This window comes from Uranotaenia lowii, unplaced genomic scaffold, assembly GCF_029784155.1.
Source record: "Uranotaenia lowii strain MFRU-FL unplaced genomic scaffold, ASM2978415v1 HiC_scaffold_56, whole genome shotgun sequence".
Taxonomy (NCBI): Eukaryota; Metazoa; Arthropoda; class Insecta; order Diptera; family Culicidae; genus Uranotaenia; species Uranotaenia lowii.
The window spans coordinates 72,090-125,000 of record NW_026598489.1 but is presented as its reverse complement, the minus strand read 5'-3'; the positions used below and the strand labels follow the sequence as shown (position 1 = coordinate 125,000).

General features: G+C 39.0%; 4 protein-coding genes and 1 long non-coding RNA gene across 10 annotated transcripts; 2 read left to right on the top strand and 3 right to left on the bottom strand.

The window, feature by feature from the left end:
- The first annotated feature begins 6 nt into the window (after positions 1-6).
- On the top strand, positions 7-3,849 carry LOC129760293 (methionine--tRNA ligase, cytoplasmic). Its single transcript, XM_055757933.1, has 2 exons — positions 7-153; positions 870-3,849. The coding sequence occupies exons 1-2, from the start codon at positions 51-53 to the stop codon at positions 3,701-3,703; spliced, it is 2,937 nt and encodes a 978-aa protein (XP_055613908.1). The 5' UTR covers positions 7-50; the 3' UTR covers positions 3,704-3,849.
- A 2,378-nt stretch (positions 3,850-6,227) lies between these two features.
- On the bottom strand, positions 6,228-36,509 carry LOC129760292 (paired amphipathic helix protein Sin3a). 5 transcript variants are annotated; one of them, XM_055757931.1, is made up of 11 exons: positions 36,207-36,509; positions 15,536-15,932; positions 12,809-15,300; positions 12,601-12,744; positions 12,274-12,514; positions 11,723-12,213; positions 11,311-11,640; positions 11,041-11,247; positions 10,646-10,912; positions 7,885-8,352; positions 6,228-7,773 (listed from the first exon to the last, which is right to left on the bottom strand). In XM_055757931.1, the coding sequence occupies exons 2-11, from the start codon at positions 15,849-15,851 to the stop codon at positions 7,486-7,488; spliced, it is 5,244 nt and encodes a 1,747-aa protein (XP_055613906.1). In that variant the 5' UTR covers positions 15,852-15,932; positions 36,207-36,509; the 3' UTR covers positions 6,228-7,485. The 5 variants fall into 5 exon arrangements, with proteins under 5 accessions (XP_055613906.1, XP_055613903.1, XP_055613904.1 ...); XM_055757928.1 differs by having other exon boundaries at positions 12,586-12,744; positions 36,207-36,508; XM_055757929.1 differs by lacking the exon at positions 36,207-36,509 and adding an exon at positions 23,922-24,158 and having other exon boundaries at positions 12,586-12,744.
- Positions 36,510-39,121: 2,612 nt separating this feature from the next.
- Positions 39,122-39,630, bottom strand: LOC129760296 (uncharacterized). Its single transcript, XR_008740315.1, has 3 exons — positions 39,555-39,630; positions 39,397-39,495; positions 39,122-39,342 (listed from the first exon to the last, which is right to left on the bottom strand). It is a non-coding gene; the product is annotated as an uncharacterized LOC129760296 (long non-coding RNA).
- Positions 39,631-39,878: 248 nt separating this feature from the next.
- Positions 39,879-41,080, top strand: LOC129760295 (cytochrome c oxidase assembly protein COX20, mitochondrial). Of its 2 annotated transcripts, none has more exons than XR_008740314.1 (4): positions 39,879-40,031; positions 40,095-40,282; positions 40,339-40,537; positions 40,643-41,078. XR_008740314.1 is itself a non-coding variant. In XM_055757935.1 (4 exons), exons 1-3 carry the CDS (start codon positions 39,972-39,974, stop codon positions 40,457-40,459), a joined length of 369 nt encoding a protein of 122 aa, XP_055613910.1. In that variant the 5' UTR covers positions 39,879-39,971; the 3' UTR covers positions 40,460-40,479; positions 40,538-41,080. The 2 variants fall into 2 exon arrangements, 1 of the variants encoding a protein (XP_055613910.1); XM_055757935.1 differs by having other exon boundaries at positions 40,339-40,479; positions 40,538-41,080.
- LOC129760294 (uncharacterized) lies at positions 40,530-43,320 on the bottom strand. The gene is made up of 3 exons (XM_055757934.1): positions 42,590-43,320; positions 41,180-42,529; positions 40,530-41,100 (listed from the first exon to the last, which is right to left on the bottom strand). The coding sequence occupies exons 1-3, from the start codon at positions 43,144-43,146 to the stop codon at positions 40,647-40,649; spliced, it is 2,361 nt and encodes a 786-aa protein (XP_055613909.1). The 5' UTR covers positions 43,147-43,320; the 3' UTR covers positions 40,530-40,646.
- Positions 43,321-52,911: the final 9,591 nt, after the last annotated feature.

Here is a 52,911-nt window from a genome sequence, read left to right as displayed (position 1 = left end):
TTTTGTGGATACAAAACCGGTAACGAGGCGGGCTACTATAGATTAGCGAAATGATAATCTACACGAATCCGGGAAATCCATTCGGATTGAAGCTACTGATCTGTGCCAAGTTGGCTAATAAGGAGGTGCTGGTGAAAACCGTGTCTTTAAATGGTGAGTTTTTTTTTTATCAGTCTTTTATGAAGCATGGCAGGGGATGGTATGGATATGTACCTAATTATAAATAGATACAACCACGCAGCAGAAGCGGAATCCAGTGGAATGGATCGGTCATTCGCCTGTGCGGATGGACCAGGAAATCAATTTGCGGTTGGTTAATAATCGAACCCTAAAGGTCAAAAGGGTCAATTTTGGAAGTTATTCTTTGTTCTCAATATTATTTAGCTGGGTATGCTTCATATAGCAAGCTTATGCGTAAGCATTGAAGCGACACGTGTGCAATAATGGTTATTTCCATGAATTTTCATAATTCACAGCAAAAAATCATTTTTACAATAATCATCCCTCTTTAAACTACTGCTGATGTGTCGCCTCACAAAGTGCACCACACAAAATATAGGTACTATCCGAGTACAGCCTCCCTCGAATGATTCAGTAAACCAACAACAGTAGTTACGCTATCGTTCTGAAAACGACGCATCATGTATGTGGCACAAAGTTCTCGATCGGATATTTTGTTTGCCGTTAACTGTTGGGAGTCGGTTCGGTTTAACAAGAGTCCCGGACTCAAACTCTGGATGGCACTGGATGTTATTCTGTTTGTAACATTCAACCGATGTACTGAAATTTTTTTCACAATCCAATTAGTAAATTAGGTATTCGGATTTACCCACCTACATTAACTAAGTTTCGTTCGAATCAATTTACAGATATCGAAGTCAAGGAGATCAAACATCTGCCGATCCTGCAGCTACCGAGTGGTGTTCAGCTCTTTTCGACGGACGTTGCCGTTAAGTATCTGCTGCAGGGTGAAACGCCGGTGATTCAGCGGGACGAATGGCTCGAATGGTCCACTACTCGTTTGGCTCCGGCTTTGACGCACAACATGGCCGTTGGGCATCGTCAGGATCCGAACACCAAGCCGATCCTCAATTCCTTGGTCAAGTTCCTCGACGATTGCTTGAGTAAGAATACATTCCTGACCGGGGATAAGCTAACGTCGGCGGATATTTCGGTTTGGAGTTTGCTGGCCCCAGATGGAACTTTGAAGGGGGCCCAGAACATTGACAACGTTCTGCGATGGTATCGCTCGATAAACGCCCTGCCGGAAGTGAAGGCCGCATTGGAAGAGCTTCCATTGAAAGAGCTGAGTTTTGCCTCGTTGCAGCATTCCAATCGATACGGTGGTCTGCATCATATCATTCTGGACCCAGAGATCATCGACTTTGAAGGACAGGTTTTGGTTGATACATCAGATAACATTGCTGCCACCGTGCAGAAAGAAGAAATTCAACTTGCAAAGGAAGCGTTCGTGGTGGTACCAGATCGTGCTGTCGAAGATCTGAAGACGGTTCTGCCGAAGGCGGGTGAAAAGAATAATTTGGTAACCTCAGCGCTGCCTTATGTTAACAACGTTCCCCACCTGGGAAATATTATTGGGTGCGTATTGTCGGCCGATGTATTCGCACGGTACTCTAGACTCTGCGGTTACAATACGCTGTTCATTTGTGGAACCGATGAGTACGGTACTGCTACCGAAACGAAAGCATTGGCTGAAAAGCTTACTCCGAAGCAAATATGCGATAAATATTTCGAAATTCACAACTCCATCTATCGCTGGTTCGGCATAGGATTCGATTATTTTGGTCGGACAACAACCGCTGAACAGACGCAGATTGTGCAGGATATGTTCAAAGATTTGTACGCTGGAGGTTACATCGAAACAAGAGCCGTAGATCAGTTGCTCTGCCAGAAGTGCGATCGCTATTTGGCGGATCGATTTGTGGAGGGAACATGCCCTCACCCGGGGTGCGGCTTCGAGGATGCCCGTGGTGATCAGTGCGACGCTTGCGGTAAGCTTATTAACGCCATCGAGTTGATTCGTCCAAGATGCAAAGTTTGCAACACTTCACCGATCATTCGTCAGTCCAGTCAGTTCTTCCTGGATTTACCGAAGATTGAGCCAAAACTACGAGATTGGGTTGATCGCTCGGAACAAGGCTGGACTCATAATGCACGCGTTATTACTCGTGCCTGGCTGAAGGAAGGCCTCAAGTCACGTTGCATTACTAGGGATCTTAAGTGGGGTATTCCAGTTCCCTTGGAAGGATACGAGGACAAAGTTTTTTACGTCTGGTTCGATGCTCCGATCGGATACATTTCGATGACAAGCCGCTACAGTAAAGATTGGCGACAGTGGTGGCAACCGGATCAGGACAAGAAGGTCGATTTATATCAGTTCATGGCAAAGGATAACGTTCCTTTCCATTCGGTTATGTTCCCGGCTTCTCTTATCGGTATCGATAAAGGCTATACTCTGGTATCTCATATCATGGCCACTGAATATCTCAATTACGAAGACGGCAAATTCAGCAAGAGCCGTGGAATCGGTGTGTTCGGTAACGATGCGCACGATACCGGAATACCAGCCGATGTTTGGCGTTTCTATCTTTGTTCAGCTCGTCCCGAAGGACAAGATTCCAGCTTCAGCTGGAACGATCTTGCTGCGAGAAATAACAACGAACTTCTCAAGAATCTTGGTAACTTCGTGAATCGGGCCCTTGTGTTTTGCGAAAAATGTTTCGATTCTACCGTTCCACCGATGGCATTGACTGAAGATGACTTCACCCTTTTGGCATTGATTAATCGAGAGTTGCGGGGCTATGTCAACCAGATGGAACGTGCAAGACTCCGGGACGGTATTCGACACCTTTTGGCTATCTCTCGATATGGTAATCAATTCATGCAATCTGAAGAACCGTGGGTTCTCGTGAAAGGAACGGACGACCAAAAGTCACGAGCAGGAACTGTCATCGGCCTTTGCTGTAATTTAGCTTGTTTACTAGCCACCCTGATCTTCCCATTCATGCCAGCAACAGCACGCAATCTCTATAACCAACTGAACGTCAAATCTGGACAGCTTGATTCCGAAAAAACTCAAATGCGTATTCTGCTTCCAACTGGTCACAAAATTGGGAAACTCGCAGTTCTTTTCAACAAGATAGAACAGACCAAGATCGATGAGTTGAAACAGAAGTATGCCGGACAGCAAGATTCATCTCAAAAGCAGAAAAAAACAGTCGGTAAGGGGAACAAACTATTCACTTCTTTGAAAGAAGCCCAGAAAGCTGTCGACGAACAGGCTGCCAGAGTCCGGAAAATCAAATCAACCAGTACCGACAAAAGTGTTTGGCAACCGGAGGTTAACATTTTGCTGGAGCTGAAAAAACAACTGCAAGCGCTTAGCACACCTAACACATCGGAGGGAACATCAATTTCCAAAGCTGAAGATGCTCCACCAATTGCTGCTGCCGTCGCTGCTAAACCCGAACCCGATTCGAATGCTATCAAAACGCTGGAGGAGGAAATCGCAAAGCAAGGGGAAAAAGTTCGCACCTTAAAAACCGGTGGCGCCGATAAGACAACCTGGCAACCGGAGGTTACCATCCTGTTGGCGTTGAAGGAAAAGCTAAGCAAATTGACCGGAGCACCGCCGGCTGCTGCCGCAGCTCCGGGCAGCGGTAAGAAGAAGAACAAAAAGTAAATGATAAACAAAAAACTTGCATTTACCTACCGTTTTGTGACACACCTCAGTTTTTCCTTATTTTTTCTTTATTAACTTAGCCGTTATAAAAATGTTGATCATTATTATGTTCTCTATCTTCAGTGACACATAACATGAAATACCCTTGTGCAGATCGTGATTTTTGTTATTTGTGCCGAAATCATCAACATACCTAATCTTAACTTCGGGCTTCTCTGGGACTTTTCTGCATCTATGTAAGTGCTTCTAAGAAGTGTTCAGACAGTCTAACGTTTTTTTTTCGAATACAAAAAAAAAACAGCAGAAGATAGTTTTTAGAATTGATTGATTTGTTTCAGTATCATTCATAGCGTTGAGATGTGGTCCACACATGAAACATATCAGCAACATTTGTGCTGACAAGGCAGGATTGCTTTGAGATTTTCAGCAGTAATATAGTGGTTTCCAGGTGCTTTGTTATATTCCATGATTACCTATACCATTATCTACTCAGCTAACGAGGGCTCTTCTGAGTTGAAGCCGATGAGCAACGTGCTGCGGATTGAATCGGTCATCCCTGGTCGGGAATCGGATGAATTGTTCAAAATGCTCAGTTCAACGTTTTAGCCGATCCGCTCGATTTTTTAAACTGCATTCTAACGTTGTCCTAGTGCCATGTTTTTTAACACTAAACATACCGACACTTTGTATATACCTATTCATACCGCGAGCGGTCAAATGACGGTTTTTACTGTTTTCGCTAAAACTTTATTGTTTCTCAACCGATTTCTATAAAATTTATAGTTTTGAAAAGCTTATAATTCGACTCAAATATGTTTCTCAGACAGTTTTCAGCTACAATCAATAATTTTAAAGTTATTTTAAGTCCAAGAATTTTTTTATGAAAAAACATGCTTCAGGAAAATTGCTATAAATCAGTTATTTAGTGCTCGAATAAAATTTCACTTAGTGCCTGAGAAAGCTGAAGTTAGAGGCTATATGCTGCACATACGGAAATTTTTATCAAATTTTTTTTAAGATCATGCTCACAAAAAACGTGAAAAAGTTGTGTAAAACCCGTACTTTTCAATCAATCAACCGCCAAAGCTGTTCCTGTTACAGTAGAGAAAATTTAAAAAGTGAATTGGAAAGGGGACGTAATTTGTCACATTTTGGCATATTTAGATTTTGTGAAATACGGAATACATAATTTATGACGAATTTTCAAAGGTAGCTGTTTTTCGAACATTTCATCAATTCGGATTTTTGATACAATTCCTACACCTAAATTCAGCTTTGCACTGGATTTTGAGTACGTTAACGTATAGTTTAGGCAATAAAACTATATGCAAAAGAAAGCACTTTTCATGCCGATTCTAGTGATGTAACTGCATTGGCGGTGCAATGCTTAACAAAAATATAATAAATATATTTCTGAAAGTAAAACTAGAAAATTTGAGCTAATGCTTGTTTGTTTTTTCGTTTCTTTTCATCCGTCTTCGTGTGCAAAATAGCTTTGAGATATTACCACCCACTGCGCCCGTCTGCCTAGCAAGAATTTGTGCTGACTTCTCAAAATTCAGAAACTAGTTCACTGTTTTATTTATTATATTTTTGCCAAGCATTGCACCGCCAATGCAGTTACACCACTAGAACCGGTATGAAATAAGCTTTCTTTTGCATATAGTTTTATTGCCTAAACCTTACGTTAACATACTCAAAATCCAGTGCAAAGCTGAGCTTAGGTGCAGGAATTGTCTCAGAAAATCCAAATTGATAAAAAGTTCGAAAAACAGCTACCTTTGAATAGTCGTCATAAATTATGTATTTCGTATTTCACAAAATCTAAATATGCCAAAATGTGACAAATTACGTCCCCTTTCCAATTCACTTTTTAAATTTTCTCTACTGTAACAGGAACAGCTTTGGCGGTTGATTGATTGAAAAGTACGGGTTTTACACAACTTTTTTACATTTTTTGTGGCCATGATCTTAAAAAAAAATTTATAAAAATTTCCGTATGTGCAGCATATAGCCTCTAACTTCAGCTTTCTCAGGCACTAAGTGAAATTTTATTCGAGCACTAACTAACTGATTTATAGCAATTTTTCTGAAGCATGTTTTTTCATAAAAAATTTCTTGGACTTAAAATAACTTTAAAATTATTAATTGTAGCTGAAAACTGTCTGAGAAACATATTTGAGTCGAATTATAAGCTTTTCAAAACTATAAATTTTATAGAAATCGGTTGAGAAACAAGAAAGTTTTAGTGAAAACAGTAAAAACCGTCATTTGACCGCTCGCGGTATGAATAGGTATACCACATGCGTTTTTCGAAAACCACAACACTTAGAAAATTTTTAAAAACGCAAAAATACTTGCATTTTGAAAATAAAAATAGTCCTGTCGTTAAATTTGCGAAAAAAAAATTATATAAGGCGTAATCATCCTTCAAAGTTTAAAAACCGTCATTTGACCGCCTCCGGTACGTTTAGTGTTAAAGAGGAAGTGTTATTATTTCGGATCAATAATCTGCACATCGAAGTTTCAAATAACTTTACATTTATTAATGTTTGTTTTCGGTTTAAATATTTTCAGATTTTGTTTTCAATAATCCTTATTTAGTATTCACAGTGGAAAATTGTATAACATATTCTCTTTGTCACTACTATACGTATTCTAGCGGCGAACTGCCTCAACTTTTGTTTGTTGCTCCAATCAGAAGTATTTTGTTAAATAGAAATGTCAAATCAACAAATCCCGATGAAGCGAAACTCACTCACGGGCGAAGAAATCCTTCATGGGCTCTGATACTATGAACATTTCGAACAGCATCAGACGGAAATTGTACACGAGGTGTGGTGTTTGGGAAATATAATTTGAGATTTTAATCAGTTTTTCTGCCCCAACCGGTGGGTGGTTCAGGGAACGAAACAACTTGTTCGCGCACTGTCTTAGAAAGTATGATAAAAAGGTTTTCTTATGCCTTCTCCATGGTACATTACGGAAAGACAACTTAATGCACAGAAGGAACTCACATTCCATATACATGTATGCTCACTATACAAAGGCTTTTTTGCAATAACTTAAACGGAATATTAACGCATGTACTGGAAGTGGACCTTAACCTATTCTGTAATAACACTATTTATATCAATAGCTGATGAACGTTCACTCGTAGTTTGAACGACCAACGTATGGACCTAATCCTATACAGTACAAGCTTCTCCATCATCCTATTTTTCTGCATTGCGACGATTGAGAATATAATTCAATAAATGAACTCAACGAGTGTAATGAAAATAATATTCGCTTTACCTACACATCTAAAAGTTTTCTTGGGGTGTTCTGTTCTTAATAGTTTAACGTTTATAATCAATTTCTGAAATTGTACAATAATTTGTTTTGCATAATTTTTGTGTTTTCTTATTTTTCTCCTGCTCTCTCTCTCTCTCTCAACTCGACTAATCACTATCTTGTTTAAAAACTCTGCTTATCCTAGAAGTATCAGTGTAATAAAAAAAGATGTATTGACAGTAAAATATTATTAACCTTACAAAACGTGTAATGCAACCTGCGCAATTTCAGTTGGTCAATCGGTAGAAGGACATGCCCTTCTACCGGTTCTAACACACTTGTCATGCCTTTGTCGTCGAATCAAAGCGTTCTTCTAGCGTTCTAATACTTTTTTCCCTTCTCTACCGCTGCTCGTTATCAAAAGTAGCTGAATGAGCATGTCTGTGATTTTTTAAATAAATGACTTGCTGCCGCCTGTTTGAACTTACTCACCTTTCCATTCCCATTCAGCATGTCAAATTGGACGTCGTTGTGACCACCGCCGTAGAAGGTGTCGTTACTGCAGACGAATGGTCAATCTTTTCGACCCTGTACCTATTGTACGGCATGTACGGTGTCCGTGTGATGTCGTTGTTTTGTTTGATGACGGTCACGTTTTTGACCAGATCTAGCCGAGTGCCGAGAAGCCACTCCTGGCACTGGGATCGTTGCGAATCGTTGACGTTCCGACTGAGCCACTTTTGGACAAACGCATCGAAACGTTGGTGCATCGATTTCGTGACCTGTGGGTGTGTCTAAGAGATGATAGGCCAGTTAGTGTCAATTCATTGATGGATATTCGTCTAATTTTGAGTTTACAAATATTTCATACCAAAGTCAGAAATTATGGTTTTTGCTGTATTTACCTCTTTTGCCCGTAACAGCGACTTTCGTTTGTAGAACACGTGATCCTTGTTGAGAACATAGCTGATCTTATAGTTGTTTTTGTTCAATCGGAACTGTTCTCGGTCATCCACGTAATAGTCCTGATTGCCATTGCTCGTGGGCAATCTTTCTGGTATCCCTTTCGTCTTTCCGAGAGGCCACAGGATATCATCGGCTTTTTTTGTCTGGTCGTTGTTGTTGTTGTTTTTGCCTCCTGGTTCCATCGTTTTATTATCGCTTCCGCTCCCACTGCCGCTTTTGTTTGTGTTGTCCGCAGCGGATGTTACTGGTGGAGTACCTTCATTGCTCGAAAGAGAACCCTCGCTTTTTATTATTGCCACCAACGGAGTCCTCTCGGTTTCGATGTGTGCCTGCTGTTGAGAAGTTGTTTTGCACCGTTTCAGATTCCTCTGAAGGAACAAAGCCTTTCGAGGGCCATTTCCATTGTTCTGAAACATCAATTCAAAGCCAAAAAAAAAGTTTCTGTCAGAGAACACTGTTGATGACATAGTTGATACACATAGAAAGAGCATGTGAATATTACATGCAAACAATTGATGATATTTTTTCTAGTGTCATGCTTTGCCTTACTTAACAGAAAGGTTCAGAAGAAATAAATTCGCATATTTGCCAGAAATATTTGCACGTTTCAACATTTGAATTGTTCAAAACTAATTGAAGAACTTCGAAAACCTTTGGGAAAGTTTTCATCAGTACCAGGTCAAACTTATGACTGTCTCAACTGTTTTAGAAACAAAAATAAAATATTAAATGAGCTAGTTCATCGTACTAAATAACTTTCACGATCAATGAAATAAATCAAGGATACAAAACGAAAGGAAGCACATATAACTTACTAATTTCCGGCAAACTATCTTTGCGTTTGCGAAAAACACGGTTAAAAACTCGTGATTTCTTGAAAATACATGATTCGAAAAAAACACAGCGAAATACAAGAAACTAGCGAGACAAAGATAATAACTAACATACCATTATACATCACATATTCTATACAGAAAAAGAAAGAAAAAAGATAAAGGAGAAGGTAAGGAAGTATACCTTTTCCCAGATACGGCACAAATTATCGATTTGTATTAAAAAAAAGCATAGAAAAATGTAAAATCTAAGTGATACCTACTCTGTGCAACAATGCGCTAAAATGGTCCACGTTTCCCCATAACCCTCAGTGTACTTGTTCATATGAATCTTCGAAACACATTCACTTGTATATCCGCGGGATAGCTCCAGCTATCGCATCATGATCGAACAAAAAAGTCACTATTTTCAAATGGAAAACTTAAGCCGAATAAAAAAAAATTTCCGTTTACGATTGACTCAAATTGATCTCTTTATTTAATCTTCTTAAAAGGGTCAAACCTTTCTACGGTTGATTACATGTTATATTTTTGTGATTTTAGTCAAGTCAGATTTACTCTTCAACTTTATACACGAACAATAAAAAGATTAAACGTTTTGCAACTGATCTGGGGGATAGGTCGAAGGATTTCATCACATATCGAGTGCCAGACGTTCAGACAACTCTCTGGAACATATAAAACGATTACTTCGCATGTTTGCCAATTTACAAAGCTCTCATCTAGAGCATCGCTTTCCCGATTTGCCTAACCTTAGAAACAACAAAAATGAAATTAACAGTTTGTTATCGAAACGGGAGTAATAAAAAAAATCCCATTAATTTTTTTTTTATTTTGATAAAGGTAAAACTCTACGCTTTGATAATTACAAACTGTTTTTCCAATATTGTACAATATATCCTTTTTATTGCTATTCAGGATCCGAATAATGGACTAACACACATTCTACATCTTAGCATTTGAATAATGGAAATAAAGATAAATCTACAATTATGTTATCCGCTTTTATTTAAGGAACATGAGCAAATACTAACGGTTTATGCCTAATTGTTGATTTCTTCACTCAATTACCGTAAACTAAATGCAATCGAAGATTATTTACAAATGTATGGGAAAAAATATAACAACTTTTCAAAATATTTTTGCTCTCACTCGTCATAATAGTAAATTGAAGTGTGTGTGTCGATGATTTGAGTTTGCTTCCGGACTTGATTGCCCTTTCAATTTAATCAATCGAAGATGAATGGATCAGGCAGTCCTGTGTGTATCTGTCTAACTATTGATGGTGTGAGGGTAGTAGTCTCACAATAACTATACATTGAGATTAAACAAGTTCAAAACTTTAGTATCCTGCCTCTAGCGTCCAGAGTTATTTAAAAGATCGTCACGCGAAAGAAAGCCTCAACATCTGAAGACCACAGATCAGGTTTGGATGTGCCTAAAACAGCTATTCTATAGTAGCTCTACATATGGATTCAATCTGAATGTGAGAGTGTTCATTGATTCATTGATTCTTGTTTGACCTGGCACGGAGAAAAAAAAGATTGATGTGAAGAGAAAGCTTAAATTAGTGGATTATATTCTCAGTTCTACTCGAAAGTACAAAGGAAATCGTGAAAGCATATTGAGGAATTCAATGAAAGATAATTGTAAGGAACGCATAAAATAATAAATATAAATTTTTAAGTTATTCCATACAAAAGATTGAAATATTTTAAAACACAGTGCATAACTGCGTATGAGCAACACATGTGTGTGGTAATCAAAAATAAAAGAAAAAAAGAAGTATTAAGGGAATAGCTATTACCAGTTGGGTTTGAACCAACCCCTTCCAAGAAATAATTTAAACAGACGCTGTGAAACTTACCACATCATCGTCCGGTTTCTCGGTTTTGATTTCCACATTTGTCGTCGAAGATCCACAGCCGCCACCGCTAGCAATGCTGCCACTTTCACTGCCCGTCGTAGCCAAACCTCCAGGCACAGCGGTGCCACCTGCCGTGGATCCCACGGCTGCCGGATTCGTTAAACGATCGACGTAGTTACTGTAGGATTGAGCCTGATTGAAAGCCTGTGCCGTGTCCTCCGTTTCTGTGTCCAACAGCTCGATTGTGACGCGACAATCAATTTTGTACTGCGGAAGAGAAAAATGGTTTGAGTTGCTTTAAACGCTTTTGTAATGATACAATCATTACAGTACATAGTATTGAATCACAAGTGTCATTAAGTTATTCTGATTGTCGTAATTAACTAAATACTTACAATGTGCACCTTGAAACAGTTTTCCTCCTGCAGTGCCGCCTCGGCCTTCCGCTGGTAGTTCAGCTCATTGGAAACGCGCCGGGAAGCTGTTCGGCAGAGTCCACCTGCACCTCCCTTGCGCTGCTCGGTAAGGAACAAATCAACGCACTCGAGTGCGCCCCGTTCTGTGACGCAGTGTTGCAGTTGCCGAACGGCATTTTGGACCACCTGAGAAAACAATTTTTGTTGAAACTATCGACTCAAATCTAACGTATAACGTTCATAAATTACCCTGTCCAAAGTAAATGCAATGTACGCGTGAATGCCAAACATTTCTCGCAGTGAATCCTCAAAGTTGCTTGCCTCCACGTTGCCATCCAGCAGATTCTTGAGCATGTCCAGGAATGTAGTGTAGAAATCTTCAACCTTGACGTCACTTTTTGGTTTCAACCGCAACGCGGTCGCTGTACTGTTACTCCGTGACAATTGATAAGCCTTTTCCTCATTGGCTATGATGTTTGCCCTCTCGTAGATAGTCCTTAGCCTTTCGCACAGAATTGCGTGTAACCGCAAGAACAAATACCAATGGTTGTTGGTGAAGAACAGAGTGTAAGCTTCCTCCTTTAGATAGATAGATAAAAATAATCGATTAGAAAATAAAAACTTCGGTTTCCTCAATTATTCGGTTCGAAAACAAACTTACGTAATGTTTACTAACTGCATGCGCCGGAAGCGTCGACTGTGTTTGCGGTTGAGCACCCTGGGATGGTTGATTTGCTGCAGTCGTTGAAGCTCCCGGTTGATCCGAATCGCTCTCTTGCTTGATCTCAACTTTTATCGTACTGTCTACTATGGCTTCTTTACTGCTGGTATCCGTAGAGTTTCGTTTGGATGTGCTTGCTTCGGTATCACTTGCACTTGATGCGAGTTTCGTGTCACTGCCACTGCTAGTGGCAATCGTCGCTTTATCCTTCGCCGAAATTGTGCTTTCGATATTTGCTATTGCTGGATCGCTTGTACTATCGGGTGTTTCCTCCTTTACCGTAACAGGTACTTCTTTGTCCTTATCGGAACTACTACCACTTGACGTCGCATTAGTACTACTTGAAGGAGCGCTACTGCCTGTTTTATTGCCGTTCTTGGTCGAAGATTTGTCTTCTTCGTTGTCTTGATCAACATCCATGTCTTTGTCGTCTTTAAGAAAGAAAAAAATGAGTTTAACAAGTAAATGAAACACAACTGCCAGTAACTTACCTTCTTCCCGTTCATCGTCGCTTAGCTGCTGTCGAGGGGCAAAGAACAGATCTGGAACAAATTGTCGCAAAATGTGTTTGATACGAGCCTTCTCCTGCTTCTGGATGCCGGTCTGACGTTTGACATGATGGATCAAGAGATTAGCTGCATCGTCCAGGATGGTTTTATCTTTGTAGGGTATGATTAAGTGCGGACCGCTTACCAGCGGATTAACGCTACCCGTTTCATTCTGCTCGTGGCGCTAGAAAATATTCAAGAATGAAAACGTTAATATTTCAGATCACATTTCTCATCCGATATTGTCTTTTTTACCTTCATATAACTCACCTCATCAAAAAGAGTTTCAATTTCATTGAACAAACTTTTCGATCGAAGCGCTTTAATATCGTTTTGCTTAAAGTTAATTCCCTGATGGTCGAGTGATTTCAGATAGTACTTTTCGTTTTGTTCACGCCATTGCTTGTTGAATCCCTGTAAACAAGTTATAAAGTGTCATTCATTATTTTAAATGTTGAATATTCATTCTAATACTCACTTTCTGCGCTTCGCGCCATTCTTCTTCCTTAGCCTTCAATCTTCTCAACACCACCGGTACGGCCACCACTGGATTTTTCCGCAACCCTTGGATGATATCATTCGCCTTGTCCCCATATATTCTCCTCAGAGCACGCTGATGGATAGTTTGAGAAGTCCCTCCAAGACACTCATCCAGCCGGAACCGGGTAACCTCGTCCGGCGACATGCGACTCAGCTTCTTCTGCACACCTTCCAATACACGAATCGTTGCACTGTTGGTTTCTATCACCACATCCAATTCGAACCGTTCGTCTTCGCAACGGTAAATGAACTCTTCGTATTGGGTTTTACGTGATGTAACAAAGGTGGAATCCTCAGCCCATGTCGGGAAAGACACCCAGGTATCGTTTAATACATCCCGGCACAATGCCGTCCGACCTGAACATTTAACATTTTCGTGAGATTTGGGAAGTGCACAGTAGCTAGCACCTAGACGTTTACAAGTAGACAAATCGATATCAGTTGCCAGCTCGCCTTGAGATCGATCTTGTCGCTGGGCCACTGCCAAGGGGATGCTTTCATGGGTTGTAGGAGGTCCCAGGAAGTCCTGGAACCACTTCAACAGATCTGGAAATCGGCTTAGGAAAGGTGTCACCAGTGTTTGCAGCTCAGATTTTGATACAATCTCCTGGTTAAACAGAGTTAGGCATCGCAAAAAATTTTCATACACATCCGGACTCCGTAGGGCTTTCCGCACTTTATCGAAGAAGGCGTAATCATTTAACGTTCCGAATTTGGAAGCTTCGGACACAGATACATCTCGACAAATCGGCTTATGACGCTTAATTGGTGGTCCATCCCTTTCTCGAGCTGTCAAATTGTGCCCACCCATCGGAGGCATCTGGGAGTACGAAGGTGACCTTTTGATCGCATTACCACCTTGTCCACCTCCTAAACCCGAAGCGTTGTGACCATACTTTTGATTATTGGCGTGATTTCTAGGTTCTTTTTCTATTCCACCAGCTCCTCTTCCTCCGCTAACAGGGACACCCGATGCAAAATCTTTATCATTCATTCCATAATCTCGTTCATGCAACCTGGCCAAATTGGCTTGATGCGAACTACTGTAGCCACCCTTGACGTTGGCGTTCATCAAATTGCCGGAGAGTTTCTTGCCGTGTGCTTGAGATGGCTGTGGAGGTGGAACCTGTTCATGCATTGTATGGTTTTTCGTTCCGTGCATAGGTGCGTGATTGGATGCGTCTGGGAGAAACTGACCGAATTCGCGTAGCAAATCTTCCTGGTTATCAAACAGTTTGGCCACCTGGGCGTATACTTCGGCTTCCGTTAGCTGCTTCGATCCAGAATTACAACTTCCCTGTGGCCCATCTTTGTAATTTTTCTGCTCCTTCTGATAGGTGTGTAGAATTTCCAAGAATCGCTTGTATTTTTCGGGTTGTGAATGGAACCGGTTCTTGATCTTATTGACATACGTTATAGCGTGATTAAACTCGACCGGTTGATTCGGCGTAACGTTTCCAACGGAAGGCTCTGGAGCCGGAGGTGGCTGCTGGGGCGGGTGAGAAATAACCTGCTGTGAGATCATTCGATGATGGAGATTTTGTTGTTGGCTATTGATTGCACTCGGATCTGTTGACACTGCACCGACGGACACATTGTTTGGTGTTATTGTCGTGCCGCTGCTTCCACCGGAAATGGTTCGCTCGCGATCACGCGAGAAGTTCTGTGGCGATTGCGAAATTGAGGATAAACTGCTAACGCTAGTGCTCTGCACTCCTCCTGGTCCACTGGATGCTGGACTTGGTTGTATGGACGTATGGACAGAACCAGGGTTATGGCTATAGGTCATTAAATTAACGGCGGTATTACCGGTTTGCACGATCTGACCAGTCCCCTGGAAGATGGTATTGTACTTATGAGGTGACGGTTGTGGTGCCACGGCAGTTCCAGCCGATGTTGATGGCACTGATACGGAGACCTGAAAGGCGTAGCCTTGGTCATTTGCTTGTACTTCTATTTTGTATCCAGGCGGCAGGAAAGTATTGAACCCGACAATCAACTCTGGATGACCTTTGAAAAGATTCGAGACTCGTTGAATGACACCAGGCGTATCGATGCTCTGCGATTTGAATTCTTTCATAATATCGAGAAAATCATTGTAAACCTGCGGTTGATTTCCGAAACGGAACTTGACCTGATCCAAATAGCTGAGGGCATCCTCAACCTTGAGACGCTGGAATTGACCCTGCCCTTGCGGGGGCGGTGGCGGTTGAGGTTGCGCGTTTGGAATGACGCTTGTCGGCATCGTGGTTATCACTTGACTGGTCACACCAACGGGTGCCGTTGTGCTGGTGGTACCCTTATGGCTGCGTACCGGATTGGATGCGTTGACAACATGGATTTGCTGAGCCGAAGTTGGCGGCACAGACGATGGACCACCGTGTGTGGTAGTTTTGACCAAATTGGTACCAGTGATTCCGGTCGAGTAGGCTGTAACAAATGAAGGTGGAATCAGTATGATTGTAGTTAATCTACAGGTCATAAATTCAGAAAATTTTCGTGGTCTAACAAGGCAATAGTCCCATAATATTAGTAATTGCCACACTAGTAGGGGTGCTAAGTAATCTTCTACATTTAGCCGCGACTCATTCAAACAAAAATTTGAAGGCTTCTGTTACTTATTCTTGAAATTCTACATATTCTGATAAACCAAACCATAACTTACGGGTCGTAGTGTACTGGACACCGGCCGGTTGCTGCGTCGAGGGTCCTTGCTGTGAGGAGGATGTCTGCTGTTGTTGCTGCGTTGACACCACCTGCGACTGTTGCAGCTGGGGTACCTGCTGCGGGGGCTGAGATTGGCTCAGGTTAGCAGCCACATCGGCGGACGTCGTTTTGATAACATTCTGAGCGATTTGATACTGGATCGTGGGTCCAGTGCTGTGCGGTTGACTAGTGGTGATCAAGCGCTGGTGTTGGGCAGTGGCACCCGCCCTGGGGGGCTGCCCAAATTGAATCTCCTCCGTGCGGCCACGCTTCATCGTGGTTGCATTTTTTATTGGCAGAATACTACCAAAAATGTTTTAAGACTCCGATTTTCGAGATGTTTTTCCGCTTTATATCTGGAAGGAAAAAACCGGGAGAAGAAAAATTGGTCTTATTAGAAAAGTTCTTTGTTCCATGTTTGGTAGATAAGAATTGATGCGGGTGTCGCGGCGCGTATGAAAAGCAGTTGGGTGGGGGGGGGGGGCGGCACCTTTCGTGTTCATGTTTGTGTGAGAGTCCTGTGTACCCACTAGTTCGTTTTCCATCGCTTAACAACACACAATGCTGTTTATGCTGGTGTTGCTGCTAGTGAAAACATCTGTTTAATGGCATCGATCGATAATGGCTCTTGGAAAGCAGCGGCCAGGCATGCGCGCTTTCGTGGCATTTTCAAACCGTCTAACCAAACCAAACGTTCTTCCACCGCGCCTCCACCGTGAATTCTTTTGGTCTTTTTAGTAGAAAGTTTTATGTAAGTACTTATACCTACATACGTACTCGATATGGTAAGTTAGTGTATTGATAATTTGTGTAAACGCCTGATGCGAAAATAACTGCGAATATGCTCCCGAAATCGAGAAACCGCACTCCTGATATCCTAACCGGTTTTCCGGTTGTCTTCGTTGAGATTTTGTTTGGTGTCTGCCCTGATGAAAGTTGCACCACAGATTATTGTAACACAGCCCATTCAGGCCGGTGTAAAAGTGCATACAAGAAAGGCAAGTGGTATTAACAACCCGGCACGATAGTCGTTGAATTGGTTTAAGCAAATATAAACGACTGGCTGCACCACACAGGACAGGACTGACTGGCGACTAAGCATCGTTGGACACACGAGTGGCATTTATTGAACCGGTATTTTCTTCGGTTCTTTTCACTCTTCTGTTTATTTATTATCGTGCGCGAATGTAATCCCAATTGCCTTCTGCGAGATGAACAGTATATGTAGTAAGTTGCACAACATGCCGGGCCGCAACTCACGATTAAGAATCAGCTTATCAGTTAGTTTGAAAATAAGTACCAAGTAGATAGGTTGCCTGCAAGTACCTGTGTTATTGAAAATCCTCTGCTGGCAGTCGTCATGTCTAGCGAGGGTTGATTGCAAATCAAACGTCATAAGCGCCTAACATTTTTCAAGGGTTTCAGCAAAAGGGTCCCTGGGAAATTTTGCCTCTGAAGAGGAAGTTTTAAGGTAACTAGAGTTATAATTAATTTTCCTTGGAAAAGTCATATAATTTAAAGCCGAAATACATCAGTTTCTCTAACAATCTATCAACCCAGACCCGCGTAAAACGCGCGTCACCACACTTCTTAGTGGTCTTACGCGGTCAGCCGTCGCGCGAGTTGGAATACCTTCACAATAAGGGGTATGTTGTACGCAGGAGGAAGGGAAATAGGGGGGGGGGGGGGGGGAGTGTAAGAAGCATCATCATGTGAATGAGTCTGTGAGGTGAGAAGAAAACAAGTTCAACCGTATGTTGGTAGGTAAAGAAACGGGCTTTTTCATTCACTATCCTTCATCGACTTGAACACCGGACCGATGAGATTTGCGCTCTTCTTTAATGTAAGCTGAAAATGGAGTTTTTGATTTTTGAAAACACACTACTGAGAGTCGTCGCGCGAGGGGCCGAACTACTTCATACCGCGAAACGGAGTACCTTTGGAGTAATTGTACGTTAGAAAAGATTTTTCAACATATCTGGGTACTGAGTCAGATTTATTCTGATATTTCAAAACAGGTTTATTGAGGTTAATCCTACTTTTTTCGATTGAATATCACAATATTTATCCTTATCGCACGGTACTCTACTACAGGACCAACATGAACTTATACTTTTTTCGTCCGGCTTGAAGATGAATCCGTTCCGCGATAGTCTCGCACCAGGGCCAGACATCGCTTTGTACGAAACGCAACAGCAGCATAACATTTCAAATAGCACTGGAGTTGTGGAGTTTCGAAGGTTGGGTAGAATCTGACGTATATTTTGCGACGGAGTGAGCGCTCTTTCTCTCATCATGTGTTCCGAAAACATTCAGGCAGCAGCGGCCCATGGGGTGGATTTCCCAGTGTAGGTATAGCTCAGACTCTGCTTCGGTTCGGACTGGACTGCTGGCTGGCTGCTGGCCTGGCAGTGGTTTTACGATTGTGGTTGTTCCTTCGAGCAACCAGTCCGTGCGATACCCACTGTGCAATATGCATATAGATAGATAGGAGGATACACACGACAAAAATGAAGGTATGTTCCGTTCCGATATGCGAAGTTTTACGTGTAGTCGAGGGCAACAGTTATCGGTCGGTAGTTCGGTTTCCGAGTTTGGTGCCAACCAGCCAGCCAGAATCAAGTTTAGGTTTTTCGGCGATCTCGCGCGCTCCGAATTCCTCACTCACATTCTCAACTGCTGTGGCTTGGTATTGGTACCAATAAGATCACACGGATACGGTTGAATTTGTGACTGTACTGTGGCCTTTCTTGTACCTATCCATTCACGATATTATGAGAGATTGGCGAATAGGAGTTTTTTTCTTATTACTTTTTTATCGAGATTATTTCATCACCAGTATCCAGTATCAAAACATCAATAATATAATTGCATTAGAGAAAACATAATGCAATCGAATCAGTACGTAAAAAGTGAAATTTCAAACAAATTCACTCTCATCTTACAGCAATGGAGATGACCAAATCACGAAATAATGCTTTTTTTGTGACAGCAAAATACTTGTTTTTTTTCGTTATAAGTGTTTTGTCCAATATTCCATCAAATTATAAATTATAGAAAATTAAAACAGCCATACGAATGATTGACTTAAAATTCCTGTTGGATTCTCGAAGCTGATTCGATCGCTTATTCAGCCATCTATCCATTCGTGGCAACGTATATTCAGATCGTTGGCTTGAATGTATTTTCGGGTCAGAACCAAACAATCATATTTATGTTCAGGTTGACGCGTAATATCGCTGATAAATCTATATATTTTTCTCCGTGTAGGGCTAATATAGCTCAACTTGGCTAGATTCAGCCTCTAGCCATATAGAATAAATATATGCATAATCAATCAATCTATTTATGTAAATTATGCCGAAAGACCATTATGCCAAACGGCTTTATGCCACATGACTTTATGCCAATCGGTATACAATCTTATGAAACCATGTTTAACAAGGACCCTCTCAGGAAAATGATAGCTGGATAGCATAGCATCCATTACGCTGTGAAGCCAAGGGGAATAATTTCAGGAAAATAAAGCTCCTCTTAGTGGTGCAAAATTGCAAAGCTAGTCTTAATATTGTCACTGAATCCTCAAACCGGAGTTTTCGTCAACATCAGCGACGGCGACATCACTGACACGACAAAAGGAATCTATCCCCAAAAGTAAACAAAAACCATTTTCAGTACCTCATGATAGGCCAACATATGCACTACTTAACGGTTAAAATCTTTTGAGAAAATAATATTCCGTTACATTAAAAACTCAATTTGAGTAAAGGATCTAAAACCTGAACCGCGATCACATTGATTTACACCCTTTACTCCGGAACAATTTTTCGCTACTACTCCGGAAACAAACTCAAAATAATCAATTTGACTCTTTATTCAACATAAAAACATTGTTGCAAATGAATGCGAACTTATAACTTAAGCTTAAAATAAGAAAATAGGAAAGGGTGTATAAACAACGGAGACAAAATATTACGTGAGCTAAGTTCTATCTACGACAGCGCTTTTTTTTTCATGAAAATTGATATTCATCTATTCTAACATATAGGGGATGTTTCTAAAAATCGTTTGTCTTTCATGAAATGCAAAAATTTCAAGTGATTTTTAATTAGTGATTTAAAATAGTTTTTCTCGATTCGCCATATGGAGATCCATCCTTTTTATGTGTTGGTACAGATTTCATGTTGACCAGACATCTATGAAACATCTTCCAAGTGTCGGAACCAGCTAAAGATAAGGTTGCCGATTGCTGAGTTGTTTGATGAATTTTTCATCGTCGCTTTGCAAGATGTCAATCATTAGCGCGAAAACTTCGTATTTCAACTGCATGGACAATGATAATCTTATGAAATTCTTTCGATAATCATAGGAAGATCTTATCTATATACATAAAAATGGATTGAGGGAGGGGGGGGGGTCTCCCAAACAAGACTATTTTTTGCATAACTCGAGCACTTATCAAGCAATTGGTATCAAAATTGGCATGGGGTGGTATTTGGGTACGAAAAATATTTCTGTGAATATTAGGTACCCCTCCCTCCTCTCAGTGGGATGATAGGAAGGGGGGAAGGGAACTACCTTACAATTTTTCATATAACTCGAAAACTAATCAAGATATTGGAACCAAATTTGGAACGGGAAGGTATTTGGAAACCGAAAAATATTTCAATGATTAATTGAGACCCCTCCCTCTTTCCAGTAGAATGGCGGAGGGGGCCTCTTCCATATTTTTTTTACATAACTCAAAAACTAATATGGAACCAAATTTGGCATGGGAGGGTATTTGGGTACGAAAAATATTTCTATGATTATTTGAGACCCATCCCTCTTTCCAGTAGGGAGAAATAAAGTGGAGAGGGGGTCTTTTTAATAATATTTTACATAACTCAAAAACTAATTAAGCAAATGGAACCAAATTTGGCATGGGCAGGTATTTGGGAACGTGACATGTTCTAATGATTGTTTAAGACCCGCTCCTTCTTCCAGCGGGGAGAAAGGAAAGAGGGAAGAGAGTTTCATACAATTTTTACTGCATAACTCAAGGACTAAAGCAGCAAATGGAACCAAATTTGGTATGGAACGATATTTGGATAAGAGAAATGCTCCTATGAATATTTGGTATCCCTCACTTCTTCAAAAAGGTGGATGAAAAGGGGAGGAGAGGTCTCCCTTACAATTTTCAGTATTACTGGAGAGTTGATCGAGTTGATTGAACCATATTTGACATTTGAGGGTATTTGGATACGAGAAATTTGTCTATTATAAATTTATGCATTGCCTTTTTTTAGCGGAAAGATATAAAGGGGAGGGGGGGGGGGGGGCTCCCATACAAACTTTTCGCATAACTATAGAATTGATCGAGCAAATGAAACCAAATTTGGCATCAAAAAGTATTTGAGTACGAAACATACTTTTTCTACGTGAAACAATTCCTTTCTTGCAGTAGGATGATAGAATTAGGAATATAGGAAGGGAAGAGGTGGCTTATGTTTAATTTTTTTTTACAAAATCCGAGAAATGCACAAAACTTAACATGAAAAATCAATCTGGTATGATTCCATGATTATCTGACACACCATTCTATTTTCAGTGAGGAGGTATAGAGCAGGAGGGAGGTAAGCCCAATACAATTTTGTTAGCATAAGTTCTCAATTTATGCTAACGAAGCCAACAAATGGGAACAAATAGGGCATGGAAAGGTTCTTGGTTACGAGATATGTTTCTACGATTGTTATAAACCCTTATGCTTTACAGTGTAGAGAGGGGAAGAAAGGAGGAGGCTCCATATGCATTTTGTTGTAAAGCTTAAAAACTTATCAACTAATGGAACTTTATTTGTTATAAGAGGATTTTTGGGAACAAAAAAAAATTGGTATTATTATTAAAGATCACGACCTTCAATCAGCAGGGGGTGAAGGGAAGGCCAGGGGGGGGGGGGGGGGGGGTGCTCTCTTATCAGTTTTTTTAAGTATAAATCCAGAACATTTCAAGCAAAAACCATCATATTTTATAAGTTAGATTGTTTGCGTACGATTAATTTGAGACCCTCCAGCCAGATTAAAATTATCAGGTCTTTAACACAAATTTATAGAGCAAGATTCAGAATATTAGTTTAAGTTATCTTTGTGTTGCAATTCGAAACTCCAGTTGCAGCGGTTGCTTATGAATTATGTTATAATTTGGTTTAAAATAATGCCAATAAAACAAGAAAAAAATTGAATAATTTTTGAAAACATCATTTGATTTTGAAAGGTGTAGCAAAACACACCGGGTCAGCTAGTTTGATATAATTTTGATTTTCTCTACTATTCGGGATCGTCGTTGTCCATTAGTTTTCCCTCGACTATCATCGAAAATTTGTAATTATTACTTCACGAAAAAAAAAGACGCCCCACCCAGTCAGTAGTAGCGCCTTCCGGAACACAATCGCGCGATGAAGGCTTTTTGCACCGACAATATTCTTTCTTTTTGGGATGGATATTCGAACAGTCGACGCAGCACAGCACTGTACAGAAGCCCCAGTCTAGGCCAGGCCGCCACCACCACTATTCGCTTGGTGTCTCATGAGCCGAAACCGACCGACAGACATCGATGGCTCCCTGCGCTGACTCTGACTGACTGACAGGTATGAGAAGGGAGGAAAAAAGTAGAAAATTGGATTCTGAAGTTCATGTTAAAACTTGTACTCACATGACACAATTTTAATAGGCTTTCGATTAATTTAGTTTTTGAATAGTCACTGTAATTTTACTTTAATGGAAATGGGAAAACTATTTAATCGGTATGAGATTTTTCACATTTTTCACCAGGTTTCCATTCGAATTTGAAACACAATCAACTCGTTTAAAACACCACTTCAAGATAAGTTTTATAGTTTATTCGATGAATTTCTTACTACACTCCACTTTTTCAATAGTTTGGAACGTTGAATCAATGATTGAACAAATATTTTTCCAATTTTCTACAGCAGCTTTGTTGCGTATCTGCACTTCTCAGACTGAAGGAAAAAGTGAAGATTTTTCCTGACCTCACACCTTTTGGTTGGTACAGAGAAATCAAACACACATCTCATTCTCTATTTGGTGCGCTTCACCATGAATGACCAAAGTATTCGTGTATACGACGTTATTGATGTAGTAAAAAACATAATAGTACGACTATCAGTTACCAACACCACCATACACTAGCGATGTATTGGTGCGGGAAAATCTAAACTCAACGAACCACCACCTTCAGAGCAGCGGTTGTGTGAGTTTAATCTTAAAAATAGCTCAAACAGGCTTGAAATTTACATGTTCTTCCCTATCCTTACATCAGGCCAACAAAACGTTTTCTCTGAATCGCAATTCCCCTTCCCCAGACCGACCAGATGAATCCAATCCAATATAAAAAAAATCTTCCACCCCCTACCGTACAAATACCGATCGACCGACCGACGACCAACAATCTAACCAGACACGGTGTTCCATATACGCAATACTTTCTCGGTGCGGATATGAGCGCGAATGATTTCATCTCATACGCATAAAAATTGCCTACGTTTTTCAGACGACTACGCACGTTTGTCTGACCCTATCTTTTCATACAGAAAAATACAAATCTTTCTTTGTTGGAACAAGTAAAATTCGATTTTTCCTCAAACACTATCCAGGTGTATTCTAGAATTAGAGTATTGCAAGCCACGTCCTCACGGGAGACCTAATTTTCAACATTTTTTAACTCGTCCAAGTAAAGACTGGTCCTATTTTGCTGTACTTTTTTTTTATTTACGTTTACGTTTTTCAATATCGCTCTCTCAATCATTCTCAGCAGTGCACAACGGGGCATAATCTCATCGTACTCGTCACTCACACTACCCACCTTTCCCCCATTTCACTCACACACACAACCGTTCCGATTCCGTTCTTCTCTGCCCCCTCTGTAGGACAGCGGCCAGCTGTGTATAGTAACGGGGCTATATGTTGGTATGTGCCATTTATTTATAAATATTACCATCGCTTGTTTGCACATTCATGGGCTCATGACACGCACACTACCACGGTTAACCAGCCGCTGTGCTAAAACACCGTCGATGTGGTCGTACGTGTAGGTGCGTTCAAGATGAAGAAAAATAAGTTAACAAATAATTTTGCACCAAATTCTAAAAAAGGTCTCAACATCTTATCAAAGCGATTGGTGTCACCAAATATTCTTCCCACGGAACATCTTTCTCGTGTAAAGCATCCCTAACATATCCTAACCGCCCTCAAGTGCTCCGAAAAGCACTCACATTTGTCACAAAATCAATGTGCCTACACCTTGCTTGCAGTCAGAGGAAAATATTTCTCTAATTTTCAACCACTCACCTGACAAAAAACCTCCAGAAAACGCCAGACACTGCTAAATTCAAAGCCACAGAACACTTTCACTAGAGTTTTTGGTGCTTTCAGCACGCTTCAACAACCCAAATTCGACCTCGAACTACAACAACGTCCTCAAAGTGAGAAAAAGTTAGAAAGGGCAGATTCACATCAACCTGGGGATGCAATCACGGTGAAACACACTTTTGCCACTGGCTAACCGAACGACCGGATGAAGACTGAACGAACGAACGGCACGGGACAAGTGAAAATGTTCGCTTCGCTCGCTCGTCGAAGGCTCGAAGCTGCTGCTGCAAAATGCTAGCTAGTAAAGTTAGCAGCAAAGCAAGCAGCGCCAGTCGAATCAACTTTTCGACGGAAAGGTAGCGGTACGCTCCTGTCCCCTATTCGCTGCCAACGCCGGACACTTCACGTGGGTGTGACGTCAGAGATTGACCTCAGAAGGGTAATTTAAGTTCTATAGCAACCTGCGAAAGCGCTTTGAAACTTTGTTGTGATCGTTGGCTTTAAACAAATTCTTGCAAAGGTGAGTTGGACCTTTTTGGTCTAAACCGTCTTAGGACAACCACAAAAACAAAAAAATCATACAAAACATATTTCATACGATTACAAGTGTTTAAAAAGCCAACAAGTGTAAAGTTTCCAATCCCATTCAGGTGCGTCGGAAAACATCCGTGGGAGCGTTCCAAATGGAACGGTGGATAAGGCTAGGAATTAAGGTATGACCTGCTGGAGCTACGATGACCCTGTTTCATAGCGTAATCCGTTATGACCAGAGATGCCAATCCCAAGCAACCAAAAGTCCCATATCTACTTAAACGCGTTCCTCCAAAGTTCGAATTTCGCTGAACAAAGTACCGAATTTTCTCGAATGCGAGCATAAAAGTTACAAAAAGGGCCTCAAATTGCCTTCTATGGACTTGAAGTTCCAAAAAGGTCCTTAAATAGCCTTTTTTGGGAAATGTCAATCGCATCCCTTCAGTATAAAAGTTACAAATTAGGTCTCAAATAGCCTTCATGGATTTCCAAGTTCCAAAAATTTCCTAAAATAGCCTGGAGTCTTCGCTGATGCCCGCTGGCTACCCTTGCAGATATTCTAGGGAAGCTTATTACCACATCGAGTTTTAGCTGCTGGTAAGGCAACATCTAGGCGTGACCTCATGGCAGCGTGTTTGGCTACCATCTGGAAGGGTCGCGGTTCAAATCTGGTATCAGGCCTGTTTTTTTTCATTGGGTTGTTTGAGTAAGCAAATAAATCAAATGTGTATCAGAACTGGCGTGCGTGCCGACATGTATCAAACAATGTCAAAAACAAAGCAGGTATCAGAATGGGGTAGGCTAAATAGCGGCACGTTACCCAAAAATACGAGAAAATTGTGCCTAGAATTTTGCTGATTAAACGATGACTTGTGAGCTGAACAGAAAGCCGTTCCAATCTGTAGTGAAACTTCAAAGTTTCAATAATAACTTAAATTTTGGGCTGAATAAAACGAACTTCAGCACATTGACTATGCTGACTAAGTTGTGTTTGGCCTTTTTAACGAGACTTTTGGTTGCTTGGGATGTGCCTGATCTTTCAGGAATTGCCTGATTTTTCGAGGCTCAGCCTGATAACCATTGACATTGAATTTCCCAGATTTTTGATAATATGCCTGATTTTTGCGAATGTGAAGGAAAATGGGTAGTAAGGAACTGAATTAGGTACCATTGCTGAAGTAAAAAAGTGAAAATGTGGCTGAATCAAAGCACTCGAATGATTCCCTTTAATTTTTTATTATAAAGGGATTGAAAGGGAATCTTTGGATTGCCTTGAATTTTTCAACCAAGTAGGCTCACAAGGGACCGTTCAAATATTACGTAACGCAATTTTCGAGCATTTTCGACTCCCCCTACTTAACACATTCGTCTTAGATTTTCTAAGCAAAATCCACAAAGCGTAACAAGCTGCTATACCCCCTCCCCCCTTAAAGCGTTACGTAATATTTGAATGGTCCCCAACACATATTAGAATGAAAATGTGGAGCGATGACAAAAAAAGAGGTCATCACTTTGAGCGAAAAAAACGTAGCCTGATTTTATTTCATCAGTTCCCTGATTGTCGAATAAAAAATGTTGGCAACCCTGGTTATGACAGAATAGGTGCAGACAGGGTTGCATTTTTTTCCAAAATTCAGTGATCTTAAAAATAAAAATCAGGCAAAATCAGGCTAACATAAAATGATCGAACTGAGTGCCTTTTTTGATCACCGTTGAAAATGTTATGGAACTGACATGCTAGCAAACTAGCTGCTCACTGTCACTTCAACCTTAAACGCGATATTTTTCGTTTTCATGCCTTTTATTCATATTTGATATCACAGATTGACCAGCTTTCACACGTTTAACTGACGGAATATAGCGTGTTGGCTTTTTTACAGAAAGGCATCGCGAACGGTCAGTTGGGGATATCATTAATTAAGGGTCCAAGATCCCACTTTATATATATACCAATCGACTCAGCTCGAAGAGTTGAGTCAAAAAATTGGATTTTTTTTTCCTGTAGGTCATATCTTAAAAACAAAATTGTTTAAAATTTTTCTTTTCTATAGTAAATACCATGCTTATGTCGGCTCCAAAAAAGGTAGCCATTTGCTCAGCAGCAGTAGCCAGCAATCGCTAAATTAATTACCGAGGCAATCAAAAATTTGACCAAAAGTTCATCAATCAGCCGAAAATCGATCCCACGACATCTATCATGAGAGTTTAGGAGGCTAACCCCTTGACCACTAGGGAGCGTCGAGAAACCTGGCTCTCAAACTTAAACAGTTTGAAATATTTTGATAGTAATGAACACGGTGTACAATATAATAAGGTGATATCTTCCCGATAATGTCGTCATTACTATCCATCTAGTGATCCTCGGTGTATACAGCATTATCTTACACACACAAAACTTTTTGCCACGCTATAAGGGTATATACGGACGTTAGTATTGACGAAAAATTGGCCTCAGCCATAACCTCAAATTTTGATTCGCTGGCGGCCTCACCAGTGATGCTAGGTGCGTTACTAGAATCAGTATTTGCTTGTTTAATAATAATTATAATATTTCTGAATTGATTGTAATTTTCAACTATAAACAGTTAAACGTTTGAATTCATTACGGGGCGTCCCTAAATGGATGAAGATAAGCCATCTTTTGCATATGAATTTTCAAGGTGAACTCAAACATCTGAAGTATATTTTCATGTACTGCTTGGTAGATTTAAAAAGAGTTGTTTCTCACTTCTAAACGAATTCAAAGTCATTTACTGTTACAAACAAGTAAATTAATGAAATCCCCGTCTACGACTTTGAAAATAACCGCCTACATGGTCTGATTATTTTAAACAAATCCACATAATTCGCTACATCATTTAAGTGTGCGATACAGATAGTTGTTTTTTCGTTCAGATTAATGATACGTTTAATTTCACATTCGAAAGTTGCAAATTCTCAGTTCTTATGAGTAGGTTTTCAATAACAATGCAATTAAAAAATGTATGGGTCGATTCACGATGTCGTATTCTCCCTTTTGTGGTGACAGTTCGCGCGTCCTGTTTACAAAATTTTACGAACGAGAAATGGGGTGCGGCGAAATTTTTCGTGTAGCTGCACGGTCAAGAAATTTAACGCAAAACTCAGTTTAAGGATAGTAAAACATCAAGTTCCATTTTGTGAATTTCATTTAGCACATTTTTTAGTTTCTCACGTTTATCTCTCCGCAAATGAACAGAAAGTTGAAAATTCGTAAAAATTTCGAAAAGGAGGTTTGTTTATTAAAATGTTTAAACATGTTTTTAAAACTCTTTTCACCACATTTCTTCTGGACCAACTCACTTTGCATTGAATATTGTGGGGCAGCGCTTCTACTTGAAATAAAAAATCCCATCAAATAGCAAAATTTGGAGGCTTCTAAAGAATTGGAATGTTTCGAATTGATTGTCTGGAAGTTTCTTGTGTCATTTTGACCGGAAGCTGTGAACAAATACACATACTTGTACAATAACACTCCTCAGGGAAAGAAGAATTCAACATTGGAAAATTCTCCATTAAACATACTGTGAAAAGGGCTGAACTGTGTTGGGAACGAGAGCAACATAGGAAGGAAAAATAGGAAGAGAGGAAATACTTTAGTAGAGAGAGAAAGAGAGGGGCAGTTATAGAAGAGAAGTAATGAGTCCAGTTGAGAAATAAAGCTTTGACAAGGACAGACGGCAGCATAATTCATTTAAACCAAAAAAAAAAAAGATACAAAATGGCTATGCCACGACGGCCGGGACACGACAAAATGATTGATTTCTCATTATTTGATAAGCTAAAAATATTTAATTTCTTAACAACTAACTTTCTTTTTAAATTTATTTTTATCCCAAAATTGATCTGAGAACTATTGCTAAAAACGTGTGGTTGAGAATTTAATGAGGACCCAAATATTTGCTTTGTTTCCTCAGCGTGTAGAATAGGAAAATACGGAATCAAAACAGGAATCGCGAAGTGTCAAAAGCAGTGAGGCCAGGCAGTGCGTGAATCGACCTATTAATTTTCCAAATATCAATGCACTTGGCATCCCTGAGCTCCCAAAAACAGCAAAACACGAACGTCTGTGTATCGCTTTTCCACAGGGCGAATTTTTCGATATTAGTACCGGGAAATCGCGTTTATCGTGCGCCCTTCTCAAAAATCGATTCTGTTCTCCCATGGTTTGAGGTTAGGGCTGAGGCCTCTTTGTAAGGTGGTGTTCGTGTAGACTGTCAATATATCCTAATTCGAAGATAGTAATGACGTCACTTGTTTACATACAAACGAGTTGTTTACTCGGGTTAGTAGCCTACCTTGTCTATTTATACCGTGAGTAATGAATATCATTTCGCTTGTCCTCCAAAAAACATACTGGCCCTTATTCTGCGCCGCGCGTGACGTGATGATTGTCACCTCACCTCGGAGTCACCGTGAGATTTGTCACCTTATTCCAGGAGTCGATCCGGGTAAAGTGACAGAGGTTCATTCTATGTGAGCGACCGAATGAACACATCTGTCAAAATGGCAGAATTCGGGTTGGTGCTGTTTTGATTTTGCTCTCGCTTCGGATTTTTCGAATTAAGTTTTTGTATAACTGGTTGGAATTTCGGTTCGAAAATGGCCATCATCGGATTTTACGGTCACAGCAAGCTGCTCAAGGACGATAAACGGACGATTTATGCGACGTAAGTTGAAATTTCGCTCATCAAAACTGGGGTTGGATCTGGGTCATAGTGCCGAAAAAAAACAACAGCAGATGCCGACGGCATTTTCCTTTTTTTCAAACATTTATCAGGTATGTAAAATATAAAGTTTGTGTTTTGTACATGAAACTGTTCGATCAGAATGGTTTTCGTAAATTTTGACCATTCAAGATTAGATAAGTATTTTTCGTTTTCAGTATAAGTGCTGCTGATAGTAGGGTGAAATTCCATTTGTTCTGAAGTGAAATTTAAAAAAAGATGGAAAAAGTGTACCCGGTGGAGCAAGTGTCAAGGAACCAAACCAGGAATACATCCCGGGGGAGCGAACTGTCTTTTGTGTTCAAAGACGGCAGCATCTGAATTTATATCTTTAAAAATTAATTAAAGTTTTAGAATGTGACAAAAAGTGCAAATAAAATAAAAGATTATTATTTTCTACCACATTTACAATCAGAAAACTAATTCCAACAAACTAAATTTTGCATTTATATTAGGATATCAAATTTAAATGTTTGCATTCAGTATTCAAATTTGAATGACGGATTTTAGGTAACAAGGTTTTTTATTAAATTACATAATCATATTTAATAAATTGGTTTTATTATTTCCAAAACTTCAATTCTTTAGTGTAATTAACTATTCAGAGCCTAACATTCCGCTTTACATAAATTTAATGCTCAATTTCTATCCCGTCACCACCTGAAAAGGTACCGACAATTGTCACCTAAAATCGTCACCCGAATGCGACGATTCTCACCCACGGTGACTACGAGAATAGGGTAAGAACTCACAAAGTTCATCCGAAGTGACGTTCCTCACCTAAACCGACTGCTGGAATAGAGTGACTTGGGTGACTCTACTATCGTCACGTCACTCGAGGCGCAGAATAAGGGCCACTGGCCATCTTTTTTTTTATATTCAGTTTAGTCATTTTTGCTTTTGATTTTCTTTAATCATAATCTTTTTCATAGATTAATCATTTATAATTCAGAAATAAGGTATCCATCATTCCGTCATATGTTTCCAAAGATAATTTACACTCTGTAAGAAAGCCGCATATCCACTGTTAAGTGTATTAAATCGGGTAAATATGTGATATGTGATTCAGCAGGTTTTTAAAATTTACCTTTTTGGAATTGTTTTGTTCAAACTTTAATGTATAAGATACTAACCAAAGCCTTTTGCGAAAAATCTTCATTGTAGTTCTCACGAAGTTAGGCTTAAATGTGGCAAATTTCAAAATTTTTAATAGCGAAATATACGCATAAACTTGGAACAAAAATTCCGATTTTTATAAAATGTAAACGAATGTTTGCATACGACAATCATATTTTCCAGTCATTAATCCTCCAGTCAAATAATTTTGATAAAAAGTACATTTCCCTAAGTTGGAAACACAATAATTCATTTTGTTTCTATACTTATTATTTTGAACATTGCAACAATCAGACAGTTGGGCGAAAACATGATATGTTTTTCCGAAAAAAGGTCCAGCATTTTATAAGGAGTTTCGAAACATCGAAGATAAATATTGTAATTTGAATGAATTTTTATTTACTTACAAGTACTGTCACAGATATTTTAGAAATGTTAAATTGACTCAGATAAAGGTGCGATAACACAAGGCAACAAAATTCAAATTTTCCCGAGGTACCAGAAATTTGAAAATAGGTTTTGACTAATTTGGAGACGAAATTTATATAGATATGCAATTTTTTTTTCTACCAGCTCTTGTTTTCGAAATAACTTTTGACAGGGTTGCTAGCGATTTTTCGTTTTCAAATTCCAAAGTTTTTCCCGGTTTTTCCCCGGTTTTTTCCCGGTTATAAATGATGATTTTCCTATTTAATATTCTCGTTTTTTTAATATAAAACCATGGTGAATAAAAAAAATAATCGTGAAGGGCCTCAAATTTCTAACAATTGTATCCCAAAACTTGTTAAACGGTTAGAAATTATGACAAATACATTAGCTACTAACACGTAATCTTCTCGTATCAATTTTTTTTCATGATTTTTAAAAACGAATCTAAAGAAATTGGCCTCTATTCGTTGTTTTGCTCTACAATTTCAAAAGTTTTGCAAAAAAAATTAGGGCCCTTATTCTGCGCCGCGCGTGACGTGAAGATAGTCGTGTCACCCAAGTCACTCTATTCCAGTAGTCGGTTTAGGTGAGGAACGTCACTTCGGATGAACTTTGTGAGTTCTTACCCTATTCTCGTAGTCACCGTGGGTGAGAATCGTCGCATTCGGGTGACGATTTTAGGTGACAATTGTCGGTACCTTTTCAGGTGACGACGAAGAACAAATCTAAGCAAAATCGTGAACAAACCGACATTTTAACAATAAATTGTAACACAATAGGTATAAATAAACAGAAATAGTCTATTAAAATTGTTTTTCCTCCATTTGAAGCCACTTTTTTTTTTCTTCTAAAAATCAAAAAAAAATCGCATACCTAATCGAAAATCTTTTATTTTAATCTGAATTACAAATTGTCGGTACCTTTTCAGGTTGCGACGAGGAAGAGAATTAGTCTAAAAATGGCTTCAAATATGCATTAAATACGATAATTTTGAATGTGAACTCAATTACATGTATGATTCACTTCAAATTCTAATACAAGGCATTTCTATAAAAAAATGTGGAAAAAAACGTTAAGTTTTCGCATGTAACCAGAATTTTGTACTTTAATGTTTAATTCTGGTGGCAATTGAAATTTAATCTTTTCCTATGAATCCAATATTTTAATTTCAAATTCATTTCCTCCTATTAAATACTGGTTTGATAATAAATTTTTCGTATAAGAACTGCCAACTAAATCTAAATTTTAATTAAAAAAACAACAAAAACTCTTAATTTATGTGTTCTGTATTGAAATTGTTCTTCATGTCTTTCTGGAATGACACGTTTGATGCACTTCCAGTTGGAATCTGTTGTTGGAAGAGCGGCAATGTTGGTAGGACCCAGCAGACTGGAGAAATAATTGGTTCCTCCCAGCAGCGTTACGCCTTTCCTCTTGTTAGAACCACCAAATATAGTGCTGAAACAAAACCAATGCAAATGCATTTAGATATTTTGCCATCGGCAATCAAAACAATAATGTTTCTATACTTACCTGAAAAGCTTCAAATGTTGGCACCGATGTTCCAAGTTGAATCCACCTTTGCACTACTGGCCTAGACCGCTGCCGTAGACTTCCGGATTTGTCGATTTTTCGGCTTTTAATCCAACTGAGCTAAGGTACCGTATCTATATATGTTTCCCTTTTTTCACATCCGCTTTGGTCCTCAGCTCCAAGTGCAGCTTGGGCAGCTTGCTTACACCGGTTAATTCGACGGATGCCTTTTGCGAACCGGAACTTGCACTAGTTTATTAAATTTTAAATATTAAATTTCGAAAACGCGAACAAAATAAAAGCAAACCGAGCAAATTTGGCACATGGATTCATTCGGTCACTCACCAGAGAATGAGCCCCTGTCACTTTACCCACAACGACTCCGGGAATAAGGTGACAAAAGTCACGGTGACTCGAGGTGAAGTGACAATTGTCACCTCATGTGAGGCGCAGAATAAGGGCCTAGGTCAATTGATCTTGAAACTATAATGTAGCACTTTTGAGCCACTGTGAAATTTTCTAGGATTTTTATAGAGTTCTAGAAAAAAATTGTATAGTTTGTATAGAAATATATAAAAAATACATCAAAACATAATATCAAATCAGCTTAACAACTTGAATGGAGATTTGTCTTAAAAAAAACTAAAAATCATTAGATTGCAGGAGAATTTTAAGTTATTATCTGAATGCGGTTAAACTTTTTGAGGAAATCCAAAGTCATATTTGAAAAAAAAATGTTTTTTTTTCTATACAAAACAATTAATAACTTTTAGATATCTAACTAACTAAATAAATTTTAGATATCTAATCCGATAAGGCCGTAAAATTTAATTTCAAAACATAAATCACGGTGATTAATCTTAATTAATAACAATTAATAACTTTAGTAGTTCCCTAGTCATTTGAACTAAAGATTCGTGAAAATATAGAAAATCGTGTATAAGACAGGGCTGAACTTTAATCGTTTGAATGTGAGATATTATTCTGTATCAGAGTAAAGACCTTATATTCCGGCAGGAGCTTGTTTTCGATGCAATTTTTAAATAAGGCATATAAACGAGAAAAAATGTTCAGTTCTTTGGACACTTACTTATCCAGGTTCGACTGTAGTTAGTTTTGTCGATAATAGTTTAATTATTTAATTTACAACATTGGGGTGATGCTTGTAAGTATAGCACACTTGCGGAGAGGGATAAAATTAGATATCTAATAGCCCCGCAATTTGTTAAAAAAGCAATTCAAACTTTGGTTGTTTACTAATGAACGAAAATAAGCGTTTATGAGATAAATCTATATCCAGACTGCCAAAAACTATTCTTAAATTTTGAAATAATTTTGAAATTCCGTGAAAAAATCTCAAGCATGACAACTTTCCCGGCGAGGTGCCGAAATTCCCGGTTTTTTCCCGGTTTCCCGGTGACGAGATGAAATTCCAAAGTTTTTCCCGGTATTCCCGGTTTTCCCGGTTCGCTAGCCACCCTGTTTTGAAAGTAAGTAAAAATTCCTTAAAAAATGTATCCACTTTTAGGCAAAACTGTAGAATAAGACATGATTTTAAAAATTCAAGTTTTACCGCAAATGATTTCGACTTTGGAGCTATGGAAATTTTATTTATTTTTTGTTTTCCCCCTCTATGTTAAAATGGCATTCCAGTGAATTTTCAAACCAAAACGGATTAAACGGATATGTACACATTTTATGTATGTAAAAAATAAAAAAAAAATCAGGCAAAATCAGGCGCCAAAAATCAGGAAAATCAGGTTATCAGACAGGACCTTCAAAAATCAGGCATATAGACATCTCTGGGTGCAGGTGTAAAGGTAACAAAATCCGACTCTATAAACATAATGGGCAATGATTCAAATACACAACAAGTTTTTTTTTTAATATAAGTTCATGAGCAATATTTCGACTTCTTAATCATAAAATCTACAAATCATCATTTCTCTTGATAATCATAATTTAAGAAAAATCCATCTGTTTTCATTTTTAAAAATTTACCCTCGGATATGGCAACGTTTAAAAAGACTACATAGGCTACTATAAGCTCGTTAGTAACGTTCACTATTTTTCTTTTGGTGTGCTGTTGAAGCATTTTCATACCACATCTGGTATTTGACTCCTGACTTTCCTGAAACTGCTTTTAGATGATTCAGCAATCACTTACACAGTTTAAATACAAGGCAAAATTATTATTCAAAAGCTACAAATGGTAATGTTGGAAGAAGAATCGATAAAAGAGGAATCATCGATAAAGAGCAACCATTTGTACGGTACATCTTACATGACTTAAATGGTACATCCTTCATCTTTGAAACGATAAAAAAAATCTATTAATATAAGTAATTAATGTAAACAATTTTGTCAAGTTGTTTCTTATTCTAACAAAAAGAATACTGAACTTCGGTGTATTCTTGATAAGATATTTTCACGGTACTTGATATGTTAAGCGGGCCATACATTACACCAGATTTGTACACACGCGATGAAATTTGGTCACTATGAATACGATTTGCATCGTGTATGGCACAGCTTGAATGATCACGAGTAAATGAATAAAATCGGGAACAAATCGGTATCGAATTTTGAAAACAGCGAATGCGCCAAGACCTTTGTTTTGAGAAAAACGCATTCCAAGTTTCAGAAAATAAAATCAATTTCCTATTTAGCTGCGTACAATCATTTTCCTAAATAAGTCGCTAAAATGCTTTCAAATTGATTTAATTTCATCACCCGATCGATCAATATAGCTTTCCCGTACTAATTACTTCAAAAAATGAATATATATAACTGTGGGCCCTTTTACCACAGTCTGATGCTCTCATTTTGTTCATTCGCCAAATTGGAGCGCCCTTTTGAATTGCAGAATGACTGTTCGCATTTTGGATCACTCATTAAAGAAGCAATATTCCAGCAAATTTCGGCTTGAAAGCGGGTCCAAATGATCACATTAACACATTAGCACATTCAACGATCTTATAAATGCTGATATGTGCTTCTCCTCGTCCTGGGAAAACAAATTTCAAAAACTTCAGTGCCCTTTTTCCATCTCGAAATAACTATTGGCCCTTTTGTTCGCGACGAAATTTTGAGGGAAAATGGGCGAATAAACTGTGGGATTACACACTCATAAAAAAAGCTATTCGCCTTATTTAAAAAATTAAATTTAACTTCACTAAAATAAGAAAAATTAAAAGAAGATCATAGTTTCGGATGTGAAATAAAGAGTTTAACGCATTTATGTGATAATCTGGATTTGTGTACAGTTGGCGCATTCGCCGTATTCAAAATTCGATACCGAAATTTTTGTTGGTCAAATAACCCTCTAGTGTGGTGCTTCCTGTACAAACTTCAGGCCATTTACTCAGCTCCAGTCCGGGTAGAAATGTTTTTTTTTGTTTTAGTTGCTGTTTTCGCTGCGATCATTCGTGTTCGCGCGAAATATGTTCGTACCGTGTGTAGAATCAAACAATCGTCTTGGAATCATCGAATTTACACACGCCATTCGTGTAATGTATGGCGGCCTTCATAATAGTTTTGATGTTGATACAATTTAACACCTGCTTGAATGGGTTCTCTAATACCGATAGGGAAATCGAAAAAGGCATACCTGCACTACCATATCTAGAAACCTTGCGCTGCTGGCGATCAAAATATCGAACCGAACTCGTCGTCAGCGCAAAGACGAATCGTTTCGTGCAAGGGAAAAACAAAATGGCGCGCGTGAAAGCAAAATTCGAAGCATCTCTCTCGCTCTCGTGTTCAACCCCCCACTCAGCCAGTGTGTACTGAAAATGCAAGCCCCCCATCCCACGAGAGTAATGATTTTGTGGTGGCGAAAATGTGATAACAATTTTTAATTACCGCAAAAGAAATACTTATGGAATACAACAATTAAAATGTTACTTACCTGTAATTGATTCGCCTGCCCTTTAACACCAAAGTTGTTCAAAATTGTTTTGATGTCGGTAATTTTCACACATAACCTTCAACGTTTCAAGCTTCTCAAGCCCACTGCATAAATTGTCACTATCTTTGATATATTCGATTAATTCACTGCACTCGAGAATCCTGATGAAAATCACTTTCCACCACACGGTAAATAGTCAAGTTTTCACCAGATAATTTGTCACAGAATGCAAAATTTTCATCGACACTATCCACTTTACGCTGTTTCACGTACGATTCCGACGAATAACTTTTGCTGATTGATTCGGTGCACGCTCTTTTTTTTTAACTCAAAATTAAGTATGACCGAGGTTCAAAACATAGTTCGATTCTATGAACTTAAAGTTAAGTACCCTTTTTTCCTCCTTGCGATGGATCAAAACGGAGTTCGAACTGCGAACTCAAAATTGATCCCTTTTTTTCCTTCGGCGAGGGATCAAAGCTGAGTTCGACCTTATGAACTAAAAATTGAACTCTCTTTGTTGGACTGAAAACACTTAGCGAGTTCAGTCCGAACCGGAACAGCAACCAACGAACACGTCGCAAAATTATGTCGTTCCGGAACAATTACCGGAAGACTATGAAGGAACTTCATAATGAAATGCATGTTCGCCGTGTCAGCGTAAAATTCTGTCCGTCATTGTCATCATATGGTGCGCGGCTTGGAATGTCCGGAAACTTCCGGATGTTGTTTACTTCCCGTGGGAAGTAACATCCGGAAGTTTTCTTAGACCGGGAATGTCAAAACTTTCCACCGCTCTGTAATTGCAATGCAATGTACCGGAACAGCAGCATCCGGGTACAACAAATTTTAATCATCCTTTAATTCCATGAAAATCAGCTACCCTCGAAAAAAAAAAAGGATAAATTCGAGTTCGGCTGCCGAACTTAGTATTGAGTATGCCTATCAGAACTTAGTTTTGCTATTGCCCAGTCAAACTCAAAGTTGAGGGAAGCCACCGAAGTGCTGTTTTGAGCCAAAACTACTTAATTTTGAGTTTAAAAAAAAGAGCGTGTGGGTTGAATTTTGGATAGTTGCGCTGCGCTGGCCTGGCTGGCTGCAGCAAAAAAAACTGCGATGGGCATAGAACTTTGAATTGGAGAGAATGAGAAAGAGATAAAAAGCGCCCACTGCTAAAAAGTTTTCTAATCTGTGAAACACTTAGAAAAATCTTGAAGTGATTTTTAAATGAACGGGTCGAAATTTTCATTGGACGAAAAAGAATACCATTGCGAATAATTTCAATAGAAGTATCTATACTTTTTTGTTGCTATATTGCTATATTTTATTATGTACAAGTAATTTTATTAAGGCATTTAACTCAGGGTTTCTTTGTGGTTAGAGGGGGTTAGGTTGATGTGGTTTATTTCGGGTTCAGAACTACATAACAAACACAGTTTCCTACCACGTACCATGCCGATCTAAATAAAAAAAAATTAAAGGAATGATTGGTGAAGTACCAGTATAATCTACACTGCAAAAAATCTACATATTGGGGATATGTGTTTGCCTTATAGATTTTTGCAATGTGATTCCCATTTGTAAATTACGTGTCCACACATATAGAATACAAAAATATGACTTTTATATGTGTCACATAAAAGTTATAAAATCCCACACATAAATATTATAGGCCTACATTACACTCATACGTTTGCCTACATCTAGGCGTTTACTTGCTTACCTACTTTTGTTGGAATTAGTTTTTCGGAGGGAATAAAAAATTGTGAGGTGTTGGCAATCAAAACTTGTTTGTAATATTTATTGTAAAAAGATAAAAATACTTAGCCTAATACGTACATTTCACGTATGCGAATGGTACCAAGCGACGTTAATTCCCGGTCGGCCCGTTTTTCATGTTGTGTCTACTGGAACCATATTCGACGACTTTGATCGACACCGGGCGATGTCCTTGCCTCCAATAGCAGTGGTCAGGGATAAGCTTCCTGTGGGGGAGAACAGAAGAGATAAATAATCGATATTTTATTTTTATTAAAGTAATACCTACTTACCTTATTAAAATATTTTAGTTGACACTTGAACGGGCACACCAACTTCTTCTCCAGGGTGGCCATTTTGAACACATGGAAATTTTCAAAGAGGAAAATCATATAATGTATGTGTCAATATCATATAAATTTCATATTTCGAACATACAATTTATGTGTGACATATGATGTTCATATGAAGTATATGAAATTTATGCGTAGAGAAGTTTTGAAGACCTTATGTGTGAGGAAACATACATGCTAGGTGTGGATTTTTTGTAGTGTAGATTATACTAGAAATCTCGCTTGTATGCATTGTTATTTCAGCTGGCACTTACGGGTCATATCCTATATACATGAATATTTATTTCATCACTCAATTTTAAAAGTCTGTAAAATCTGGGCACTGTGATCAAAATCTAAGCAAATCTGTGTCTGTGACCTATATCTGAATGAAGGGTCAAAAGCCTGTGTTTTACAGACAAATGGGTTAAATAATATCTAACCCATTTTTTGTGCATCAAAGGCACGCGTGTAGATGACAGTTGCATGCACACCCTTAGAAAATCGTACACAAAAGTATGTAAAACGAAGTCAAAACAACCCGTAAGTGCAGGAAGCCACCAGTATGTAGAAAAGATGGTACGTAAAATTATGTAACATAGGCTGGTACATACCAGTATGTAGAAAGTACGCAAAAGAACGTAGAGCTCTGTGAACTGAAAAGTTTGTTAAAATCACATAAAATAGGAAAAAATCAAAATTAAGAAGCAGGGATATTTTCTTTCAATTGATTGAAATTTGATTTGAGTATCATAATTTATTGTCATCAATTCAATGTTTAACGATAACTATAGTAATATTTTTCGAATACCTCCACCATTTCCAGTTCCAGCCACTGTTTTTTTTTTGCCAACTTTCTCCGATTCATCCAAAAAATACATTTCTTCGCTGGGGATTGAATTGGCCATATTATGATGGGTAATCTGGAAACTACCCTGGTGGGATTTGTCACACGAGAACATTTTTTAGCTTGTGCTGGTCCTCCAGATCCAATTTCTGTGGCTTGGTGTGATTCGACAGTCGACTTGCGAATGAAGTTGAAAATCCTATTGAATCGAAAATAGTTAAAAAAATTGCAAAAAAAAAGATAGAAATGTTACCTTAGATTCTTGACTTTCTTGGTTGCGACCGCAACTATGGAGGAATGGTCTGATGGCGTTTCATTTCGCTCCTGGATCCAGCGGAAACCAACAACTATTCTAAAATTATGGGGAAGAATTGAAAAACATTCAGCAAAAATAAATGTTACCAAACTTACCGAGAAAAATTTTGATGTTTTCGCAAGGACTTTTGGGGAAGTTCTGCAGAAAATTGTTGCGTGCGCGCAAGTAGGATGCAAATCAAAGACTGACTCTTGGTGGTGCGAGTGAGAAGCAAAACGCCGTCAACTACAAATTAACTGAAATTGCAGTTCTTTCTACAGAGAGGGTTTTGTAGAACAGAAAGAACTGACAAAGTATGTAATTTCTGAAACTCACTTCTACGTAAAAGTTGTCGAACTTCAAAGTATGTACTTTTTACATAATTAATATGTACAATTTTCTTAGCGTGCATGCGAATGGTTTTTTGAAAAAAAAAAAAATCGCACAGCTGTTCGTGTTTACAAATAATTATCTGTGCCTGATACGTTCCGGCGGTTCCACTATTGCACAATTTCGCAATTTTTCAGACAGAAATGACCTCTAAGAAAGAGATATTTCAACAGATGGTACCGGAAGATTCGCTTCCTCAGCGGGTAAAGATTTCTTCTGTAGTCAGAGCAGCCAATTAATCAATAATCCGTTATTCATTCTTTCAGGGGATGGTTCTTTTTGGTAAGGACGTCAGCCAAATTCCCTGCTTTCGGAACAGTTTCCTGTACGGTATCAGTATAGGCGTAGCGGCCGGTTTTCTGGCATTTATGCGAACGTCCAGACCGCAAATGTCCTGTCACATTGCCTTCGGTACATTCTTCGGAACGACGCTCTGCTATTGGTTTCCTTGCCGGTATAACCCATTTTTGAAATTGTATATCAGAAAATAAGTTGTGTTTTTTGTTTTAGATACAATTGGTCAAAAGAAGCCGCTGATGCCGAACTACTTCAAAAAGCACTGCAACAGCAATCTATGTACGAAGGTACACAGGCAGAACGTGACTTGGACCAAAAAGCTAAATCAGCTTAATGCATTTATTCGCAATGAACGTTAGTCATCTTAATGTTGAAAATGGAAAATTGAATTAAAGCTTTATTTGTTTTGCAGGTAATATCTACCTGCTGATAGTTTACATGAAAGTTTTTTTTTTTACTTTATCATATAAATACTATAATAGTACTATTGCATAATTCCACCTTACAATATTCACAGACGTTTACGGACCCAGATTGGTGTACACCACAGATGCCACATAACCGTCCACCTGTTGCGGTGGCGGTGCTAGCGGCATTAAGCACTGTAGGGGGACTTCTTTAGGAGTAGAAGTCTTCTTTTGGCGTGTCCTTTTTTTGCTGCCGGGAGTTTTGGGTTCCGGCAGATTGAACTTTACCTTCAATTCTCTCGTTCTTCGCCAGAAGAAGCCAAAACTGCCTGGCTTATCATTTCCGATTGCCGCTTGGCGCTGAACGTATTGGTTGAACATTTTCTTCGGCGTCCAATCCGTATGGGTGAGATCTAGAACGCCCCTGCTACTTTGCTGCTCCGGGCTGAAGTAAGAAAGAATGTCGTCGTCCATGCTATCCCGCAGTGTCGTATCCCGCGCGAATCGACCCCGCTTGTCCGTGATGGCTTTACTCAACTCGACATTGTGTGCTCTGTAGATAATGTTTCTGAAAAAAAAAAACATGTAAAATGTGATTTGATGATATGATATTTAATCCGATAAGGACTGTAGATAAAGACACATACCCACTACCGGCGTCGAACCCGATTGTGTTTAGATAGAACTGGCAGCACACGGTCTGGTATTTGCCGTTTTCATCCGTCAGTCTGTAGGAATAGGTGTAACCCTTCCTAATGATCTCGTGCTCGGCCAGTTTCGTTCGGCGTCGCTTGACCGCGTGTCGTTCGGTATGCTCCAGCGTAAACATCCGCTGGTCCGCGAATCCCATGCTCCAGTACTGATCGTTGATGCGGGCCTGGTGTTCATGCGAAATTTTGCCCCGACATTCCAGATGGCAGGTGCATTCTTTCTGCACTACAGGGTGCGTTTGTTTACGTTTGAAAAAGTTGTGGACTCTTTTGACATGCCGCTTAGTTCCTTCTATGGGCGGATGGTTGTCCGGAATCTTAACGGGTTGGTCTAGGACTTTTACCCGGGGTTTTCGTTGCTTGGATTGTTTAGGTTCTTTGGGAGGTGCTGAGGGAACATTACTAGAGTCTGGCTCAGATTTGACAGTTTGTTCAACTGGCTTTGGTTCGGTTGGCGGATATATGGATGTTTTTTCATCGATTTCCACATGCAAATGAGTTGTGACGAAGGGCTTTGATTCTAAGTGTGTTGGCTGAGAATATTCCGCTTCTGCGAAGTCCGCGTCTGGCTGAGTATAAGAATCGGAAAAGTCGTCGTTTTCATCTGTGCAACTATGCTCGGGAACCGTTACAGATTCAACCGACATAATGTTATAGTACGGTTCTTGTTTGATGAGCGCCATTTCGAATGGTTGAAAAGGAACGTTGGGTGAAGGCGGAATCTCGGGATACGAATGTATGACGGGTTTGCTTTCAGCAGGATATTGATACACGTCCTGATAAGTCTGCTGAGGCGCAGATGGATAAGCAAACTGTGGTGTGACGTCTGGTGGAGGCATCTGATAAATGTGTTTAGTCGTTATTTCAGTTTCTGCTGCCGTGGTCGACCTCGTTGGCGAATTTTCAATCTGTGAAACTGTCGGCATGGGTGGTGGGGTTTCCGATTTGTTAACCTTAACAAGAGGTTTGCGTTCCGGTATTACAAAGTCATCCATTTCAACGAAGTGGAGATCTATTTCACGCACCATCATACAGTAGAAGCTTGGACAACCCGCTTTTTCACCAATCGCTTCCCGACGTGCTTTGAAATCAGCGTGCATCATTTTGGCATTCAATCGAGACGGAAGATAAATTGCAGTGGCACTGAATTTCGAACCCTTGTGATAGGTTCTTGGAGAATAGGAAAGTATGTCGTCCCATATGGCATCCCTCAGAGATTGATCGCGTCTATATTTGCCGCGTTTGTCTTCATCTGCCTCTTTCATATGAGCCCTATAAATGTGGTTTCTGGAATATTCAGAAGAAATTAGGTTCGTAGTGAATGTTCTGAAGTGGAAGCAAACCTACCCACACCCTTTCCGATAGCCAAGCGTATTTAGAAAGAATCCACAGCAAACCGTTTGCATTTCACCCTTTTCGTCCGGCAGGAAGAACGAATAGGTGACTGACTTTTTCACCTGCTGCGGTCCGAACAACGGATCCGGCAGGACCCGTCTTCGCTTAACCTGTCCCGGAACCGAGTGACACCGGATGAAGTATTTCTGCTCCTTGTGATCCATCTGCCAATAGCGCTCGTTCAATGAAACCCGATGCTCGAAAGTCATTTTACTCAAACAGGACAGATGGCAGCTGCATTTTTCCTGGATTACGTACCGAGCCTCACGCCGTGCAACCCGGCTGAGTTTTCGTTGCTGTTCCCGTTTGGTGACTTCGACTCGTTTTTTTCGCTTAGATTTTCCTTTACCGCTTGAATCCGGTACTTGTTCATTTGATCCATTCCCAATGTCACATGTAGTCTGAGTACACGGCAAAGATTCCACTTTAGTTAAAACAAGACTACTGTTCACGTATTCTCCAGATGTTCCACCACTATCTGTGAAATATGTTGGTAAATTTGCGGACATTTTCGAACAATGAAAAGCGTTCGCTAAAGATTCACAGTAACAATCTCGAATGCTGGAAGTTTACACATAGACTCTCATTTTGATTTTAAAAAGAAATACAATGATTATTTTTTGTTGGTAAAATAATCGAAAAACTGACGCGATTCGTCGAAATTTAAAAAAAATCAATGTTTATTTTTTATCTTGACAGATGAAATACACACAAAATTAAATTTACTCGTAATTTCTTTGAATTACCTTTACCACAGATGTAAAGACCAAAATGTTAAGGCGAAATGCCTAATTTATGTTCATTTTTTTTACCCGGATTTCACTGTTTTTTTAACACGGCTTTTTTAACACCGCGGATTTCGCGAATTAACACGGTTTCTGACAGAAAATAGTCATTTTGAACGACAAACACTTAGAAATTTGAAAAGTTGGGAAAATCTTAGTTCTGAGCAGTGATTGAATTTTGCTGAGCATGAGTTGATCAACTCGCTAACTTTCAGCTACTCAGTTCAGAGTGACGGCTACTCAGTTGTCGCCAAAACCGCACCTACTCAGTTCTGACTAAACGGCTTTTACTCAGAACTGACTAACAGCCCTTTTCGCGACAACTGAGTCATGGTTACTCAGAATGCGCGAAAAATTCTGAAGCGGTTTTTGGCCGCTTTTCTATGCTAGTATAGTTAAAACCTGTATTATTTTTCAGACAAATGATGGATTAGTTGATCTGATGAATAACAAAAGTCCAAATGTTGTGCAAACACATTTATTTAAAAAAAATCACAAACTTATGGAAATTTTTTTTTCCCGTCGGGTTTAGTCTCCCGGGCCGGGACCCATGATGCCGTAATATTCCATAATAATTGTGTTTGAACCATGATTACTTCGTCACAGAAACCTGTAATAAAAATAATATTGAATTAATAGCCAGAAATTACCTTTAGAATGAATATTCACCTTGTAAATTTTCTAGCTTTTGCCGCACGAAAACAACCAAGTCTGACCGCCGCGCACAAACTGATCAACATTTACTCAGTTGTCGCCTTCAAGCACTCGAGTTCTCTGAGTGCCGAATTTTCTGACGTCTGAGTAATTTTTCCGCTGATTTTTGAGTTCATTAAGATCAGCCGTCGGCTGCTTCATACATGAGGCGACGTCTGAGTAAAAGGTAGCCGTGCTCTGAGTATTGTCATTGAAGTTGAAATCCGAAGTTTTCGCGCTGGTGATCGGCAACCTTGCCAACTAGCGACGTTGTGAAATATCATTACTGGCAACGCTTTTGTAAAGTAATAACCAGCGTGCCTATACAGCTACGGGTGGTTGCATATTGAGCAACAGTAGGCAAGGAGTACCAAAAGTTTCTCATTGGTGGGGGGTGGAGACGGAGCGCTTTTGAACAGCGAATTGTTCGCCTAACATGCCTATGATTACGATTGCCTGTCACAAGATGGACGATTCCGTGTATTCACGCAGACTAAACTTGAATTTTGGAACGAATTAAATCTGACTTTGATTCAAAACATTCATTTTTTTGAATCCAGCTCCTGTTTTCTTTGAATCAATGAATTATATAGTTTTGATTGAAAAGAATAATTTTTGAAAGAAAGAATACATTTTTTGAATTGAATAACTTTGGACTTTGATTTCAAACAAATTCTTTGGTTCAAAAGAAATTTGTTCAATTGCATATTTTCTTAGAAACAAAGTAAATTTTCTTTCAACCGAAGAAAAATATTTTAAACTGAAAATAATAATTTTTTGAAACAAAAACTTCAAACTTAGAAGATATTTTTCATTGACTTGCAAGAAGAACAGAAAACCGAAAAATCGAATAAAGTTCGGCCGCTCGTTTTGAAAATCAAGTGTAAGTTAATAAATACTGAATATTTAAGTGAATTCAAGGTTTTCTAAAACGCTTGTATAGTTAAAGGACCACGGCCGACGGATAGATTTCCAAGTCTCTCGAACATGGAGAAAGCTGCGCAAAGTAACACCTCCCCAAATCCCGCGGTCGTATTTTTTCGGCCCAATCTTCAACGGCAATCACCAGTCGGACCAGCCAGCAGCTGGAGTGGCTTTCGGAAGTTTATTGACCGGCCCACGGAGAATGCGAAACTTTGTCAACGATATCAAGGACCCTACTCGGTTATAGTGAACCAGTGTTTTATGTGTTTGTGAATAAAATAGAATTTAAGAACTAAAATTGTATTTTTTATTATTCAAACTCCTAATAGGAACTTCGAAACAACAGGGTAAAAATCTTCCAATTGGAATAAATGGAAAATGGTTCAATGAATAAATGCTTTTAAATCTATACCTAAATTACCTTTGAGCAAATATAATAACTTTAAATCAAATGAGCTGGTTTTTGTATCAAAGCATTAATATTTTCAATCTAAGATTTTTCAAAAGAAAAAATCTCTGAAACAGAGGAAAATGCATTTGAACCAAAGGATTTTTTATTTATACCAAAACCAAAGGAAAAAATCCTTTGTTTTTGCAGCACTTTCCTTTGAAATAAAAAATCTTTGGTATAAGAACACACCCGAAGTTGTACACGTCCTGATAATAACTTGTCGCCAGTGCACTGAACGAAATCTGGCAATAAAGTTTAAAGGGTCAACCTAATAAATCTTAAAGTACAGTGTGCAATAGGAGCTATTGATATATCCATTAAAAATTATAGGAAATTCCAATGAATCTCAGCAGCTTGTTATAACCAGTATCAAATACAAGAAGTTCCTATAAATTCTGAACAAAATCTGCCAATAACATTTAAAGGGTCAATCCAATAGAACTCAAAGCTCAATACGTAATAGGAGCTACTGATAAATCCAGTATAAAATAAAATAAATTCCAATGAATCTCAGCAGCGGGTTATAATAAGTATCAAATACAAAAATGTCCAATAAATTTTACTATTTTGAAGTACATCTCACAGGATGGATATTCATCAATTCAATGTTCTATAAGGTCGTTATTTTTCAGTTTGTGTGCTATTCAATCGGTAAGTTAAATATTTAGTACCTCATTCAAATGATTAAAATTCTTTGAAATTCATGTTTAGGATATAATACGTCTTCTGTTGGACAGATGGAACATCAAGAATTGTTTAAAAAACTTCTCCCCGCTGGCAGACTAGGTGCAAGAATTTGGAAAACCACCTTCATCATTTATTGTTGGGACACTTGAGCGACAGTTGGATTATCCTGTCCGAAAAAGTCTTCATACCATTATATCTGTGCTGCAATTTACTAAAGGTAATTTTTTAAATAAATTAACTTGTGCATTTTTGTGAAAAAAAAATGATTTCAGACATCATCGATCACCCCCTAACAGAAAGCACACAAACGACCGATCTCGAAAAAAGATGAGACAGAGATCGAAGCTCTTCCGATTCCAGCAATTCTAGATTGAAAAATTTAAGCTGAAACGGAACTGGAGGTGAATAAGAAATTTCTGGCTAGAGTTAGATAAGTAGTTCTCACAAATTACTTTGCTTTTTTCAGATTGAAAAGGATTCCTTTGGACCTAAGCTACCGTACAACACTGGCTCAGAATTTGTTCCCCCGGGAATGTACATAGATAGCTGTGATGAAGCTGGGGCAGAAAGAGTCCCGAGACCGAAACAATCTACGCCCTACGTACGAACGATTTTCAAGGAGTTTTTGTATTGCATCTTAAAATACAGAAAATTTAAATTTAATTTTAAAGCTTATATTGCCTCACTGATCTTATCACATTCGCCAACAAGCTGCTATAAACAATACAACTTGAAAAATTGAAAAAAACAATAACTAAAGAAATCAAAATACGAGCATATAACATTGCATTGATTCATTTCACTACCCTGAATAATAAATTTTATCATTATGGCTCGACTTAGAAATCATTGGAAATTCTTATAAAATCAATCTATCCTCTACTGGTAAAATGTATTGGATTTTCCTTTAGTGCGAAAACACTAAAATTCCCAATAAACCTTATAGCCGGATTTTGTTCAGTGTGAGTGTCGCCAGTAAATGTCGCCAGCGCTCATTGACGATAACTCCGGTTTGGGGATTCAGCGACAATATTTCAAATTTAGCGAGAACCATCTCTCGCTCAACGCTTTACTCGGAAGCAAAGGTTCACGGAAAATAAAAAAAAGGTAAAATTTACCTTTTTGCGAGGTGAATTTTTTCCACCCCTCTTTCGAAGTAAATTTTACCTTTTTTTCATTCACCTAGCAAAAAGGTAAATTTTACCTTTTTTCAATTCACCTAGCAAAAAGGTAGATTTTACCATTTTCTCATTCACCTAGCAAAATAGTAAATAATACCGTTTTACCATTCACTGATTTAAAAGGTAAATGCTTGTTTGTTTGATTGGTTTCTTCAATAATAAATAATTTAAAAAAAACACAATTCATGAAAAAATTGGTATTTATTTGAAATAAATAGGGACTGTTACCTAATATTTATTTTTGAAATATATCACCGTGTTTTTTAAAAATTGTTGAGGCAAGTCCTTTGTTCGCCAAGCTTGTCAGGTCCGGCTTGTCCGGAATAATATCTGAAGGCTGACGGGAATACAACACGAAGCTCTGTGGGCCGATCTGAAACAAAAGCAAAGTATTATGAAGAGAACCAGCACAACTAAATCTAAGAAAACACTTACCATTTTGTTCCGATTTTCACATATTGTGCACGAAGCAGAACTTGTTCCTAAACGGCAAAACAGCTTAAACTCAATAAACGGATTCGTCAAATAGTTACTTTTTTCGAGATGATTTGTACCGTTTTGTTTAGCTCAATCCAGGTCAACTTCACCTCGCTACGAGGTAAGTTTTACCTTATTTGGATTTACCTTTCTTTCTAGGTGGATTATACTTTTTGATTCAGCTCAATTCAGGTGAACTTCACCTCGCTACGAGGTGAAATTTACCTTTTTTGGATTCACATTTTTTCTCGGTGAATTGTACCTTTTTTTCATTCTTCGTTTCAGGTATATTTTACCACGCTGTGAGGTGAGTTTCACCTCGAATAGGTAGAGGTTACCTTTTTGGCTTTTGCGAGCATTTACCTTTGCTGTCTCGGTAAATTTTACCTTTTTATTATTTTCCGTGTTGCTTTGAGGCAGCGAAAACGACAAAACCGAAGATGTACACACACAAAAAAAGCATAGTAAAATTACTAAATCCGTGGTTTAAACGAACAACAGGCGACCATATTTTTGAGTCAAATATGTTTTGTTGTTTATAATACCTTACGCATAGCTATTTTACCATGTGCTCAATTTGGCTGCGCATAGTAAATTCGACTGCGTTTTAGTAAAATTGTCAATGAAATGATGCATTGTTTTACTTCGTCCCTAGTAAAGTTAATATGTTTCACGATGAAACAAGTATGTGTTATGATAAAGATTAGGAGGAGCGAGGAGCTTGATTTAAATAGTAAAATTACTATGTATGTTTGTTTGTTTATTTGCATGCATGCATTATGACATTATTTGAAACATGAAAATTTACACTTCCGACACACGTCGGTCAATGTTAGTGTGTTCTCCCGATGCTCTTGAATGATTTTCAAAGTTATGTAACTATAAAGCAGCTCAAAATTAGTTTTTTTACTCACGGGTTTGATGATTATTGATCCTGAATTAGTGTAAACAACAAGAATGTTTACCATAGTAAAATTATCATACGCACTTATGGTTTTGAGTCAAATATGTTTTGTTCTCAAAAGTACGATGTGCGTAGTATTTTGTTGATATGAATTGGTGCCACAATGTCAAAATTACTATGCGGACGGTAGTTGTGATAGAAATTATGATGAAATTATCATGACCATAGTATTTTCGACAACAAACATTAAGAGTTATCGAAAATTACCAGGTACATAGTAATTTCAATATTGTTTCATGCACACTTTTACAAAATCGATGTTAAACTTTTCGTGGTTGAAAATACTACTCGCTAAATTTGAAATACTCAGAGCCCGGCTACCTTTTATTCAGACGTCGCCACATGTATGAAGCAGCCGACGGCTGATCTTAATGAACTCAAATATCAGCGGAAAATTTACTCAGACGTCAGAAAATTCGGCACTCAGAGAACTCGACTAACTCGAGTGCTTGAATGCGATAACTGAGTAAATGATGATCAGTTTGTGCGAGGCGGTCGAACTTGGTTGTTTTCGTGCAGCAAAAAAGAGGAAATTTACATGGTGAATATTCATTTCAAAGGTAATTTCTAGCTATTAATCCGATATTATTTCTATTACAGGATTCTGTGACGAAGGTGGTCCAAATACAATTGTCAAAACTAAATCTATTATGGCATAATGGGTACCGGCCCGGGAGACGAAACCAGACCGGCCAAAAAAACAATTTCATGTTTTAAATAAATGTGTATGCACAACATTTGGACTTTTTTTATTCATCAAATCAACAAATCCATCATTTGTCTGAAAAATAATATAGGTTTTAACTATTCTAGCATGGAAAAAGCGGCCAAAAACCGCTTCAGAATTCTTCGCGCATTCTGAGTAACCATGGCTCAGTTGTCGCGAAAAGGGCTGTTAGTCAGTTCTGAGTAAAAGCCGTTTAGTCAGAACTGAGTAGGTGCGGTTTTGGCGACAACCGAGTAGCCGTCACTCAGAACTGAGTAGCTGAAAGTTAGCGAGTATAGCGTTGAAATGGTAAAATTATCATGACAGCGTCTTTGGGATGACCACTCAATTTTTTTCCGTGTATAGGCTGATGTCATGCTGAAGCAACTAGCAACGCGACCTACAACGCAACGTTCACACGACTAACCAGCTCTCATTTGATCTCCATGGAAATCGCGCAGACCTGTCATACTGGTCGCTTTGTATAGCGCGACCAATCTGATGCCAATGTGTTTTGTAGCGCGACTAGTAGGAAATCCAATAGGAATATTGTTTTTTCTCGATTTGAAGCAGTGATTCCGGGTTTTAAGCACAATAGTACGAAGATCTGTCCGAACTTGTGATAATAAACTAAAAAATATCTTAATCGGCGAGAAAATTTTCATGAATTCTTAGTTCCGGCAAAAAAAAACAAGGAATTTTGTCGGTTCAAATTTTGGCATTCTTGCAATCCGGGTCGTGATTTGATGAGTTTTTGATGGCTCCCGAAAGAAAGGAGACGATTCAAAGCATTATCAGATGTAGAGAAGTGATGATTTGTAGGGAATTTCAAAGTCACAGGTCGCGCAAGCATGACATACCAATGCGTTGCAACGCAATCTTATTGGAACGTTGTGTTGCGTTGCTAGTTGCTTCAGCATGACATCAGCCATACGCTCTCAACATGGCCCGCCTTCATGAAGCAATATACATTCGAGGCAGCGAATCCAAAAAACCAAACGAATGGCTCTCACTCATCTCCTGTTACAACCTTGAGGGAACCGAATTCAAAAGACAGAGCAAACCCGAGTCTCCTCGTTTGTGCCTGGATCGAATGCGTGAGGTTTTTCTGCTATTGCTATTATTGCACAGCAACCGCACGCCGGCAGCTAGTTTTTTGTTTCTTTTTCCTCCCCTCTCGTTGCACCATACGTTGCGGGCCTGTGCAATGCAATAAGTTCGGTTATTTTTGTTGTTGCCTCAACCTTTGCGGCGAGGTTGAAGATGTTCTCCTCAACGACAGCTATCGGCTGGAGTTATTCAAATTCAAGAACGTAAATGAGTATGTGTGCCTCGTCTTCTTCATGCATCATGTAGCAACCGAACGTTGAGAGAGTTCGTTCGGGCGGGCCAGCAAACGAATTGTATCTCTCAGAGCAGATCCTCCTCATGAGGGGAGGTTTGAATGAATGTATATGTATCGTCTCCTGTATAGCCATGCGAGGCCTCAAAGCGTGTATTTTGAATGCCTCTGATGAGAAAATTGCTGAGGATTTCAATCACTGGTTCTGAGACTAAGAACGTGAGACATGAGACCTGAGACATGAGAGCTGAGACATGAGACCTGAGACCTAAGATCTGAAACATGAGATATGAGACCTGAGACAAAACACCTGAGACAACCCAAGCAACCAGAATTCCCTTAAAAAGGTTCCATAGAAGCTTAATCAGCTTTGTTTCTGTCTGAAGAGAATGCTTTCCAGTCCAAAATTTAAGTTCTTAAAGCTATTTTAAAGTTCGTTCAAGTGGCTTTAGAAAATGCTAGTCAGCCTCTAAGAGTATGCCAAAACACTTCTACGCGCCGAAAAAAAAATCCGTTTCACAGATTGCTCTGACAACCAGATGATAGATTGCTAGACTAGATTGCCGGTCTATCATTATTAGTTCATTGTATCCATATACAGTTGTTTATGAACGATTGTGACGTAACGCAACGCCACCACGGAGTCAAGTGTTAAGCACCCAAATGTACCCTGTCAGGAACGTTTGCTCAATCGGGTCGATTGCAAAATAGAGATGGCGGCACTCAAATTCTAGCGGTTAGAATTCAGTCCGTTTTCGGCTCGATTTCCATCCGCCTGCTCGATTGCTCGAAAACAGACGATATTTTTCGCAGTGCTGCGATGAACAAAACGAAACACGGGCAGTTTTCAATCGCAGCAATCGGAGTGCGTGTTTCGTTTTGGTGCGTGATTGTTGTGAATTGTGGAATTTGGTCGCAGTTCTGTTTCTGCCTTTTCCGTTGTTCCTGTTCAGAAATTCTTCGAGCGCTATAAAGAAGAACCCAAGCAACCAAAAGTCCCATAAAACAGGTACAAAAAGCTTACTCAGCCCCATCATTGATATGAAGTACGTTCTATGCAGCTCAAAATTCAAGTTATTATTGATACTTTCAAGTTCCAAAACAAGTCCTCATTCCGAAAATCAATCAAACAAAATAAACTCTCAAGATGCGATTCTTGTAGGAAAAAATCTAATTTAACACTGGAGTATTACCAATCATCACAGCGTCGGCGGATTGTTATGCAAACGCGTCGGCAACCAAATTTATACATGCAAACTAAAGTTAAATGATATGGTCTCAATACGACGCAAGACGACGTCTATCAGAGGTGATTGAGATGCCTGCTGATAGATGCTGAACGTCAATTACTCAGTTACTTTACTACAGGCTTTTGTTAATTTTTGTATCGGTGAAGCTTTCAATCATTTTGCTATCAGAAGTCCAGAAGAGATGTATGTAATGTAATGAGCGGTCAGAAACGTTACCAGTGCTACCCCCTTGAGCCGGAGTGCCCGGGGCAATTGACCCCCTTAATCCGGCTTTGCACATTTGCCTTTAACATTTTGAACCTACAAAATTAAATGAACGAACCAAACAACCTCAAATAAAAACGATAACTTTTTTCAATCTCGTATCTGGCAGTTGGTACACCGGTTGGAAGTTTATGAAAGTAACCGAAAAAACACCGTCAATCAGTTATCTTCCCTTTTCCACCTAGTAGGGCCTCGGTGCATTTGAACCGCAGTAATTCTAAAAGTAATTTTAATATCTATAAGGTCGTTATTACGATGCATAATAATTTACAGGTTAAAAACTGACATTGTAACTTGGGGGAAGAATAAAGAAATGAGTGATGATCAAGGATTGAAAAACTCATTCAAACGAGCGACGGAGCCTGCATCGCTCCGATTTTTGCTCACAAAAATGCCCTGGAACGCGAATGAGGTGTGAGCGAGAATCTCCTGTTTTCACGAATCAAGCCCGATCAAAACGAAAACACGACCAAGGCTCCTGATTCCTTTTTCCCTAGCTTCCTTCTTCGCACACAAAATCTAGCATCAACCTGACGATTGCGTAGCAGCG

Bases quoted from the DNA above. Each gene is read 5' to 3' on its own strand.
- LOC129760293 (XM_055757933.1), top strand. From the start codon at position 51: ATGATAATCTACACGAATCCGGGAAATCCATTCGGATTGAAGCTACTG. The intron at 154-869 runs GTGAGTTTTTTT...ATCAATTTACAG, and splicing joins GAAAACCGTGTCTTTAAATG to ATATCGAAGTCAAGGAGATC.
- LOC129760292 (XM_055757928.1), bottom strand. From the start codon at position 15,851: ATGAAGCGTGGCCGCACGGAGGAGATTCAATTTGGGCAGCCCCCCAGG. The intron at 11,641-11,722 runs GTAAGTTTGTTT...ATCTATCTAAAG, and splicing joins ATGCAGTTAGTAAACATTAC to GAGGAAGCTTACACTCTGTT. The intron at 10,913-11,040 runs GTAAGTATTTAG...TCTCTTCCGCAG, and splicing joins ACTGTTTCAAGGTGCACATT to TACAAAATTGATTGTCGCGT.
- LOC129760295 (XM_055757935.1), top strand. From the start codon at position 39,972: ATGACCTCTAAGAAAGAGATATTTCAACAGATGGTACCGGAAGATTCG. The intron at 40,032-40,094 runs GTAAAGATTTCT...TCATTCTTTCAG, and splicing joins AAGATTCGCTTCCTCAGCGG to GGGATGGTTCTTTTTGGTAA. The intron at 40,283-40,338 runs GTATAACCCATT...TTTTTGTTTTAG, and splicing joins TGCTATTGGTTTCCTTGCCG to ATACAATTGGTCAAAAGAAG.
- LOC129760294 (XM_055757934.1), bottom strand. From the start codon at position 43,146: ATGTCCGCAAATTTACCAACATATTTCACAGATAGTGGTGGAACATCT. The intron at 42,530-42,589 runs GTAGGTTTGCTT...TGAATATTCCAG, and splicing joins GGCTATCGGAAAGGGTGTGG to AAACCACATTTATAGGGCTC. The intron at 41,101-41,179 runs GTATGTGTCTTT...TTTTTTTTTCAG, and splicing joins GGGTTCGACGCCGGTAGTGG to AAACATTATCTACAGAGCAC.